Source organism: Triticum aestivum, chromosome 7B (genome assembly GCF_018294505.1).
Source record: "Triticum aestivum cultivar Chinese Spring chromosome 7B, IWGSC CS RefSeq v2.1, whole genome shotgun sequence".
Classification (NCBI taxonomy): domain Eukaryota; kingdom Viridiplantae; phylum Streptophyta; class Magnoliopsida; order Poales; family Poaceae; genus Triticum; species Triticum aestivum.
The window spans coordinates 465,246,884-465,318,972 of NC_057813.1; positions in this window are offsets into that span (position 1 = coordinate 465,246,884).

Sequence of the window (72,089 nt, forward strand, 5' to 3'; positions counted from 1 at the left end):
CGTAATGCAAGACATTTTTTAACACTAGTTGGCGTGTACAAAAAATAGCCAAAACATACCCAAAATTTCTTAATCCACGCCAAAAACTACTACCTAGTACCAAAAATTTCTTACTAGTGTTATTACTTACAGTATAATGCAATCCCATAACGTTCCATAATGCTAGTACTAGTAGTAAATAATAGCCTCACCCCTTCGCTAAGGAATGATCTACAGTTGGAAGGGACGAGGCCCTGCGGTTACTACGCTCTTATCTCCTCCTCGCCAGTTCCCCTCCCCCGAAGAGAAGGCAGTTCGTCGCTGCTCCCATGGATTCCCCAGGCAGTTATCCTCCTCGTCGGGGTTGGGAGACCTTGGACGACGATCCTCTAGGAGAAATCGCACGCCGCTCCGACGTCCTCACCGCTGCAAGACTCTGTGCTTTCTGCACCAACTTTTTCAAGACGGTGCTTAAACAGGCTTGGGAAAAGGCCATGCTTGTTGGTCTTCCATGCGTCCTCGAGGAGAAGGTTCTTCTATGGGACAATCCTTCGAACAGTCCACTGCTCCCTGGCCATGGTTGCACGTTGACTCCGCTAGAGTTGCCGACATTGAGAGGTAGTCAGATTTTGTCTGATGAACAGGTCAGTAATGGAGTGTGATCATGTAGTACTTAGTTATTCCATTTCCATCCAGTAATTTCTCCGCTGCCCACCGTCTTATATATAGGTCTGGGTCGGTGCCAACGAAGATTAGCTTGCATACCTCTGGCCGGATACCACCATCATTTTGCACAACATCCACAGTAGTGCGGCCGTTCCGGTAGACCCCTTCTCCACCATTGGGATCGGCCTTCCGGACTGGCTAGGCTTGAACACGTATGATGATGCCTACATGAGATTGAAGAATATAGCAATTGTGGACCCGCCGACAAAGCGACACGACTACAATGATTACTATCTCATCGCGGTGTTCGACATAAGGATTGCCATCAATGCAAGAGGCAGTAACGGCAGAGGCTGGCGCATGTTGGCGGCGGCAGATTTGTACCCCTACACGTTCGAAGACGTCATGCGCCATCTAGGCCGCATCTTCGCGGTGACAAGCCAGGGGACTTGTTTCATCTAGTTGCCATCCTACGGTACAGGAGATTACAAACGGAATGCACAAACCATCATTTGCATCCCTAACGGTACTCCATTATTTTGCAGGGACCAGTCATCCCCCGATCAAAATAAGATCGCCGATCCTGGATGTGCATTTGCATCCGCGATTCGGTCTAACCTGGAACCTTGTAGTGAGTTTGGCATATTGGGATCAACTATGTTAGCAGTCGTTACCCATGGTACCACTGATGTGCAACATGGTCACACAATCTACCACGATCGGACTGTCACCATCTACCCAGGTATTCCATTTTTTAACCCTCACGCCTTCTCTTTCATTGTTGTACTAGTAGTACTTACTAGTACTAGTAGGAGTACTTTTTACCTTGGAGGACGCGTATCGCTAGCTAGGCCCTTGAAGACTTGAACCCACTAGCTGCCACCATTTTTGTTTTTCCATGTCTTACTATCTCATCCATGTAGCCAAGAGTGGATGTATATAATAAGCCGGTTATTATACTTCCTCTATACCGGAGTAGTACTATTTGCTGCACAGTATTACTGACCACCATATTTGAGCACAACATTATTATGCATGGACCTTGACTATGTACATCACCATGTGTCCAGATCTGAGATGTCGCGTGTACCAGATGAACGGCGTCGAGTTCGACCCCCATGATGCTACATGGGTGTCGAGGAACACTCTTGGAGATTACTCGCTTTTCATTGGTGACAGCTACCCCATTGTCAAGCGGATGCCACCTTCCGTGCACGACACAGAAGGCCTATCGTTCGTGAAGCATGGTTGTGTCTTCAGTGCACACCGCCGGATGAATGACATGTAGGGACACGCTATCCCTGATTTATGCCGCTTTAGCTTGGATGAGTCTCCATCGTGTGGAACCGGACTAGAAAGCTGCGACAATGATTCTCGTTGCCCACCGCTATGGATCGTGCCATCCATTAAGAACACCTGGGACTGGAACCTGGAGGAGGACATGTAGCCCATCTATAACGTGTAAGTGGAGTACGGTAAATTGTGAATGGTAGCACTGTGAATATAAGTAGACTAGTCGTGCACAAATTTATCACATGAATTGGAGATGAACTTGTGTGGCATACTGGCATTTGTCCTTTAGAATTTATTACTAGTAAATGTGTTATGTGTATGTGCAACTTGTGTGGTTGTTGCACGGGCTCCAACACACTCTTTGAGAAAAAAGGTGGCACAGCTTTGGATATACGTGACATGGCGGCATCATACAGTAGCATCGTTCGCTATAGTTGTAGTAGTACACTCCTACTAGGACGACAACTCCTATAAAATCTTGCGATTGGCTCTTTGCCTCTTCGGGAGGTTCAACAGTTCGTACTCGTGTGAACCTTGCACTTGGCTCTTCGCCTCTTCGGAAGGTCCAACAATGATGATACTGCAGTACAATATGCTTCTGGGAATCTGACACCGATTGAACTGCTGCATGTCCACTGTCAGGGCAAGGGCGAGGGAGAGGGAGAGGGAGAGGGCGCTGTAGTCAAAAGCCTCTCCTCGTCCTGCGAACCACCGCTCGCGTGGGCGAGGGAGAGGCGTAGTAAGCAAGCTTCTCCTCGTTCGGCGAGTTGACGGGACACATCAAAGCAGTACTAGTACTAGTCCATACTGCGTCCTTTCCGGTTAATAAGACTTAATTTGAAATGACAAAAATACACTAGCGGTCAACGTATGTAACAATACGCTCTTTACGGTCACTATATATGGTTTTGCGGTGATTATACGATCACTAGCTCATCGTAGAGCACCGTATTTCACCCTACTGACCGGCCACATATCGACGTGGCACTTTGTTGACTGGTTAAGTGAAGAAATATGCCCTAGAGGCAATAATAAAGTTATTATTTATTTCCTCATATCATGATAAATGTTTATTATTCATGCTAGAATTGTATTAACCGGAAACATAATACATGTGTGAATACATAGACAAACATAGTGTCACTAGTATGCCTCTACTTGACTAGCTCGTAAATCAAAGATGGTTAAGTTTCCTAACCATAGACATGAGTTATCATTTCACTGACGGGATCACATCATTAGGAGAATGATGTGATTGACCTGACCCATTCCGTTAGCTTAGCACTTGATCGTATAGTATGTTGCTATTGCTTTCTTCATGACTTATACATGTTCCTATGACTATGAGATTATGTAACTCCCATTTACCGGAGGAACACTTTGTGTGCTACCAAACCTCACAATGTAACTGGGTGATTATAAAGGTGCTCTAGAGGTGTCTCCAAAGGTACTTGTTGAGTTGACGTATTTCGAGATTAGGATTTGTCACTCCGATTGTCGGAGAGGTATCTCTGGGCCCTCTCGGTAATGCACATCACTATAAGCCTTGCAAGCAATGTAGCTAATGAGTTAGTTACGGAATGATGCATTACGTAACGAGTAAAGAGACTTGCCGGTAATGAGATTGAACTAGGTATTGAGATACCGACGATCGAATCTCGGGCAAGTAACATACTGATGACAAAGGGCACAAAGTATTTTGTTATGTAGTTTGACCGATAAAGATCTTCGTGGAATATGTAGGAGCCAATATGAGCATCCAGGTTCCGCTATTGGTTATTGATTGGAAACAGTTCTAGGTCATGTCTACATAGTTCTCGAACCCGTAGGGTCCGCACGCTTAACGTTATGATGACAGTTATAGTATGAGTTTATAGTTTTTGATGTACCAAAGGTTGTTCAGAGTCCCGGATGTGATCACGGACATGACGAGGAGTCTCGAAATGGTCGAGACATAAAGATCGATATATTGGACGACTATATTTGGACATCGGAAAGGTTTCGGGTGAGATTGGGACTATATCGGAGCTCCGGGAGGTTACCGGAACCCCCCGGTAGGTATATGGGCCTTATTGGCCTTAGTGGAAAGGAGGGAGAAGGAGCAAAGGAGGTGGCGCCCCCCCCCCCCAATCCCAATCCGAATTGGGAGTGGGGCCGGTCGCCCTTTCCTTCTTCCGTCCCCTCTCTTCCTTCCTTCTCCTACTCCTAATAGGAAAGGGGGGGGGGCAAAACCTACTTGGAGTAGGATTGCCCCCCCAGGGCGCGCCTCTCCCCTTGGCCGGCCCCCTCCTCCTCCTCCCTTTATATACGGAGGAGGGGGGCACCCCATAGACACACAAGTTGATCTTCGTGATCATTCCTTAGCCGTGTGTGGTGCCCCCCCTCCACCATATTCCACCTCGGTCATATCGTAGCGGTGCTTAGGCGAAGCCCTGCGTCAGTAGAACATCATCACCGTCACCACGCCATCGTGCTGACGGAACTCATCCCCGACACCCTGCTGGATCAGAGTCCGGGGATCGTCATCGAGCTGAACGTGAGCTGAACTCGGAGGTGCCGTACGTTCGGTACTTGGATCGGTCGGATCGTGAAGACGTACGACTACATCAACCGCGTTGTTCTAACGCTTCCGCTTTCGGTCTACGGGGGTATGTGGACAACACTCTCCCCTCTCGTTGCTATGCATCACCATGATCCTTGCGTGTGCGTAGGAAATTTTTTGAAATTACTACGTTCCCCAACAGTGGCATCCGAGCCTAGGTTTTATGCGTTGATGTTATATGCACGAGTAGAACACAAGTGATTTGTGGGCGATACAAGTCATACTGCTTACCAGCATGTCATACTTTGGTTTAGCGGTATTGTTGGATGAAGCGGCCCGGACCGACATTATGCGTACGCTTACGCGAGACTGGTTTTACCACCGTGCTTTGCACACAGGTGACTAGCAGGTGTCTGTTTCTCCAACTTTAGTTGAACCGAGTGTGGCTACACCCGGTCTTTGCGAAGGTTAAAACAGCACTAACTTGACGAACTATCATTGTGGTTTTGATGCGTAGGTAAGAACGGTTCTTGCTCAGCCCGTAGCAGCCACGTAAAATTTGCAACAACAAAGTAGAGGACGTCTAACTTGTTTTTGCAGGGCATGTTGTGATGTGATATGGTCAAGACGTGATGCTATATTTCATTGTATGAGATGATCATGTTTTGTAACCGAGTTATCGGCAACTGGCAGGAGCCATATGGTTGTCGCTTTATTGTATGAAATGCAATCGCCCTGTAATTGCTTTACTTTATCACTAAGCGGTAGCGACAGTCGTAGAAGCAATAGTTGGCAAGACGACCACGATGCTACGATGGAGATCAAGGTGTCGCGCCGGTGACGATGGTGATCATGACGGTGCTTCGGAGATGGAGATCACAAGCATAAGATGATGATGGCAATATCATATCACTTATATTGATTGCATGTGATGTTTATCTTTTATGCATCTTATCTTGCTTTGATTGACGGTAGCATTATAAGATGATCTCTCACTAAATTTCAAGATAAAAAGTGTTCTCCCTGAGTATGCACCGTTGCCAAAGTTCGTCGTGCCCAGACACCACGTGATGATCGGGTGTGATAAGCTCTACGTCCATCTACAACGGGTGCAAGCCAGTTTTGCACACGCAGAATACTGAGGTTAAACTTGACGAGCCTAGCATATGCAAATATGTCCTCGGAACACTGAGACCGAAAGGTCGAGCGTGAATCATATAGTAGATATGATCAACATAGTGATGTTCACCATTGAAAACTACTCCATTTCACGTGATGATCGGTTATGGTTTAGTTGATTTGGATCACGTGATCACTTAGATGATTAGAGAGATGTCTATCTAAGTGGAAGTTCTTAGGTAATATGATTAATTGAACTTAAATTTATCATGAACTTAGTACCTAATAGTATTTTGCTTGTCTATGTTTATTGTAGATAGATGGCTCGTGCTGTTGTTCCGTTGAATTTTAATGCGTTCCTTGAGAAAGCAAAGTTGAAAGATGATGGTAACAATTACACGGACTGGGTCCATAACTTGAGGATTATCCTCATTGCTGCACAGAAGAATTACGTCCTGGAAGCACCGCTAGGTGCCAAACCTGCTGCGGGAGCAACACCAGATGTTGAGAATGTCTGGCAGAGCAAAGCTGATGACTACTCGATAGTTCAGTGTGCCATGCTTTACGGCTTAGAACCGGGACATCAACGACGTTTTGAACGTCATGGAGCATATGAGATGTTCCAGGAGTTTGAAGTTAATATTTCAAGAAAATGCCCGGATTGAGAGATATGAAGTCTCCAATAAGTTCTATAGCTGCAATATGGAGGAGAATAGTTCTGTCAGTGAGCATATACTCAGAATGTCTGGGTATAACAATCACTTGATTCAACTGGGAGTTAATCTTCTGGATGATAGCGTCATTGACAGAATTCTTCAATCACTGCCACCAAGCTATAAGAGCTTCGTGATGAACTATAATATGCAAGGGATGGAAAAGACAATTCCCGAGCTCTTCGCAATGCTAAAAGCTGCGGAGGTAGAAATCAAGAAGGAGCATCAAGTGTTGATGGTCAATAAGACCACCAGTTTCAAGAAAAAGGGCAAAGGGAAAAAGAAGGGGAACTTCAAGAAGAACAGCAAACAAGTTGCTGCTCAGGAGAAGAAACCCAAGTCTGGACCTAAGCCTGAGACTGAGTGCTTCTACTGCAAGCAGACTGGTCACTGGAAGCGGAACTGCCCCAAGTATTTGGCGGATAAGAAGGATGGCAAGGTGAACAAAGGTATATGTGATATACATGTTATTGATGTGTACCTTACCAGAGCTCGCAGTAGCACCTGGGTATTTGATACTAGTTCTGTTGCTAATATTTGCAACTCGAAACAGGGACTACAGATTAAGCGGACACTGGCTAAGGACGAGGTGACGATGCGCGTGGGAAATGGTTCCAAAGTCGATGTGATCGCCGTCGGCACGCTACCTCTACATCTACCTTCGGGATTAGTTTTAGACCTAAATAATTGTTATTTGGTGCCAGCGTTGAGCATGAACATTATATCTGGATCTTGTTTGATGCGAGACAGTTATTCATTTAAATCTGAGAATAATGGTTGTTCTATTTATATGAGTAATATCTTTTATGGTCATGCACCTTTAAAGAGTGGTCTATTTTTGATGAATCTCGATAGTAGTGATACACATATTCATAATGTTGAAGCCAAAAGACGTAGAGTTGATAATGATAGTGCAACTTATTTGTGGCACTACCGTTTAGGTCATCTTGGTGTAAAGCGCATGAAGAAACTCCATACTGATGGACTTTTGGAATCACTTGATTATGAATCACTTGGTACTTGCGAACCATGCCTCATGGGCAAGATGACTAAAACACCGTTCTCCGGTACTATGGAGAGAGCAACTGATTTGTTGGAAATCATTCATATTGATGTATGTGGTCCAATGAATGTTGAGGCTCGTGGCGGATATCGTTATTTTCTCACCTTCACAGATGATTTGAGCAGATATGGGTATATCTACTTAATGAAACATAAGTCTGAAACATTTGAAAAGTTCAAAGAGTTTCAGAGTGAAGTTGAAAATCATCGTAACAAGAAAATAAAGTTTCTACGATCTGATCGTGGAGGAGAATATTTGAGTTACGAGTTTGGTTTACATTTGAAGCAATGCGGAATAGTTTCGCAACTCACGCCACCCGGAACACCACAGCGTAATGGTGTGTCCGAATGTCGTAATCGTACTTTACTAGATATGGTGCGATCTATGATGTCTCTTACGGATTTACCGCTATCGTTTTGGGGTTATGCTTTAGAGACAGCCGCATTCACGTTAAATAGGGCACCATCAAAATCCGTTGAGACGACGCCTTATGAACTATGGTTTGGCAAGAAACCAAAGTTGTCGTTTCTTAAAGTTTGGGGTTGCGATGCTTATGTGAAAAAACTTCAACCTGATAAGGTCGAACCCAAATCGGAGAAATGTGTCTTCATAGGATACCCAAAAGAAACTGTTGGGTACGCCTTCTATCACAGATCCGAAGGCAAGACATTTGTTGCAAAGAATGGATCCTTTCTAGAGAAGGAGTTTCTCTCGAAAGAAGTGAGTGGGAGGAAAGTAGAACTTGATGAGGTAACTGTACCTGCTCCTTTATTGGAAAATAGTTCATCACAGAAACTGGTTCCTGTGACGACTACACCAATAAGTGAGGAAGCTAATGATGATGATCATGAAACTTCAGAACAAGTTACTACAGAACCTTGTAGGTCAACTAGAGTAAGATCCGCACCAGAGTGGTACGGTAATCCTATTTTGGAGGTCATGTTACTTGACCATGGTGAGCCTACGAACTATGAGGAAGCGATGATGAGCCCAGATTCCGCAAAATGGCTTGAAGCCATGAAATCTGAGATGGGATCCATGTATGAGAACAAAGTGTGGACTTTGGTTGACTTGCCCGATGATCGGCAAGCCATCGAGAATAAATGGATTTTTAAGAAGAAGACTGACGCTGATGGTAATGTTACTGTCTACAAAGCTCGACTTGTTGCAAAAGTATTTCGACAAGTTCAAGGGGTTGACTACGATGAGACTTTCTCACCCGTAGCGATGCTTAAGTCTGTCTGAATCATGTTAGCAATTGCCGCATTTTATGATTATGAAATTTGGCAAATGCATGTCAAAACTGCATTCCTGAATGGATTTCTGGAAGAAGAGTTATATATGATGCAGCCGGAAGGTTTTGTCGATCCAAAAAGTGCTAACAAAGTGTGCAAGCTCCAGCGATCCATCTATGGACTGGTGCAAGCATCTCGGAGTTGGAATAAACGCTTTGATAGTGTGATCAAAGCATATGGTTTTATACAGACTTTTGGAGAAGCCTGTATTTACAAGAAAGTGAGTGGGAGCTCAGTAGCATTTTTGATATTATATGATGACATATTGTTAATTGGAAATGATATAGAATTTCTGGATAGCATAAAGGGATACTTGAATAAAGGTTTTTCGATGAAAGACCTCGGTGAAGCTGCTTACATATTGGGCATCAAGATCTATATAGATAGATCAAGATGCTTGATTGGACTTTCACAAAGCACATACCTTGATAAAGTTTTGAAAAAGTTCAAAATGGATCAGGCAAAGAAAGGATTCTTGCCTGTATTACAAGGTGTGAAGTTGAGTCAGACTCAATGCCCGACCACTGCAGAAGATAGAGAGAAAATGAAAGGAGTTCCCTTTCAGCCACAGGCTCTATCATGTATGCAATGCTGTGTACTAGACCTGATGTGTGCCTTGCTATTAGTTTAGCAGGGAGGTACCAAAGTAATCCAGGAGTGGATCACTAGACAGCGGTCAAGAACATCCTGAAATACCTGAAAAGGACTAAGGATATGTTTCTCGTTTATGGAGGTGACAAAGAGCTAGTCATAAATGGTTACGTCGATGCAAGCTTTGACACTGATCCGGACGATTCTAAATCACAAACCGGATACATGTTTATATTAAACGGTGGAGCTGTCAGTTGGTGCAGTTCTAAACAAAGCGTCGTAGCGGGATCTACATGCAAAGCGGAGTACATAGCTGCTTCAGAAGCAGCAAATGAAGGAGTTTGGATGAAGGAGTTCATTTTCGATCTAGGTGTCATACCTAGTGCAACGGGACCAATGAAGATCTTCTGTGACAATACTGGTGCAGTTGCCTTGGCAAAGGAATCCAGATTTCACAAGAGGACCAAGCACATCAAGAGACGCTTCAATTCCATCCGGGACCAAGTCCAGGTGGGAGACATAGAGATTTGCAAGATACATACGGATCTGAATGTTGCAGACCCGTTGACTAAGCCTCTTCCACGAGCAAAACATGATCAACACCAAGACTCCATGGGTGTTAGAATCATCACTGTGTAATCTAGATTATTGACTCTAGTGCAAGTGGGAGACTGAAGGAAATATGCCCAAGAGGCAATAATAAAGTTATTACTTATTACCTCATATCATGATAAATGTTTATTATTCATGCTAGAATTGTATTAACCGGAAACATAATACATGTGTGAATACATAGACAAACATAGTGTCACTAGTATGCCTCTACTTAACTAGCTCGTAAATCAAAGATGGTTAAGTTTCCTAACCATAGACATGAGTTATCATTTGATTGACGGGATCACATCATTAGGAGAATGATGTGATTGACCTGACCCATTCTGTTAGCTTAGCACTTGATCGTATAGTATGTTGCTATTGCTTTCTTCATGACTTATACATGTTCCTATGACTATGAGATTATGTAACTCCCGTTTACCGGAGGAACACTTTGTGTGCTACCAAATGTCACAACGTAACTGGGTGATTATAAAGGTGCTCTAGAGGTGTCTCCAAAGGTACTTGTTGAGTTGACGTATTTCGAGATTAGGATTTGTCACTCCAATTGTCGGAGAGGTATCTCTGGGCCCTCTCGGTAATGCACATCACTATAAGCCTTGCAAGCAATGTAGCTAATGAGTTAGTTATGGAATGATGCATTACGTAACGAGTAAAGAGACTTGCCAGTAATGAGATTGAACTAGGTATTGAGATACCGACGATCGAATCTCGGGCAAGTAACATACCGATGACAAAGGGAACAAAGTATGTTGTTATGCGGTTTGACCGATAAAGATCTTCGTGGAATATGTAGGAGCCAATATGAGCATCCAGGTTCCGCTATTGGTTATTGACCGGAAACAGTTCTAGGTCATGTCTACATAGTTCTCGAACCCGTAGGGTCCGCACGCTTAACGTTATGATGATAGTTATAATATGAGTTTATAATTTTTGATGTACCGAAGGTTGTTCGGATTCCCGGATGTGATCACGGACATGACGAGGAGTCTCGAAATGGTCGAGACATAAAGATCGATATATTGGACGACTATATTTGGACACCGGAAAGGTTCCGGGTGAGATTGGGACTATACCGGAGCTACGGGAGGTTACCGGAACCCTTCGGTAGGTATATGGGCCTTATTGGGCCTTAGTGGAAAGGAGGGAGAAGGAGCAAAGGAGGGGGTGCCCCCCCCCCCAAGCCCAATCCAAATTGGGAGGGGGGGCGGGCCCCCCTTTCCTTCTTCCCTCCCCTCTCTTCCTTCCCTCTCCTACTCCTAATAGGAAAGGGGGGCCAAACCTACTTGGAGTAGGATTTCCCCCCCTAGGGAGCGCCTCTCCCCTTGGCCGGCCCCCTCCTCCTCCCCCTTTATATACGGAGGAGGGGACACCCCATAGACACACAAGTTGATCTTTGTGATCGTTCCTTAGCCGTGTGCGGTGCCCACCTCCACCATATTCCACCTCGGTCATATCGTAGCGGTGCTTAGGCGAAGCCCTGCATTGGTAGAACATCATCACCATCACCACGCCGTCGTGCTGACAGAACTCATCCCCGACACCCTGCTGGATCGGAGTCTGGGGATCGTCACCGAGCTGAACGTGTGCTAAACTCAGAGGTGCCGTACGTTCGGTACTTGGATCGGTCGGATCGTTAAGACGTACGACTACATCAACCGCGTTGTTCTAACGCTTCCGCTTTCGGTCTACGGGGGTACGTGGACAACACTCTCCCCTCTCATTGCTATGCATCACCATGATCCTTGCGTGTGCGTAGGAAATTTTTTGAAATTACTACGTTCCCCAACAGTGGCATCTGAGCCTAGGTTTTATGCGTTGATGTTATATGCACGAGTAGAACACAAGTGATTTGTGGGCGATACAAGTCATATTGCTTACCATCATGTCATACTTTGGTTTAGCGATATTGTTGGATGAAGCGGCCCGGACCGACATTACGCGTACGCTTTCGGTCTACGAGGGTACGTGGACAACACTCTCCCCTCTCGTTGCTATGCATCACCATGATCCTTGCGTGTGCGTAGGAATTTTTTTGAAATTACCATGTTCCCCAACATTAAGTTGTCACCTAGCTTCTGGGTCCCACCTGTCAGTTGGCAGAGCAAAGAAATCAGTTAAACAAAACTTTACGCAGGCGCGGCAGGAGTCCAACCCTTGCGCACGAACCACCCTGGCTGTGTATGTGAGTGCATGCATGTGTACTCCCTCGGTCTTCCAACAAAGAGTGTACATCGACTAAAAAACAAAGAGTGTAGTACATGATGTACATCTACACTTCCAATGCATTTAGCCTTTAATCTAAATCGATATTGATTGACTAATGCACCAACTTGTGCTCTAGGTATAGGCTACATGTCTATCCTTAATTACAGCATGCAACAACCTTCATTTAATCTTATTCTCTCAATGGCCGCATGCACACATAAGTCTGCTACTTTTGGGCATTAATTATGCCCTGGTCAATGTGTAAATCTCTAAATGTACAGTCTTTCACGGACATAGGGAGTAGGTTGGGCACTTGAGCACGAGCGTGTGGGTTGCATCGTGTGCTGTGTGCCGCATGGGTCCGCGAGTGTTGCGTGCGTCCATGTGTACGTGTGAGTGTTGCATGTTGCATGCATGCATGCATGCATGGGGCTTACTCCCTCCCATTGACATGTTCATATTTCAAGCTTACTCTATTCCCTCCATATGGTGATACTCCTTCTATTCCAAAATATGGAGTAAAAGCCTCCCTCTGTTCCCAAATACGGAGTATTTGTCTTTCTACAGATTTCAACATGTGACTAGGTATGGAGCAAAATGAGTGAAGTGAGCGTAGAGGCATAGGGATACTATAAAAAGGAAGTCTTCGCGATCCATTATTCCCCATCTCAGTCGGAGAGAACTATTCAACTAGTCTTCACAGTGAAGTGACAATACACGCTGCAGCAGATGGGACACGTAATTAATAAGCTGAACCAGCGTGTTGGTGTTACTAAATCAGCCTTACCCGGTACTACCATCATGTTTTGCCAGTAGATCAAGCTTCCGCAAATACACCTACGCACCTCTGTCCTCCATTAACTGACATATGGGCCCTCTTGTGTTAGACCCACATGTCATCGGTGTAACTATTTACACTCTGAAGGACGGTATATCCTTGTAGTAGTACTAGTAGAATTGAGTTTTAATGCACTTTCTTCCCCGTCTTCCACTCTTCTTCCTCCTCTCTTCTTCTCCCTCCTCTCTTTCCCATCGCCGGCCGCACACCTTTTACCCCCGCTCACTGCTCGCCTGCTCGCGCCATCTTCCTTGGTAGCTCGCACGTACCATATCCCCCACTCACTGCTCGGCCACACGAGGAGAAGCTTCTTCGCTTGCCCGCCTGAATCCACTTCCCCGCTGGCTCGTAGGCACCGAAAACCCCAATGGCAGAACCGACTGACACGCAGAGCCGTCATTGGGATTCCCTCCCCGATGTTCTCTTGGAGCAGATCTGTAATCGTATGGATCTAATCAGCACCGTCCGTCTGGCCACATGCTCGGTGTCTTTGTACCGTCTACTCGTCTGCAACCGGCCAACTCTTTTCAAGACACCCTACTTGCTGATGCCCGATCCTCGCATGTGGCCCAGACACCGACTTGACGATCCTACGGAGGTTGCCGTGGTGCCCCTCGACATGCTACCACTACCCGTCCACCTATCCTTCATGCACGGCCACTACCGGGCGGGCATGAAGGCCAACTGGATCGTCCTCATCCACCAATCCGATAGTCCATGGCGTCTCGTGGATATCTACACCCAGCGAGAGATCACCCATCCATCGTTGGATACCGCTGCTATCGAGTCTCGCAGCCCACCGGACACTCATGCCTACTACGCACGAGACGCGTCAAGCTTTTGGCTCGACCTCTGCTTGCTGAAAGTTGTAATCTGCAAAGTGCCCACACCATCAGAAGACTACATGGATTACAAGCTCATTTCCTTGTTCAACATGGGATTAGTCTATCTGGAATCCGGTCGCCATACATGGTTATGGCTCATCGTCAATCCTGTTGAGGCAACATTTCTGTTTGATACTATAGTGCACGATGGCATCATTTACGCGGTCGACGCATAGATTGGCTGCCTATACTGGTGGAATCTATCGTTGTGTAATTGTTCTATCTCATCTCATCTTTACCTTATGAATGCGACTGCCTGTTCATTGTTACAAATTTAGAATAGATAGCACTATATGTCTATAACCACATCATTTCTATATGTTACTCTCATTTCCAAGATTTTTATAACAACGCATGTTATTGCTTAGAGTTGATATGAGAGCAGTAGTAGTAAGTGCTATGGTAGAATATGAGTAGGCTCTGTCATAGCTGTTTTCCTCTCATTGTTACATGATGTTTGAACCATGACATATTTCTAGAATATGAAAGCCATTGGCTTATTTTTTTAACTTGGGGTATGATTATGACCACATCATTGCAATTCTCTGTCTATGATATGTGTCACTATTATAATAATCTTAATTCCACACATACTCTGAACATGATTGTTTATTTTTGTCCTTTTGGTCTCCAGTTTGAATTGTTGCAGCAGATGCAAATGCGCTGGCCTTCATGATTCCAGGACCTGGAATCATACCAGCCGATGGGTGGTGGTTTACCGCTCGTTTAGCTGACGGCGGTCATTTGATGCTCATTCGCACATACCAAATTTACCAAACCATTACATCAAACCACATGCAGTAAAATGCATGGGGCGTTCGTGACATTGATGGCTATGGCTGCTTCGTGTTCGAGAAATATCCTAGCTCCGTTGGGCCATGCGCATTCAACTGGAGGCGGGTTTACAGCCTCGGCAACCACTCCTTGTTCCTCGGGCTCAATTATCCGATCATCCAACCAATCATCGACCATATCACCGGCGATGATTACCGTGCTATGCAACTTCCATTCGCCAGGGGGGATTGTGTTTACACATCATACCATGGGTTTCATGAATCACCATATCCAGAGATTCGTCGACGCAGCTTGTTGCCAGATAATCTTCAGTGTGTGAAAGGCATCAAGCTTCCATCCGATGGATGGCTTTTGCAAACCCGACATGCAGCGATGTGGTTCATGCCAACAGCAAATATGCACAACTTGATTCATGCTGATATCTAGACTAAGCCATGTATTCTGCTGCTGTAGCACGACCCCTTTTGTTGGATATTATGTACTGTTGTTAGTTTGAAGCACTCCTCTGGTTCGAAGGATAGATACCTTCCTGGGATCAAGTGCATCCTAACTCACCTGCATAGGATGTACTGATAATGATGATGGAGGTGTTCTGCATAAGCCATATATATAAGGCTTCAAGTGCGTACTTGTTAGTTAAACCTATGGTTAAAATGTGACACTAAATATGACTAGTAAGTAGTACAGTAGCAGTACTAGTATATGTCGGTCAAATTATTCATCATGTACACGCATTGAATTAACATGACAACACGCTGTGCGTGAGGTGACACAAGAATCCCGGCGGAGTGTTCGGGTATTCTGGACTTCAGATTTTGGACTACCACTTATCTGTCGAAATCTTTCATCATTCACTTAAAACAGACGATTGATCATACATTGAGTACCATATAACTGGAATCACTGATGCAAGTCGAAGAAGGATTGGCCGGTGCTGCCGACTGGCGTCAAGTTCGATCCCATGGATCAGGAGCTGATCGAGCACCTTGAGGCCAAAGTGAGTGCTGACAACGTGAGATTTTACCCTCTTACCGATTTGTTCATACCAACCATCGACAGCGAGCACGACATATGCTACACCCAACCTGAGAAACTTCCAGGTAAGACACCGATCGGCCGTCTACTTGCACAAACATATTCCTTTGTTTATAGCTCTATTTTTCTGTTTAGACGCAGATCTGGTGAAGCAATTACAATCTGTCAGTTAATAAAAAGTGAAATAAGTGACTGTAACATGCCAAAGATGTTATGAAAATGCCAACTATGTACACTAAAACCTGTATTCGACAATACTGTAGGTATCACACTGAGTGGCCTAAGGAAGCATTTCTTCCAGCGCAATTCCAGGGCGTTCAAAAGGGGCACGTGGACGCATCGCAAGATACAGTCGGAGTACGGCATGCACGCGATGTGGCACAAGACCGGCAATACCTTGCCGATGATGGTCAACGGCTAGCAGACGGGCAGCAAAAAGGTTCTGGTGCTGCACACCAAGAAGAACTTCGACCAGCAGAGGACCAACTGGCTGATGCATCAGTACCACCTCGGGGACCTGGAGCAAGAGAAGGAGCGGGAGCTGGTCCTCTGCAATATTTTCTACCAGACGAACATTAGGGCCAGGAGTAAAAAGATTATAAGTTAGTTTGGTATTGGTACTTGTACTACCTTGTCGTCCGGAAGTTTGTATTGTTGTTAACGATCTTTTGGTATGAACTTGCATTTGCTTCCAGCCATCATGCCGAGGGTCGATGTGGATATAAAGCTAAATCATTTTTTTCGAAACGAATTTTCAGGCACCTGATTTTTATTTGATGGGTAGCATAAGCACCTACTGTTCGAATTCTAGTTCTCCAATTTTTTCGAAACAAGTGCATGCACTTATTATCACGATGAAAAAACAATATCCCTGCTGCATCCCAGTTATCAGTCTGTACTTGCAGAATTCTCTCGTTTATTGAGCACGTATATTGTTTTTTCAGGTCGAGCAAGTTTCAACTGGGCTGTAGACTGCCCAGGCTTGGTTTTGTTTTTAACAGGCCCAGCCCATGACGACAATGGGGCACAAAGATCCAGCAGGTATCTACTGGCCGTTGTCCCGACAGCATTAGTTATATTTTGTCTTACAACATCCGCAAGCAGTTTTTTTACTGAATCAAACACACAGCCCAGTTCTATTTTCCTCTTGACACGCATGTCCTACATCCGTTTTGTAATCTCTACCTATAGTTTTACTAGTTCATATACACGTATCATTATATTGAAAATACATAAAATTCTCTTTTCATATTTACATCCTTATTTTTGTTGTTTTTTCCCTCCCAGCGCTGATTTTTTTACCACTGGTTTTCCCTTAAACCAACTCAATTGTCCCACGTCTTATTTGCTTACAAAAACAAAACGATTTTTTTGGCAAATCAATAAGTTCTTAAAAAATGTTTATCATTTCGGGATTACAACAGTCCGGACTCCATCGAAATATGCAAAATAAGGTTGAACTTTTTGACCGTGGTCCTTGGCAGAAAATGGGTTGTAATAAATTACTTAAGAATTAGCAAATGGGCTGCAAATTAATAAAAAAATAGCAAATGGGCTCTATGTTGTCTGCCACAGATTTGGAGGCTGACTTGTGGGCCTACTAAGTTCATCCGTACACAAGGTTTCTCAAAAAAGAAACTTAGTCAACAATCGACTCTACCAGTGTCGGACCGTTAGATGTCAATCTAACGGCAATCGTGCTTCTTCAGTCTCTGATCATCCTGCCCCATCCGCCCAAACCAGCGCCGTCGAAACCGCCTGCTCCCGCCTCCCGTGGCCGGCTGTGGTACCGGGCAGGCCTCACGGCCCCATCATACTCGCATCCCTGGCCTGTCTATCCCTCTACTCACCCACACCTCCTGTTATTTTCCAGCGACGGCAGCCGAACCAGTCAACCCTCGTACTCTCCACCACATGGGCAGCCACTACCGTGTCTTCCCCAGCTCTGTGTCGTTCCCTTCATAGGCCTCACTGTCATCCACCGCCCTGGTACTCTCGGCGCAGAGTGGTCAACTTGGTCAATGAATGACATCCATCGGAAGTGGACTGTACGTGGAGAGGCTGACAGCTGGGTCCACGGCCGCACACAAGGAAATGCCTCCTTATTACGTGCAAAATAATGATTCCTCCACCTGACATCTAGGACCCACTGGAAGGGCCTCTGTATTTCGCGAAAAAAAGTTCCCTTCGCTGATAGGTCGGACCCAGCAACTATATTTTCGCACGCAAGGAAGTGCCTTCTTATTGCGCACAAAAAATGAATACCCCCCTGCCAGCTGGGACCCACCATAGTGGGAGGCTGACTTGTGGGCCTACTAAGTTGACGGGGACGAAAGGCTTTGTCAACTTAGTCAATATATGAATGATTCTAGCTCTAGTGACCGTACGATATCCATCCAACGGCCGTAGTGCTTCTTCAACCTCTGGTCTTCTTGCTCCAGCCGCCCAAAGCAGTGCAGGTCATGCCGCATGCTCCTGCCTCCCGTGGCCAGCTGTGCTGCCGTGGAGGCCTCACCGCCCCCATACTACTCCCACCGCTGGCCAGGCCATACCTCCACTCACCCACACTGTCTGTTATTCCGCGGCGACGGCAGCCTCACACCGCAGCCGAACCAGTGAATCCTCGTACTCCTCTCCACGTGGACATCCACTACCGCGTCTTCCCCGGCTCCGCGTCGTCCCCTTCCTAGGCCTCGCCGTCGTCCACCGCCATGGTGCTCTCGGCGCGGCGTGGTCAATGTGGTCAACGACCGACTTCCATCGGAAGAGTACTGTACGTGGAGAGGCTGACAGCTGGGTCCACGGCAGCCGCAAGGAAGTGCCTCCTTATTACGCGCAAAATAATTATTCCTCCACCTGACAGCAGGGACCCACCGAACGGGCCACCGTATTTCGCAAAAAAAAATGTTTCCCTCTGACTGCTGGGACCCACCGAACGGGCCACCATATTTCGTGAAAAAACGTTCCCCCACTGTCAGCTCGGACCCACCGAAAGTGCCTCCTTATTACGCAAAAAAAATGAATACTCCCCCTACTAGCTGGGACCCACCTTGGTGGGAGGCTGACTTGTGGGATAACTACTTCCTAAAGTTGACACTCTAGGAAACCCACTTTCATCAATATAATCATCATAGGTAAGAGGCATGCTATCATCATAACAACTTTGCATATCAAAACTTGGGATGCTAAAAATATCATCTTCATTAAACATAGCGTCCCCAAGCTTGGGACAAACATTAATTTCAGCAAATATATTCTCAAATATTTCATCCTCATCAAACATAGCTTCCCCAAGCTTGGGCCCTTTCATATCATAAGCATAATCACTCTCATCATTAAAAATATGGATAACACCAATAGTATACCAATTATCATCATCACAATGAGTAGTAGGAGCAACATCATTTGGGAGGGATACCTTTCTACCTTTGTTGCTCCTTATTTTCTTTTTCTTCTTCACATTATGTGTGGGTTCAACCTTCCTCTTTGAGCTCCTTATTGACGAGATTGGTTGAATAGAAAGCTCCTCCTCGTTACCTGATTCATCGTAAGAAATAATAGGAGGATATTGGGAAGTCTCTTCCCTTTCATTAGTATTCTCAGCACCTTCTAATTGCTTTCTTTTCTTTAGGTAATTGGCAATATAAGGATTTTCAATGCAATTCACCGCACAAAACATATAAATCGTCTCTAGGTCAAAATCAAGAAGTTTATAACGGGCAAATTCTGGAAGGTGCTTAATTAAATGATTCATTTCTTCATAACCCATAAGGAAACTAAGTTCATTATAATGTGCAAGGGAAATCAAATCATCACAATTTTTGGACACGATTCGATCATGAAACAACTTGCATCGGGGATGTAAATGACCACTTTCATTGCAAAGTTCACAAGTACGGCCAAGGAAATATAATTTTTCAGCACTTTTATCTAGTATTTCTTGTAACAATTTAGTTTCTAAATTCTTATGCCTCTTGCAATATCTATCTTATCTATTTGGTGTGTCCATGCAAACCCAATGCTCTCCACAAAAATCGACATGCTTATAGGAGACATTTTCATCATAACTAGTGCAATCATCATTAGTACTATGGATATTCAAGGAGTTCATACAAACAACATTGCAATCATGCTAATCATTCAAAGATTCAGTACCAAGCATTTTAATGCATTCTTCTTCTAGCAATTGAGCACAATTTTCCTTTCCATCATTCTCACGAAAGATATTAAAAAGATGAAGCATATGAGACAAACTTAACTCCATTTTTTGTAGTTCTCTTTTATAAACTAAACTAGTGATAAAAACAAGAAACAAAAAGATTCTATTGCAAGATCTAAAGATACACCTTCAAGCACTCACCTCCCCGACAACGGCGCTAGAAAAGAGCTTGATGTCTACTACGCAACCTTCTTCTTGTAGACGTTGTTGGGCCTCCAAGTGCAGAGGTTTGTTGGACAGTAGCAAATTTCCCTCAAGTGGATGACCTAAGGTTTATCAATCCGTGGGAGGCGTAGGATGAATATGGTCTCTCTCAAACAACCCTGCAACCAAATAACAAAGAGTCTCTTGTGTCCCCAACACACCCAATACAATGGTAAATTGTATAGGTGCACTAGTTCGGCGAAGAGATGGTGATACAAGTGCAATATGGATAGTAGATATGGGTATTTGTGATCTGAAAATATAAAAACAACAAGGTAACTAATGATAAAAGTGAGCGTAAATGGTATTGCAATGGTAGGAAACAAGGCCTAGGGTTCATACTTTCACTAGTGCAAGTTCTCTCAACAATAATAACATAGATAGATCATATAACGATCCCTCAACATGCAACAAAGAGTCACTCCAAAGACACTAATAGCGGAGAACAAACGAAGAGACTATGGTCGGGTACGAAACCACCTCAAACTTATTCTTTCGGATCAATCTATTCAAGAGTTCGTACTAGAATAACACCTTAAGATACAAATCTACCAAAACCCTAATGTCACCTACATACTCCATTGTCACCTCAAGTATCCGTGGGCATGATTATACTATATGCATCACACAATCTCAGATTCATCTATTCAACCAACATAAAGTACTTCAAAGAGTGCCCGAAAGTTTCTATCGAAGAGTCAAGACGAAAACATGTGCCAACCCCTATGCATAGGTTCCTGGCGGAGCCCACAAGTTGATCACCAAAACATACATCAAGTGGATCACGTGATATCCCATTGTCCTCACAAATAAACACGGCAAGACATACATCAAGTGTTCTCAAATCCTTAAAGACTCAATCTGATAAGATAACTTCAAAGGGAAAACTCAGTTCATCACAAGAGAGTAGAGGGGGAGAAACATCATAAGATCCAACTATAATAGCAAAGCTCATGATACATCAAGATCGTGCCATAGAGAGAACACGAGAGAGAGAGAGAGAGATCAAACACATAGCTATTGGTACATACCCTCAGCCCCGAGGGTGAACTACTCCCTCCTCATCATGGAGAGCGCCAGGATGATGAAGATGGCCACCGGTGAGGGATCCCCCCCTTCGGCAGGGTGCCGGAACGGGCTCCCGAGAGGTTTTTGGTGGCTGTAGAGGCTTGCGGCGGCAGAACTCCCAATCTATCTTCGTCTTCGATGTTTTTAGGGTACGTGGACTTATATAGGCAAAAGAAGACAGTCGGGGGAGCCTCGAGGGGCCCAGGAGACAGGGGCGCGCCAAGGGGGGTGGGCGCGCCCTCCTATCTCCTGGCTTCCTCGAACCTTCCCTGGCTTGAACTCTAAGTCTCCCAGATCATATCCTTTCCAAAAATCACGCTCCCGAAGGTTTCATTCCATTTGGACCCCGTTTGATATTCCTTTTCTTCGAAATACTGAAACAGGCAATAAAACAACAATATGGGCTGGGCCTCCAGTTAATAGGTTAGTCCCAAAAGTAATATAAAGTGTATAATAAAGCCCGTAATCATTCAAAACAGATAATAAAATAGCATGAATGCTTCATAAATTATAGATACGTTGGAGACGTATTAGCATCCCCAAGCTTAATTCCTGCTCGTCCTCGAGTAGGTAAATGATAAAAGAAAGAATTTATGAAGTGTGAATGCTAGAAGGTGCACAAGTTTGATCAATGATAATTTCAATCACCTTTTCTAGCATAATTATATGTCGTAATAGTAGTTCATCTCATAAAACTTCTCACGATCAAGTAACAAACTATTCACATGTTAAAGCATAGACCATAAACTTTCTTGAAAACTAGCAAACTATGTTCTCAGTCATCAAACAATTGCAATTCATCTTATTTTCAGGAAGGGTCTATGTCAGAGCTTTGATTTAGCAAACTCCACATACTCAACTATCATATAGTCTTCTACAATTGCTAACACTCACGCAATACTAATGGTTATGGAGTTTTAATCGGACACTAAGAAAGATAGGGGCTTATAGTGTTGCCTCCCAATGTATTCACCTTTGGGTGATGTCAACAATAATAGTTCATGCTAACTTACATCCAATTGGATATATATATCAGGATCTTTCCAACACGAGGTGCTTGCCAAAGGATAAAATGAAAAAGGGAAAGGTGAAGATCACCTTGACTCTTGCATAAAAGTAAAATATAGGCCCTTCGCAGAGGGAAGCAGGGATTTGCAGAGGTTCCAGAGCTCAATTTTGAAATAGAGATAAATAATTTTGAGAGGTATGATCTCATTGTCAACATAATAACCAAGAGTTCCCAATATCTTCCATACTACATACATTATAGGCGGTTCCCAAACAGAATGGTAAAAGTTTTTACTCCCCCTCCACCAACAATCATCAATCCATGGCTTGTCCAAAACAACGGGTGCCTCCAACTAACATCAAACCTGGGGGAGTTTTGTTTGCAATTATTTTTATTTGATTTTGATCTTTTGATCATGGGACTGGGCATCCCAGTTACCAGCCATTTTTCTCGTGAATGATGAGCGGAGTCCACTCATCTTGAGAATAACCCACATAGCATGGAAGATACTGACAACCCATAGTCTCTACATGAGCGATTCGGGCATACAAAACAGATTATTATTTGAAGGTTTAGAGTTTGGCCCATGCAAATTTACTTGGAACGGCAGGTAAATACCGCATATAGGTAGGTATAGTGGACACTCATGGAAAAAACTGGGTTTAAGGATATTTGGAAGCACAAGTAGTATCTCTACTTGGTGCAAGGAATTTGGCTAGCATGAGGGGGAAAGGCAAGCTCAACATGTTTGAATGATCCATGACAATATACTTTAACTGAGATGTGAGAAAACATAACCCATTACGTTGTCTTCCTTGTCCAACATCAACTCTTTAGCATGTCATACTTAATGAGTGCTCACAATTATAAAAGATGTCTAAGATAGTATATTTATATGTGAAATCTCTCTTCCTTCAATATTCTTTCATGAATTGTTCAAATGACCAATACAATGCTTGCTAAACTTCAATAAATTTACAACCTATACTTCTTAGATGTGAAGTCATTACTCCCCATGGGATAAGCAAATGAGGCATATATAATTTCAGATTTATGACATTCAACTCATTCAACCATTTACTCAAAGGATATAAGTGAAGCACACGAGTAAATGACAAACTACTCCAAAAAGATATAAGTGAAGATCAATGAGTAGCTAAATAATTATGTAACTATGCGAAGACTCTCTCTCATTTAAGAATTTCAGATCTTCGTATTTCATTCAAACAGCAAGCAAAACAAAATAAAATTACATTGCAAGGATAGCACAACTCATATGAAGAAGCAAAAACTTAGGCTCAACCGATACTAACCGATAATTGTTGAAGAAGAAAGGTGGGATGCCTATGGGGCATACCCAAGCTTAGATGCTTGAGACTTCTTGGAATATTATCTTGGGGTGCCCTGGGAATCTCCAAGCTTTAACTTTTGTGTCTCCTTAATTCCTCTCATATCATGGTTTCTCTATTTCTCAAAAACTTCATCCACATAAAACTCATAAAAAACTCGTGAGATAAGTGAGTATAAACCAAGGCAAAACCTTATCATTTTCTACTGTCGCAAATCACTAAAATTATCATTCAAAATTGTATACTAAATGCCTATGCATATTTAATACTCCTATCCTCAAATAGAATCCTTAAACAAGCAAACATATGCAAACAATGCAAACATAACAACAATCTGTCAAAACAGTACAGTCTGTAAAGAATGCAAGATTCATCATACTTCCATAACTCCAAAAATTATGAGAAAAATACTAAGCTGTAGAAGATTTCTCAGAGCTCAATATGCAAAAAATTTCAACATTATATCATGCTCTGAATTTTCAAGGGAATTTTTGCAACAGCGGTAAACTTTCTGTTTTCAAACAGCAACATGTATACTTGCAAAATAAGCATGGTAAAGGCTATCATTGATATTTTTATTAAAACTAAAGATAAAAAACATTATTCTAAATAACAGCAAGCAAATACTAACAAAAGAAAATGACGCTCCAAGCAAAACACATATCATGTGGTGAATAAAAATATAGCTCCAAGTAAAGTTACCGATGAACGAAGACGAAAGAGGGGATGCCTTCCTGGGCATCCCCAAGCTTAGGCTCTTGGCCATCCTTGAATATTGCCTTGGGGTGCCTTGTGCATCCCCAAGCTTAGGCTCTTGCCACTCCTTATTCCATAGTCCATAGAATTTTTACCCAAAACTTGAAAACTCCACAACACAAAACTCAACAGAAAACTCGTAAGCTCCGTTAGTATAAGAAAATAAAACCACCACTTAGTTACTGTAGTGAACTCATTCTAAATTCATATTGGTGTAATATCTACTGTACTCCAACTTCTCTATGGTTCATACCACTTAATACTAGCCATAGATGCATCAAAGTAAGCAAATAACACACGAAAAACAGAATCTGTCAAAAACAGAACAGTCTGTAGTAATCTGTATCAAACGTATACTTCTTTAACTCCAAAAATCCTACCAAATTAGGAAGTCCTAAGAAATTCGTGTACCAATCCAGATAAAAAAGAACTAGATCAAGACCACGTTTATGTGAATTAACAAAACTAATTTACTGGGTGCAAAAGTTTCTGATTTTCAGCAGGATCGACACAACTATCACAGTAAGCTATCCTAAAGGTCTTACTTGGCACTTTATTCAAACAAAAGCTATAAAACATGATTACTACAGTATCATAATCATGTGAACACACAAAAACAGTAAGGATAAATATTGGGTTGTCTCCCAACAAGCGCTTTTCTTTAATGCCCTTTTAGCTAGGCATGATGATGACAACGATGCTCACATAAAAGATAAGAATTGAAACATAACGGGAGCATCATGAAGCATATGACTAGCACATTTAAGTCTAACCCACTTCCTATGCATAGGGATTTTGTGAGCAAACAACTTATGGGAACAATAATCAACTAGCATAGGAAGGTAAAACAAGCATAGCTTCAAGATTTTAAGCACATAGAGAGGAAACTTGATATTATTGCAATTCCTACAAGCATATGGTCCTCCCTCATAATTATTTTCAGTAGCATCATGAATGAATTCAACAATATAACCAGCACCTAAAGCATTCTTTTCATGATCTACTAGCATAGAAAATTTACTACTCTCCACATAAGCAAAATTCTTCTCATTCGGAATAGTGGGAGTATCATAAAAGACTTGAACACTAAAAATTGTTTCCACATTAAAAGAGTAATGTTCAGAAAAAGGGTAATCATAATCATGACAAGTTTTATAAATATAATCATCACTACTTTTTATAGCATAAGTTTCATCACAATAATCGTCATAAGTAGCAACTTTGTTCTCATCATAATCGATTGAAACCTCTTCCAAGAAAGTGGAATCATCACTAAATAAAGTTGACACTCTTCCAAATCCACTTTCATATTCATCACAATAAGATTCAACATCCTCCAAAATAGTGGGATCACTACTTCCTAAAGTTGACACTCTTCCAAACCCACTTTCATCAATATAATCATCATAGGTAAGAGGCATGCTATCATCATAACAACTTTGCATATCAAAACTTGGGATGCTAAAAATATCATCTTAATTAAACATAGCATCCCCAAGATTGGGACAAACATTAATTTCAGCAAATATATTCTCAAATATTTCATCCTCATCAAACATAGCTTCCCCAAGCTTGGGCCCTTTCATATCGTAAGCATAATCACTCTCATCATTAAAAATATGGATAGCACCAATAGTATAGCAATTATCATCATCACAATGAGTAGTAGGAGAAACATCATTTGGGAGGGATACCTTTCTACCTTTGTTGCTCCTTATTTTCTTTTTCTTCTTCACATTATGTGTGGGTTCAGCCTTCCTCTTTGAGCTCCTTATTGACGAGATTGGTTGAATAAAAAGCTCCTCCTCGTTACCTGATTCATCATAAGAAATAATAGGAGGATATTGGGAAGTCTCTTCCCTTTCATTAGTATTCTCATCACCTTCTAATTGCTTTCTTTTCTTTAGGTAATTGGCAATATAAGGATTTACAATGCAATTCACCGCACAAAACATATAAATCGTCTCTAGGTCAAAATCAAGAAGTTTATAACGGGCAAATTCTGGAAGGTGCTTAATTAAACGATTCATTTCTTCATAACCCATAAGCAAACTAAGTTCATTATAATGTGCAAGGGAAATCAAATCATCACAATTTTTGGACACGATTCGATCGTGAAACAACTTGCATCGGAGATGTAAATGACCACTTTCATTGCAAAGTTCACAAGTACCGCTAAGGAAATATAATTTTTTAGCACTCTTATCTAGCCTTTCTTGTAACAATTTAGTTTCTAAATGCTTATGCCTCTTGCAATATCTATCTTCTCTATTTGGTGTGTCCATGCAAACCCAATGCTCTCCACAAAAATCGACATGCTTATAGGAGACATTTTCATCATAACTAGTGCAATCATCATTAGTACTATGGATATTTAAGGAGTTCATACTAACAAAATTGCAATCATGCTCATCATTCAAAGATTCAGTGCCAAGCATTTTAATGAATTCTTCTTCTAGAAATTGAGCACAATTTTACTTTCCACCATTCTCATGAAAGATATTAAAAAGATGAAGCATATGAGACAAACTTAACTCCATTTTTTTGTAGTTTTCTTTTATAAACTAAACTAGTGATAAAAACAAGAAACAAAAAGATTCGATTCCAAGATCTAAAGATATACCTTCAAGCACTCACCTCCCCGGCAACGGCGCCAGAAAAGAGCTTGATGTCTACTATGCAACTTTCTTCTTGTAGACGTTGTTGGGCCTCCAAGTGCAGAGTTTTGTAGGACAGTAGCAAATTTCCCTCAAGTGGATGACCTAAGGCTTATCAATCCGTGGGAGGCGTAGGATGAAGACGGTCTCTCTCAAACAACTCTGCAACCAACTAACAAAGAGTCTCTTGTGTCCCCAACACACCCAATACAATGGTAAATTGTATAGGTGCACTAGTTCGGCGAAGAGATGGTGATACAAGTGCAATATGGATAGTAGATATGGGTATTTGTAAGCTGAAAATATAAAAACAGCAAGGTAACTAATGATAAAAGTGAGCGTAAACGGTATTGCAATGGTAGGAAACACGGCCTAGGGTTCATACTTTCACTAGTGCAAGTTCTCTCAACAATAATAACATAGATAGATCATATAACAATCCCTCAACATGCAACAAAGAGTCACTCCAAAGCCACTAATAGCGGAGAACAAACGAAGAGATTATGGTAGGGTACGAAACCACCTCAAAGTTATTCTTTCGGATCAATCTATTCAAGAGTTTGTACTAGAATAACACCTTAAGATACAAATCAACCAAAACCCTAATGTCACCTAGATACTCCATTGTCACCTCAAGTATCCGTGGGCATGATTATATGATATGCATTACACAATCTCAGATTCATCTATTCAACCAACACAAAGTACTTCAAATAGTGCCCCAAAGTTTCTACCGGAGAGTCAAGACGAAAACGTGTGCCAACCCCTATGCATAGGTTCATGGGCGGAACCCGCAAGTTGATCACCAAAACATACATCAAGTGGCACGTGATATCCCATTGTCACCACAGATAAGCACGGCAAGACATACATCAAGTGTTCTCAAATCCTTAAAGACTCAATCCGATAAGATAACTTCAAAGGGAAAACTCAATTCATCACAAGAGAGTAGAGGGGGAGAAACATCATAAGATCCAACTATAATAGCAAAGCTCGCGATACATCAAGATCGTGCCATAGAGGGAACACGAGAGAGAACACGAGAGAGAGAGAGATCAATCACATAGCTACTGGTACATACCCTCAGCTCCGAGGGTGAACTACTCCCTCCTCGTCATGGATAGCACCGCGATGATGAAGATGGCCACCGGTGAAGGATCCCCCCTCCGGCAGGGTGACGGGAAGGGCTCCCGAGAGGTTTTTGGTGTCTACAGAGGCTTGCGGCAGCGGAACTCCCGATCTATCTTCATTTTTCGATGTTTTAAGGGTACGTAGGCTTATATAGGCGAAAGAAGTCGGACGGGGGGTGCTCGAGGGCCCAGGAGACAGGGGGCGCACCCTCTTATCTCCTGGCTTCCTTGAACCTTCCCTAGCTTGAACTCCAAGTCTGCTAGATTATATCCTTTCCAAAAATCATGCTCCCGAAGGTTTCATTCCGTTTGGACTCCGTTTGATATTCCTTTTCTTCGAAATACTGAAACAGGCAATAAAACAGCAATATGGGTTGGGCCTCCGGCTAATAGGTTAGTCCCAAAAGTAATATAAAAGTGTATAATAAAGCCCGGAATCATTCAAAACAGATAATAAAATAGCATGAATGCTTCATACATTATAGATACGTTGGAGACGTATCAATGGGGAGCCAACCGGCTGAGTCGAAATGGAATGCGTCATCATGTTCATCGGGAGGGCTTGGACAGAACAGGCAATGGAAACGAGGCCTGGCGTACCGCAGAACAGAGGAAACGGCCTTGTGTTCGACCGGCCACATTCGAAACGGGATCCTGTTCATCGGGAGGGGTATGGCATACCGCAAAATGGAGGAAACGGACTTGTGTTGGACCTCCTACGGTCGAAACGGGGTCCTGTTGATCGGGAGAGGTGTGGCGTACCGCAAAACAGAGGAAACGGACATGTGTTGGAGCGCTACGGTCGAAATGGGGGTCATGTTTATCGGGAGTGGTGTGGCGTACCGCAAAATGGGACTCCATGGGATACTGTTCATCTCCATCGTTGACCTCCTCCAGCCTCCACGGGCTACTGTTCATCCACCGTCGACCTCCTCCAGCCTCCACCTGCGACTGTTCATCCACGGGCTCCTTTTCATCCAGCCTCCACCGCGCGATACTCCACCGGCTACTGTTCAACTACCCCTCTCCACGGGCTCCTGTTCAACCACCCCTCCAAGGGCTACTGTTCATCCACCCCTCCACCGTCCACTGTTCATCCAACCCTCCACGGGGCCGCCCTGTTCATCCGGCCCTCCACGGGGTCCTGTTCATGCAGCCCCAACTGGCTCGATCGATCAGGGTCCTGTTCATCCAGAGGCAACGCCACGGGGTCCTGTTCATCCACCCCCACCGCTCACTGTTCATCCAACCCCCCCCCCCCCCCCCCCGCAACGCTCACTGTTCATCCAGAGGCAGCATCGATCGGCTTCAGTTAGCAGCAGTAGCGAAGGAATCGCTCGATCGGGTTCAGTAACGCGTAGCCTGTAGTGTAATCACTCGGGTTCAGTTAGAGCCCAACGCCTCGCTCGGGTTCAGTTAGAGCCAACGCCTCGCACACATGTGCGTACGTGTACGAGAGAAACACGCATCGCTCGGCCCCCAACCACCCACTGTAACCGGGAACTCGCCGAAATTTTCCTTGCCCTCGCTTCTACCATGGTTTTTTCCGTCATGGACGGCCCAAAGAATGTCATGGAGATGCGTCTCCGGCCCACCACATCTATGATGATACCGGGTTTTGTCACAATTATCATCATAGAAGTGTCATAAGTATGACAGAAAAAAATTTCGTTCGGCCCAAAATGTCACGGATGTGTCTTTTTTTGTAGTGTAGGGGGAACCGCCTCTGCTCCGTAAACCATGAAGAAAGGCATGTAACCCGTAGATCTGTTGGGGTGGTATTGATACTCCAAGCACTAAGGGCAATTATTCCACCCAACAACCCGGCGTCCTCTGCAAAGGGACCATAAGCCGGGGTTTGATACCTCTCAAGATTTCTTGATTGGCTCTTTCAGCTTGACTGAGCCACTGACGACACATCAAGCCGGATATGCTCTTGTTGACAGAATTCTTTCATTGCACCCTTAGATAGATTAGTACCACTATCAGTAATGATAGTATGAGGGTATCCAAAATGAAAGATCACCTTTTTGATGAATTGAACCGCCGTTGTTGCATCACATTTGCTGACTAGCTCAGCTTCAACCCACTTTGTAAACTTGTCAACATCTACAAGGAGATGAGTCTTTTTGTCCTTGGACCTTTTAAACGGCTCAACCATATCCAGCCACCAGACTGCAAATGGCCAAGTAATTGGAATCGTCCTCAATCCTTGAGTCGACACATGAGCTCGTCTTGACAATTTCTGACAGGCGTCACATTTACTGACCAGATCTTCCGCATCATCATGAGCCGTCAGCCAATAAAACCCATAACGAAAAGCTTTAGCAATGAGATATTTAAAGCTGACATGATGCCCGCAATCTCCTTCATGAATCTCCCTTATAATTTCACAGCCCTACTCAGGAGAAATGCATCGTTGAAACACCCATGTAACACCGCATCTGTGTAGCTCACCCTTGACAATAGTCATTGACTTAGACCTCCGGGTTATTTGCCTGGCCAAGGTTTCATCCTCAGGTAACTTGCCCCGGGTCATATAAGCCAAATATGGAACAGTCTAATCAGGAATAACATGGAGAGCCGCCACAAACTATGCCTCTGGGTCAGGAATTGCAAGAGATTCCTCCGTAGGCAATTTAACTGATGGGTTATGCAAAACATCGAGGAAAACATTAGGGGGTACCGGCTTACGCTGAGATCCCAAACGGCTTAAAGCATCATCAGCTTCACTTTTCCTATGATCAACACGCTCCACTTGATAACCTTTGAAATGACCAGCAATAGTATCAACCTCTCGGCGATAAGCCGCGATGAGTGGATCCTTTGAAGCCCAAGTTCCTGACACCTGCTGAGCCACCAAGTCTGAGTCGCCAAAACACCTCACCTGGCTTAGATTCATATCTTTAGCCATCCGAAGACCACGGTGTAAGGCTTCATACTCAGTTGCATTGTTAGTACAAGGGAACATCAACCTTAAAACATAACAAAATTTATCACCTCACGGGGAAGTCAATATAACTCCAGCCCCCAAGCCTTCCAATTGCCTGGATCCATCAAAATGAATAGTTCAGTATGTGCTATCCGGCTTATCCTCAGGCATCTGTAGTTCTGTCCAATCATTGATGAAGTCCACAAGTGCTTGAGACTTTATAGCCGTCTGAGCCATATACTTCAAGTCATGAGGTCCAAGCTCAATGGCCCACTTAGCTACCCGACCTGTGGCTTCTCTGTTTTGAATAATATCCCCCAAGGGAGCAGAGCTAATCACAGTGATGGGATGACCAAGGAAATACTGTTTCAACTTATGGCTAGCCATGAACACGCCATAAACCAATTTCTGCCAATGTGAGTATCTCTACTTAGACTCAATGAGCACCTCACTGACATAATAAACTGGCCTTTGAACCGGATTATCCTTGCCTGACTCTTTCCTTTCAACCACAACTGCCACACTGATAGCTCTGTTGTTTGCAGCCACATATAAAAGCAAGGGCTCCTTCTCAATAGGAGCTGCAAGAATCGGTGGTTCAGCTAGCTGTCTCTTAAGCGCCTCAAACGCCTCATTAGCAGCATCACTCCAGACAAAGTTATCTATCTTCTTCATCATTTGATACAAAGGGATAGCCTTCTCTCCAAAGTGGCTTATAAACCAGCTCAAAGCTGCAATACGACCGGCCAACCACTGGACGTCATTGATACATGCCGGCTTAGCCAAAGAAGTGATAGCCTTTATTTTCTCCGGGTTAGCTTCAATGCCTCTCTCGGAAACCAAAAAACCCAGTAGTTTGCTTGATGGCACGCCAAAGACACACTTGGCCGGGTTAAGCATCATTTTATAGACCCGGAGATTGTCAAAGGTCTCTTTCAAATCATCTATCAAAGTATCTTTCTTCCTAGATTTCACAACAATATCATCCACATAGGCGTGAACATTGCGTCCAATCTGGTCATGGAGGCAATTCTGAACACACCGTTTGATAAGTCGCCTGGGCACTCTTGAGCCCAAAGGGCATAGACACATAGCAGAAGGCTCCAAAGGGAGTGATGAAAGTTATCTTCTCCTGGTACTTAACTTCCATCTTGATCTGATGATAACCAAAATAAGCATCCAAAAAGCTCAAACGCTCACAACCCACTGTAGCATCAATAATCTGATCAATACGAGGGAGAGCAAAAGGGTCAGCCGGACAGGCCTTATTAAGGTCAGTATAATCCACACACATACGCCAAGTGCCATTTTTCTTAAGCACTAGCACCGGGTTAGCTAACCACTCAGGATGAAAAACTTCAATGATGAATCCAACAGCAAAGAGCCGGGCCACTTCTTCACCAATTGCCTTGCGCCTCTCTTCATTAAAACAATGAAGGAATTGCTTGACCGGTTTAAACGTCGGATCCACATTAAGAGTGTGCTCAGCGAGTTCTCTCGGTGCACCTAGCATGTCAGAAGGTTTCCATGCAAAGATGTCCCGGTTCTCATGGATGAACTCGATGAGCGCGTTTTCCTATTTTGGATCCATATTAGCACTGATGTTGAATTGCTTGGACGAGTTGCCAGGAACAAAATCGACCAATTTAGTGTCATCTGCCGACTTAAACTTCAACAGGGGGTCATTCTTTGTAGTTGGCTTCTTCAAAGGTCTCATATCCGCCGGGTCAACATTATATTTATAAAACTTTAACTCATCGGTGGCGCAGGCCGACTCAGCATACGCAGCATCACCCTTTTCACAATCCAGAGCAATCTTCCTATCCCCATGCACCGTGATGGTGCCCTTATGACCTGGCATTTTAAGATGCAAATAAACGTAACAAGGTCGTGCCATAAATTTGGCATAAGCCGGCCGCCCGAACAAAGCGTGATACGGGCTCTTGATCTTGACCACCTCAAAGGTCAGTTTCTCAGCTCTGGAATCACGGTCATCTCCAAAGGCCACCTCCAGGGTTATCTTGCCCACTAGATACGCTGACTTACCAGGCACCACCCCATGGAAAACAGTGGAAGACGTCTTAAGATATATGTCAGTTAAATTCATACGACAAAAAGTATCATAGTAAAGTATTGATACTACTACCCCCATCCATGAGCACCTTTGTAAGCTTATATCCACCTACCCGAGGAGCAGCCACCAATGCCAACTGACCTAGATTGTCAACCTGGGGCGAGTGATCCTCACAGCTCCATTCAATAGGCTTCTCAGACCACCTCAAATAACGAGGTATTGCCGGCTCAACTGAGTTCACCGCTCGCTTATGGATTTTATGATCTCGTTTGCACAGACTTGTGGTGAACACATGATATTGACCACTATTCAACTGCTTGGATTGCTTTGATAACTAGACTGCTGCTGCTGATTCCCTTGGCCAGATTGTTGATTAAAACCGCCTTGATTGCCTTGGCCCTGAAAACCAGAGCTTGAACCGCCACCTCCAATCCCAGTTCCATGAGAGACGGATCCTGGACCGCCATGTGGGACATGATTATTCTAGAAAAAATTAGAGTTTCTATACTCCCTCATGATGAAGCAATCCTTCCACAGATGACTGGTCGGCTTCTCCTGGGTTCCGTGCTTTGGGCAAGGCTGATTCATCATGGCCTCAAGGTTGAACTTCGGCCCTCCAAACAGGGACGCTCGCATTTTCCCCTTACAACGCTGGTTATTACTCTGCGTATTGGTGTCAGCCATGAAGTGTAAACCAGCTTTGCACTTACCATTGCCACCTTGACCTGCCGTGTTATGTTGTCCCTTTGTACTACCACTCTTTTTCCCTTTACCAGCTTTCTCCTCATCAGACTCAGGGTCTTTTGTGCTATCAGAGTCGGCATATTTTATGAGAGCCGCCATGAGCTCCCCCATATCATTGCAATTGTGCTTAAGCCACCATAATTTCTGCTTAAGGGGAAGGAAACGACAATTCCTCTCCAACATCAGGACTGCTGAACTGGCATTGATATTGTCCAATGAGTGTATAATAGCTGAGATCCGGCGCACCCAATTGGTCGTTGACTCACCTTCACCTTGGATGCAAGAGCCCAAATCCAGAATCGACATAGGTTGCTTGCACGTGTCTTTAAAATTTCGGATAAAACGCGCTTTCAACTCTGCCCATGATCCGATGGAGTTAGCGGGCAGCCCTTTTAACCAAGTACGAGCCGACCCATCCAACATCATGGTGAAATATTTAGCACATGCAGCATCACTAATATCCAAAATCTCCATAGCCATCTCATAGCTTTCAATCCAAGCCTCTGGGGGTTGATCCGCCATGTAGTTAGGCACCTTACGAGGGCCCTTGAAATCCTTAGGAAAGCGCTTGTTGCGTAGAGCCGGCACTAAACATGGCATGCCCAAGGTTCTAGAAGTCACCCCTATCTCCACAGATGCTGACGGATAAACCGGAGGTTGCTGTTGAGCCACCAACTGAGCTGCCAGCTCAGCCTCACGTCGTGCCCTGCCCTGGTCCAGCAAAGCCTGAGCATCATTACCAGCATGCGGCGGGTCAGGCCTACGAGGCTTATTGCGGTGCCGCTCACTGCTCGATACAGCCAGTTCATCAATGTGTCTGCTATAACTCCGGCTTGGACGCAGGGTCGAGTGAATCCGTTCACGACTGTATGAATAAGCCGCCTGTTGAGCCACAGCCGTCTGAAGAAGTTCTCCGACTCGGCGTATTCCCATCGCTGCTGGCGACTCATCCTGAACTAGGAGAGCCGCCAATCGAGTAGCCGCAGCTATCATGTTATCCGGAGGATTAGAATAATGACCCGGGGGCATCAGAACATGCTGAGGAGGGGTCAAATTCAAACGTGGGGGTCTGCAGCACGTGGCTGAACCAGTGCTCCAGCTGCCGGCGCCTCAATGGCCCGATCCACCACATGCGGGTTACTGGTTCCTGCCCTAGGCATGTTGAAATGGTTTCTCGCATCATAAACCGAGGGTAAACGACTCACATGTCTTCTATTAAAGACAGCCTTTGATGCGTCCCGGTCCATGCTCAAGCAAAAATTTTCTGCTTGAAGCCGTTCTGCCTCCCTCTCCAAGGCGGCTCGCTTCGTCACCATCCGGGTGTTCTCAGTGTTTAGATCCTCCTTTGCTTCAGCTATCTCATCACGTAACTTTGCAATGTCCACATTATGTTGTGTTTGGTTCACCGGGGTCACCTCCGCCGTCAACAACATTGCCAGAGCCTCCAGCAGATCAGATAAAACTTGAGACGGCGGGCGCACAGGGCCTCCAGCCCCATCCGCCATTGTCGTCGTTGGACCAGAGATCATTACTGCCGCAGTTGAAGAATTCTGCCCTGGCTGTGTACTGGCCATGAAGATTGTAACCCGGTTTGGTGGCTCGTAGAGGTACGGAATACTGTCACCATCAGAACAGCCCCCAAGCCCACCATCTTGAACTTGATACATGGAGTTGGTCTAACCGACTGAGGACTCATCACCTGAATAGACGGCTGTCTCACCACCAGACTCAGATCCTCCTTCCAAATTGACTCCTTGAGTAAAGCCAACAAAGATATGCTTTGGGGCGGCTTGAACCTTCGCGGGTCGCGTGCACTGAGCCATCTCGACGATGTCGGCGCACGTGTCCGGCTCAGCTTCTGACTCACCAATCTTGCCGATGAAGACATGAATTCCGCCAAAGGGGACCCGGTACACATACTCAATTGAGGCGGCCTTGGGGCCCCAGCCCGCGTTGTTGATGTAGAGCCTGCCGCGACGACTCTTAGTCATCCGGCCCATAGCGTATCCCTTGAGCCCCGTGAAGCTTCCCTTCAAGAACTCAAAACCACCGTGTGCTGGCCCCATGGTGGGCGCCAACTGTCGTTGAATTGTCACGGCAGATGCCCTAGCAATAGGACTTAGGTGTGGAGCCATCGCAACATAGTTAGCTTGAAGTGGTTAAATGGGACAAAGGACACAAAGAGTTTTTACCCAGATTCGGCCCTTCTCAACGGTAAAAGCCTACTACTGCTTTAGGTTGTATTGCTTGGGTTTCGATTGCTAAGGAGAGAATACGCTTGACCTAGTTCTCGACTTGTTGTTTCTTGCCTTAACCCGCCACCGAGTCACCCCTTTATATACACAGGTTGATGCCTGATACGCCCATTTTGCATCATGCTTTTATGTTGATATTTATTGCATTATGGGCTGCCATTTCACGTTATGTCACAATACTTATGGCTATTCTCTCTTATTTTACAAGGTTTACATGAAGAGGGAGAATGCCGGCAGCTGGAATTCTGGGCTGGAAAAGGAGCAAATATTGGAGGACTATTCTGCGCAACTCCAAAAGTCCTGAAACTCCACGGAATACCTTATAATAATTAAAGAAAAATCGTCGCCAAAGATGAAGGCCAGGGGGCCCACACCCTGCTCACGAGGGTGGGGGCGCCCCCCCTGGGCGCGCCCGCCTACCTCGTGGGCCCCCTGGTGGCTCTCCAACGCCCATCTTCTCCCATATGGAGTCTTTCGATGAGAAAAAAAGACGAGAGAACCTTTCGGGACGAGACTCCGCCGCCACGAGGCGGAACCTTGGCGGAACCAATCTAGGGCTCCGACAGAGCTGTTCTGCCGGGGACACTTCCCTCCGGGAGGGGGAAATCATCACCATCGTCATCACCAACGCTCCTCTCATCGGGAGAGGGCAATCTCCATCAACATCTTCACCAGCACCATCTCATCTCCAAACCCTAGTTCATCTCTTGTATCAATTCTTGTCTCCAAGTCTGGGATTGGTGCTAGTAGGTTGCTAGTAGTGTTGATTACTCCTTGTAGTTGATGCTAGTTGGTTTATTTGGTGGAAGATCATATGTTCAGATCCTTTATGCACAATATTACCCCTCTGATTATGAACATGAATATGCTTTGTGAGTAGTTACGTTTGTTCCTGAGGACAAGGGAGAAGTCTTGCTATTAGTAGTCATGTGAATTTGGTATTCGTTCAATATTTTGATAAGATGTATGTTGTCTAACCTCTAGTGGTGTTATGTGAACGTCGACTACATAACACTTCACCATTCTTTGGGCCGAGAGGAAGGCATTGGGAAGTAATAAGTAGATGATGGGTTGCTAGAGTGACAGAAGCTTAAACCCTAGTTTATGCGTTGCTTCATAAGGGGCTGATTTGGATCCATATGTTTCATGCTATGGTTAGGTTTACCTTAATACTTTTGTTGTAGTTGCGGATGCTTGCAATAGAGGTTAATCATAAGTGGGATGCTTGTCCAAGTAAGGGCAGTACCCAAGCACTGGTCCACCCACATATCAAATTATCAAAGTACCGAGCGCGAATCATATGAGCGTGATGAAAACTAGCCTGACGATATCCCCATGTGTCCTCGGGAGCGCTTTTCCTATTATAAGAGTTTGTCCAGGCTTGTCCTTTGCTACAAAAAGGATTGGGCCACCTTGCTGCACTTTATTTACTTTTGTTACTTGTTGCTCGTAACCATTTATCTTATCAGAAAACTATCTGTTACCACTTGTTTTAGTACTTGCCGAGAATACCTTGCTGAAAACTGCTTATGATTTCCTTCTGCTCCTCGTTGGGTTCGACACTCTTACTTATTGAAAGGACTACGATAGATCCCCTATACTTGTGGGTCATCAAGACTCTTTTCTGGTGCCGTTGCCGGGGAGTGAAGCGACTTTGGTAGGTGGAATTTGGTAAGGAAAATTTTATTTAGTGTGTTGAAAATTTCTGTCACTTGTTACCATGGAAAGTAATTGCTTGAGGGGCTAATTTGGGGTATCTTCACCCCGTCCGGTTGAGCCAAGAGTTGCTCCTCAACCTACTGAACCTACTAAATCTATTGAAGATGAAACTGCTTTTCAGATTCCTTCGGGTATGATGGAAAAACTGCTAGCTAACACTTTCGCAAGAGATGGAACAAAGCATCCTGATGAACATCTATGCTTTGTGGATGATATTTGTGGACTATTTAAGCTTGTAGGTATACCCGATGATGCCGTTAAGAAGAAGGCTTTCCCTTTATCTTTAGAGGGAGACGCATTGACATGGTATAGGCTATGTGATGATACGAGATCATGGAACTATAAAAGAGTGAAACAGGAATTTCATCAAAAGTATTACCCTATGCATCTTGTTCATCGTGATCGCAATTATATATATAATTTTTGGCCTCGCGAAGGAGAAAGCATCGCTCAAGCTTGGGGAAGGCTTAAATCAATGTTATACTCATGCCCCAATCATGTGCTTTCAAAATTGACAATTCTCTAGAATTTTTATGCTCGGCTTTCTGAAAATAATCGCAACATGCTCGATACTTCTTGTGCTAGCTCTTTTATGATGAAGTCTATTGAATTTGGATGGAATTTATTGGATAGAATTAAACACAACTCTGAATATTTGGACCTCAACAAAGGTAAGGAGTCAGGTATGACACCTAAGTTTGATTGTGTTAAATCTTTTATGGATACCGATATTTTCCGTAAGTTTAGCACTAAATATGGACTTGACTCTGAGATAGTAGCTTCTTTCTATGAATCTTTTGCTACTTATGTTGATCTCCCCAAGGAGAATTGGTTTAAATATCATCCTCCCATAGAAGTAAAAGTAGCTGCACCTATTAAAGTTGAAGAAAAGATTGTCACTTATAATGATCCTATTGTTCCTACTTCTTATGTTGAGAAACCTCCTTTCCCTGTTAGAATGAAGGATCATGCTAAAGCTTCAACTGTTGTTCGTAAAAGCAATACCAGGACTTATACACCTCCTGAGCAAGTCAAAGTAGAACCCAATATTGCTATTGTTAAAGATCTCTTGTCTGATAATATTGATGGGCATGTTATTCAATTCACTGGTGAAACTGCTAGAATTGCTAAACCCTGTGATAGAGATAAACATAGACCTGTGGTAGGCGTGCCTGTTATTTCTGTTAAAATAGGAGATCATTGTTATCATGGCTTATGTGATACGGGTGCTAGTGCTAGTGTTATACCCATTGGCTTATACAAAGAAATTATGCATGATATTGCACCTGCTGAGTTAGAAGATATTGATGTTACAATTAAACTTGCCAATAGAGGTACTATATCTCCAATGGGAATTGTTAGAGATGATGAAGTCTTGTGTGGGAAAACCAAATATCCCACTGATTTTCTTGTTCTTGGTTCTCCACAAGATAGCTTTTGTCCCATTATATTTGGTAGACCCTTCTTGCATACCGTTAATGCTAAGATAGATTGCAAAAAGAATGTTGTTACTGTTGGCTTGGATGATATGGTTCGTGAGTTTAATTTCTCTAAATTTAGTAAACAACATCGTGAGGAAGAATTGCCTAGTAAGGATGAAATTATTGGTCTTTCTTCTATTGTTGTACCTCCTAGTGATCCTTTAGAACACTATTTGCTAGACCATGAAAATGATATGTTCATGAATGAAAGAAGGGAAATAGATGAAGTATTCTTTAAACAGGAACCTATTCTCCAACACAATTTGCCTGTTGAAATCCTAGGGGATCCTCCTCCACCCAAGGGTGATCCCGTGTTTGAGCTTAAACCATTGCCTGATAATCTTAAATATGCTTATCTTGATGAAAAGAAAATATATCCTGTTATTATTAGCGCTAACCTTTCAGAGCATGAAGAAGAAAGATTATTGAAAACTCTGAAGAAGCATCGTGCCGCTATTGGATATACTCTGGATGATCTTAAGGGCATCAGTCCCACTCTATGTCAACATAAAGTAAATTTGGAAGCTGATGCCAAACCAGTTTGTGATCCTCAACGATGTTTGAATCCTAAAATGAAAGAAGTGGTAAGAAAAGAAATACTCAAGCTTCTGGAGGCAGGTATAATTTATCCCGTTGCTGATAGTCAGTGGGTAAGTCCTGTCCATTGTGTCCCTAAGAAGGGAGGTATTCCTGTTGTCCCTAATGATAAAGATGAATTGATTCCGCAAGGAATTATCACAGGTTATAGGATGGTAATTGATTTCTGCAAATTAAATAAGGCTACTAAGAAAGATCATTACCCCTTACCTTTTATTGATCAAATGCTAGAAAGACTATGCAAACATACACATTATTGCTTTCTAGATGGTTATTCTGGTTTTTCTCAAATACCTATGTCGGCTAAAGATCAATGAAAGACTACTTTTACATGCCCTTTTGGTACTTTTGCTTATAGATGTATGCCTTTTGGTTTATGTAATGCACCTGCTACCTTTCAAAGATGCATGATGGCTATATTCTCTGACTTTTGCGAGAAAATTTGTGAGGTTTTCATGGACGACTATTCCATCCATGGTTCCTCTTTTGATGATTGCTTGAGCAATCTTGCTCAAGTTTTGCAGAGATGTGAAGAAACTAATCTTGTCTTGAATTGGGAAAAGTGCCACTTTATGGTTAATGAAGGTATTGTCTTGGGGCACAAAGTTTTTGAAAGAGGTATTGAAGTTGATAAAGCCAAGGTTGATGCTATTGAAAAGATGCCATGTCCCAAGGACATCAAAGGTATAAGAAGTTTACTTGGTCACGCCGGATTTTATAGGAGGTTCATTAAGGACTTCTCAAAAATCTCTCGGCCTCTGACTAATTTATTACAAAAAGATGTACCATTTGTCTTTGATGATGATTGTGTAGAAGCATTTGAAATACTTACGAAAGCATTAGTCTCTGCACCTGTTGTTCAGCCACCTGATTGGAATTTACCCTTTGAAATTATGTGTGATGCTAGTGATTATGCTGTAGGTGCTGTTCTAGGGCAAAGAGTTCATAAGAAATTGAATGTTATCCATTATGATAGTAAGACTTTAGACAATGCTCAAAGAAATTATGCTACTACCGAAAAGGAACTTTTAGCGGTTGTATTTGCTTGTGATAAATTCAGACCCAATATTGTTGATTCTAGAGTAACTATTCATACAGATCATGCCGCTATTAAATATCTTATGGAAAAGAAAGATGCAAAACCTAGACTTATTAGATGGGTTCTCTTGCTCCAAGAGTTTGATTTACATATTGTTGATAGAAAAGGAGCTGAGAACTCCGTTGCAGACAACTTGTCTAGGCTAGAGAATGTTCTTGATGACCCACTACCTATTGATGATAGCTTTCCAGATGAGCAATTAAATGTCATAAGTACTTCTCGTAGCACTCCATGGTATGTTGATTATGCTAATTATATTTGTCACGCCCAATATGTGATACTATCCTAAAGAGACTCGAAGGTCCCACCAAGGATAGAACCGCATATTGATACGCTTTTGCAAGGTGGATATCATTATATCAACATTACATAATAGATGGAGATACATACAAGAGGCATACAATGCAACACGAATACAACATCATCATACATAAGGGAACCATCTGGCTATGGATGAAACACAAACAGAAACTCAAACGACATCCACCCTGCTAGCCCAGGCTGCCGACCTAGAACCTATCCCCTGATCGAAGAAGAAGCAGAAGAAGAACTCAACGCAAGCAAGCATCGCTCTCGCGTCAAGATCATCGTATAACCTGTACCTGCAACTGTTGTTGTAGTAATCTGTGAGCCACGAGGACTCAGCAATCCCATTACCATGGGTATCAAGACTAGCAAAGCTTAATAGGAAAGGAAGGGGTAAAGTGGTGAGGTTGCAGCAGCGACTAAGCAAGTATGGTGGCTAACATATGCAAATAAGAGCGAGAAGAGAGCAAACGGAACGGTCGTGAAGCTAGCAATGATCAAGAGGTGATCATGAACTCCTACTTACGTCAAACATAACCCAAAACCGTGTTCACTTCCCGGACTCCGCCGAAAAGAGACCATCACGGCTACATACATAGTTGATGCATTTTAATTCGTATCTGGTGTCAACTTATCTACAACCGGATATTAACAAATTCCCATCTGCCACATAACCGCGGGCACGGCTCTCGAAAGTTTATAACCCTGCAGGGGTGTCCCAACTTAGCCCATGATAAGCTCTCGTGATCAACGAAGGATATTCCTTCTCCCAGGAAGACCCGATCAGTCTCGGAATCCCGGTTTACAAGACATTTCGACAATGGTAAAACAAGACCAGCAAAGCCACCCGATGCGCCGACAATGCCGATAGGAGCTGCACATATCTCGTTCTCAGTGCAACACTGGATGAGACATCCTACGAGTAAAACCAGACCTCGAGTTTCCCCGAGGGGGACCCGCAGTCTACTCGGTTCGGACCAGCACTTAGAGAAGCACTGGCCCGGGGGGCTAAAATAAAGATGACCCTCGAGAGAGCGACTCCCAAGGGAAAAGTAGGTGGTGGTGAGTCAAATGGTAAAACCAAGGTTGGGCCTTGCTGGAGGAGTTTTATTCAAAGCGAACTGTCAAGGGGGTCCCATAAATCACCCAACCGCATAAGGAACGCAAAATCCAGGAACATAACACCGGTATGATGGAAACTAGGGTGGAAAGAGTGGAACAGAACACCAGGCATAAGGCCGAGCCTTCCACCCTTTACCAAGTATATAGATGCATTAATAATATAAGAGATACTGTGATATCCCAACCATAATCCTGTCCACCATGGAGCAATCTTCAACTTCACCTGAAACTAACAACGCTATAAGAGGGGCTAAGCGAAGCGGTAACATAGCCAAACAACGGTTTGCTAGGAAGGGTGAAAAGGTTAGAGGCTGACATGGCAAATTGGGAGGCTTGAGGAACAGGTGATAGGTAGCGCAGCATAGCGATAGAACGAAGCAACTAGCATAGCAATGATAGTAGTGAGATCCAAGGTAGCGGTCATCTTGCCTGAAATACCACAAGGAAGAAGAACGAGTTCATGAAGAAGATGAAGCCACGAAGACGAACCAAGCGTAGATGAACGAATCCTCACGATCGCAACGAAACGGGAACTATCGAGAAGAAGCACACAACATGGTAAACACACCACACATGGACATGACATGATGCTCAACCAAGTATTATTCAAGACAAGACTACATGAAGCTACTCATGGCAAGAAATGATGCAAACAAGAACAACACATCAAAGCACGTTTAAGTGAGGCCGGAAACAACATATAACACTTCCGGTAAGTCCTCATATGCAAATTTAGAAATTGGTCCAGAACTGAATAAACCTTATGTTCAAGTTGTTAAACAGCAAGTTAAGATGCACCAAGATGATCTACACGAGATTCTAGTCAAGTTACATATAAAGTTCATTTAGTTCGGAGCTACGGCCTAGAAGATATGAGCAAAACAAGTTAAACATGGCATTGATGCAAAATGCATACAAACATCAAGCAAACACACCAAAACAAGGATGCAACATGATAATATGAAACTACATGCAAAATCAAGCAAGTTTCATATAGAGCACACTCAAAACAGGGCAACGGTGTAACACATACACTCCAAACATGATATAACAACAATCTGCCCAAAACAGCAAATAGGCATCTAGCAAGCATCAAACTATATGCTATAGCACCTCAACACAAGAACAAAAGGCATGGACATGATTTACAGGTAAAGCATGACAAATCATGAACACTGAGCTATTTCCAGAAATCACTAGCACAAGCTCCAAAACACATGGCAAGATTGCAAATAATAACAATTTCAGGCTTAGCAGAAATAACATCAGGTTGCAATGTTTAGAGCTATCAAACAACATGTTACAGGAACTTAACATGGAAAACAAAGGCATGGCATGAACCTACTAAATTCATAGAACAAAAGTCCTTTACTGGCCATGAGCCAAAAACGATCAGAAGATATGATGGCACCCATGTAAACATAGCAAGTTTCATTAACAGATTCAGCAAACAGGGCATGGCAGGAACAATGATAAGTAGGCATGTTGGTGAGCTTGTACCACTCACCACAGAGCAATACATGTCATTACAAGGCAACCAACAGTAAGAAGACATGTTTATGAAGCTAAGCATGGCAAGAACAAGTTCATAGGGTGCACGGGTCACGAGCAAAGCTCATGGCAAAAATGAACTTAATGTTAACAGGCTGATAGCAACATTATTTAGCAACTTGAGAGCAAGATTACAACAAGCTACAGCAGGCTATAAATGCAACCAGGGGAACGGATGGATAGATCATCACATGTATAACAAAACATCCTTAGTGAACATCTCCAGATTATGCATAGAATGACTTGTAGAAGCAGGTTTACATAGCATCACGAAATAACAGATTCAGCCTAGCAAAACAGATACAGCAAGCACCCTACTTCACGAGCTCGATTCACTCAGTACAAGCCTCACAAAAATACATGGATTGCACCACTGTAAATATGACATGATGTAGTTCAAAACACATGTAGACATCAAGCTCATAAGATGCACACACAAAATGCAATGAAAAAGACAAAACAGCAAGTTATAACAGTTTCAGCATGTTAACATCATATAGCACCCTTGCAACGATGATTAGGGCATCAAGATGAACTCAAACAAGCATGGCACAATGGAATTAAACGTAGAGCATCTCACAGCGAACATTTTGATATAACATGTGCATGAAACGGAGCTACGGTCATGGAGTTATGATGCAATAACAGAGGCATAAAATGTTACAGTGAAAAGGACTTGGTGATATTTTACCCTCCGGATCTAGGGTTGACTTTGGCACGGAAGTTGAGGCAGGGCCGGATCTCGTGGGAGAGCTCGCCGGAGTAGAGGAAGGAGGCGGCCGGAGGAGCTAGGAGGGCGGGGCCGACGGATCCGGGGCCGGGGAAGGTCGCCGGCGCCGGGGATGGTGGTAGGCGCGGGGCCGGAGGCGGCGCCGGGGCGAGGCAGCGGCCCGGAGCAAGGCGGCGGGGTCGCCGGCGTCGGCGGGCGGCGGAGTGGCGGCGGGTGCGGCGACCTCGGGCGGGGTCGCCCGCGGGCGGGGAACGACACTGGAGGTGCGCTACGGCGCGGCGGAGGAGCCCGACGAGGTCGGCGATGGGACGGCGGCGGCGGGCGGCCAGGCGGCAGAGGCGCGGGGACTCGAGCGGCGGCGGGTGCAGTCGGGCTCGCGCGGGCCCGCGATGGGCTCGGCGGGCCGCGGCCGCGGGGAGGAGAGAGAGGGGCCGGCGGGGTGACGTGGCGAGGCAGGATTGGCCGGGTTGACGGCGCGGACGTGTCCAGCGGCGGGGTGGACACGTCCGGCGACGGGAGGAAGGAGGAGACTAGGGTTAGGGTGGAAATCATCCGCGAATTTCGCGGGAGAATGTGTTTATATAGGCATAGGGAGCTAGGAGACTCGAAATGAGGTGCGGTTTTCAGCCACGTGATCGTGATCGAACGACCGAGAGCATGGAGGGGGTTTGGATGGGTTATTTTGCTGTTTTGAAGGGGTGTTGGGCTGCACACAAAAGAGGGCTTTACGGTTACCCGGTTAACCGTTGGAGCATCAAACGACCTCCAAATGGCACGAAACTTGACAGGCGGTCTACCGGTGGTATACCAAGGCCGCTTGGCAAATCTCGGTCCATTCCGAGAATGTTTAACACCCGCTCACAACAAGAGACAAAAGGGGGAACGCCGAAGGACATAGGAGTGTCGGATTGCAAAACGGACAACGGGGAAAATGCTTGGATGCCTGAGACGAACACGTATGCAAATGCGATGCACATGACGATATGATATGAAATGCATATGATGACATGGAAAAGTGCAACACGCAAGAAAATGACATGGCAACGATGGCGAATAACTGGCAGACACCTGGCGCATCAAATCCAGGGCGTTACAACACTCCTCCACTAACAAGAGATCTCGTCCCGAGATCTTAGGACCGAGACGGACGGGAAAAGGGATGAGGTGAAACAAGAACTCAAGAGAAGAAGCAAAGAATCGAGAGCACTCGAGAAGAAGAGAGGAACAACGAGAATGACGAGAATCGAAAGCTCACGGAATCAGATAGACTATGAAACCACTCCGGTTAGAACGAGATAAGAAACGAATAAGACTGAAAGGATTTAGGCAGCACTGCGGCTGAAACATGGAGGAATAGAACACGAGCTTGAGAGGATGGAATGATACTTGATGAAGACATGACACAAAACCTCCGGAAAGGATTGAAAAAGTTGAATGAAAAGAATGGAGAAGAAAATGACAACTTGTGCCACGAATGAAATTGAAAGCATCTTTAGAAGGAAGGTTTAAACGGAGTTGTTGAGAAAATCAACAATGAAAAGAATAAGCTTGTTGTGGTCTTATAGGTAACATCTCAAGATCAGAAGGTGATAACCGGCCACAAACGGAAATGATTGGATAGCTGAGAAGAACGAAGAAAAGCAAAACTCCACTTCAAAAGAATATGGAGAATTAATTACACTTCGAGACTCGAGAAGAAAAGATACTTGAATTCCTCCAACAAAATCTTGATGAACTCTTGAAGAATGAATTAAATCATGAAGAACCACCATGAAGAACTCCGGTGACAAAAGGATGATGAGATAGAATGAAGAAAGAAAGAATAAGATGAGCCTTGCGATGATTTAGATGGGGGTTTCGACGACATGGTCGAGGAAATTTGAACTCCGGAAAAGAAAAGATGAAAACACTTCGAACCGAGAATTTGAGATGATGAACAAACTCCAAAAGGAAGAGGTTAATCAACTTCTGAAAGAAGAATAAGAATTATGTTATGCTTATCGTCCAACAATTTAATTGATGAGAAGCGATGGATTTGCATACTACTTATTCTTCTTGAAAAGGATTGAGAAGTGACATATCGCAAACTTGAGAATGTCTTCATGAACCACCGGTAGATTGAAAAGAACGAATGAATTAATATGATAATCAAAGAAAAAGAATCTTGAACGAACCACCGTTACAAATGAAAATGAACGAAGAAAAGAGAAAGAATCGCCGGGAAGAATTAGAAGAACAAATATGCTAGAGGGGATTTAGATGGAAAGAACAAAGAGATCATGAGCTGATTAAAGAACATTTGAGCGAAGCGCCAGGATAATTGGATAACGGTAGCTGAAATGTGAGGGCGAAGAATTCTTTTGGAACGATGGCCTCCGGTAAAAAGAAATGGAAAAACAACTCCTGACATACTCCGAATGGGTAAGAAAAGGAATATCTAACAAATGGAATAATTCGCGAGGATAACATGAAGCTAGAACCACGAAACTTCGAGAGAATGGAAAAGATTTAGAGGAAAAACTCTTCTTCGGTCTTCAAATGACGACGGGAAACACCACCAAAATTACTGAGATACTCCGGTAGAATGAAAAACAAAGAGGTTGAGCCAACAATGAAATGATTTGAAAGCGATCTTGGAGAAGGCATGTGACTGATGAAATTCTTTCTTACGTCACACTTGTAAAGAATTTGAGTATAACTCCGGGAGAATTAGAAGAGTCAGGTAAGATCCTGGGAAAAAACCTGTGGGTTAGGGCCCACTAAAGCGATAACACCGTTGAAAAGGATTGTTGAAGAGATAGATGATGCACCGGAACAATTGAAATATTTGAATGAGGTGACAACCTCGAATTAATTGGAACACAGACGAATCTCCTGAGATGTCTTGGACACTCCGGAAGGATAAACTGGCGAGGGCGAACGAGCAGAGAAAAACACTTGGTCCAAGGAAAAGAATATGATCAACCCGAAAACTTGAATTGAGTGCACCGGAAAAAAAGGGATGAAGATGACGAACGAGACGAGAATCCACCAGTTGAAATGATTGAGGGAAGACTGAAGAGACTCCGTATGAATGAAAAATTGATGCTCGAAAAAGACTCCGGTTCCGGGAAGAAGAGGGTGGGAGGGCGGGAAAACAAAGGCAACTTGGAAGGGGAACCGACGAATATCTTGAAGAGAAAACACCGGTTGAAATCATTGAGGAAAGAAAGCAAAGCCTTTGCACGAGTAGGATGGATACTTGATTACGGACTCCGGCTCAGAGAAGAAAAGGGGTGGGCGGGTGGGAAAATAAAGCAACTAAGGGCAGAGAAACAACTTCGTTGAGAGCGAACTGAGGATTGAACTTGCAAAAACGGAGAAGGTCGAATCACCTTGACGAGAAAAGCACCGGATAAAAAGAGCTGAGAACCAACGATCGGAAAATCTAACTGCGTGATCCTAAAGAAAGTTTGAAAGGGAAGAGGAGTAATTCAAAACACCTATGTCAAGATTCCTCACTAGAGCGACGAAGGGGCAGAGGAGTAAAGAGAATTCCTACTCTCTGATATATATAATCCTAAGACTCAAAATAGTTTTCTTCTAGACTCAACAACGGCCAAACTACACGATCAATCAAGGGGGATCCTATGGTCGGTCGAGGCTCTGATACCAACTTGTCACGCCCAATATGCGATACTATCCTAAAGAGACTCGAAGGTCCCACCAAGGATAGAACCGCATATTGATACGCTTTTGCAAGGTGGATATCATTACATCAACATTACATAATAGATGAGGATACATACAAGAGGCATACAATGCCACACGAATACAACATCATCATACATAAGGGAACCATCCGGCTATGGATGAAAAACAAACAGAAACTCAAACTACATCCACCCTGCTAGCCAAGGCTGCCGACCTGGAACCTATCCCCTGATCGAAGAAGAAGCAGAATAAGAACTCAACGCAAGCAAGCATCGCTCTCGTGTCAAGATCATCGTATAACATGTACCTGCAACTGTTGTTTATAGTAATCTGTGAGCCACGAGGACTCAACAATTCCATTACCATGGGTATCAAGACTAGCAAAGCTTAATGGGAAAGGAAGGGGTAAAGTGGTGAGGTTGCAGCAGCGACTAAGCAAGTACGGTGGCTAACATACGCAAATAAGAGCGAGAAGAGAGCAAACGGAACGGTCGTCAAGCTAGCAATGATCAAGAGGTGATCCTGAACTCCTACTTACGTCAAACATAACCCAAAACCGTGTCCACTTCCCGAACTCCGCCGAAAAGAGACCATCATGGCTACATACACGGTTGATGCGTTTTAATTTGTATCTGGTGTCAAGTTATCTACAACCGGATATTAACAAATTTCCATCTGCCACATAACCGCGGGCACGGCTTTCGAAAGTTTATAACCCTGTAGGGGTGTCCCAACTTAGCCCATGATAAGCTCTCGCGATCAACGAAGGATATTCCTTCTCCCAGGAAGACCCGGTCAGTCTCGGAATCCCGGTTTACAAGACATTTCGACAATGGTAAAACAAGACCAGCAAAGCCGCCCGATGCGCCGACAATCCCGATAGGAGCTGCACATATCTCATTCTCAAGACAACACCGGATGAGACATCTACGAGTAAAACCAGACCTTGAGTTTCCCCGAGGGGGACCCGCAGTCTACTCGGTTCGGACCAGCACTTAGAGAAGCACTGGCCCGGGGGGATAAAATAAAGATGACCCTCGAGAGAACGACTCCCAAGGGAAAAGTCGGTGGTGGTGAGTCAAATGGTAAAACCAAGGTTGGGCCTTGCTGGAGGAGTTTTATTCAAAGCGAACTGTCAAGGGGGTCCTATAAATCACCCAACCGCATAAGGAACACAAAATCCAGGAACATAACACCGGTATGACGGAAACTAGGGCGGCACGAGTGGAACAAAACACCAGGCATAAGGCCGAGCCTTCCACCCTTTACGAAGTATATAGATGCATTAATAATATAAGAGATATTGTGATATCCCAACCATAATCATGTCCACCATGGAGAAATCTTCAACTTCACCTGCAACTAACAACGCTATAAGAGGGGCTGAGCGAAGCGGTAACATAGCCAAACAACGGTTTGCTAGGAAGGGTGAAAAGGTTAGAGGCTGACATGGCAAATTGGGAGGCTTGAGGAACAGGTGATAGGTAGCGCAGCATAGCGATAGAACGAAGCAACTAGCATAGCAATGATAGTAGTGAGATCCAAGGTAGCGGTCATCTTGCCTGAAATCCCGCAAGGAAGAAGAACGAGTCCATGAAGAAGATGAAGCCACGAAGACGAACAGCGTAGACGAACGAATCCTCACGATCGCGACGAAACGAGAACTATCGAGAAGAAGCACACAACATGGTAAACACACCACACATGGACATGACATGATGCTCAACCAAGTATGATGCAAGACAAGACTACATGAAGCTACTCATGGCAAGAAATGATGCAAACAAGAACAACATATCAAAGCAAGTTTAAGTGAGGCCGAAAACAACATATAACACTTCCGGTAAGTCCTCATATGCAAATTTAGAAATTAGTTCAGAACTGAATAAACCTTATGTTCAAGTTGTTAAACAGCAAGTTAAGATGCACCAAGATGATCTACACGAGATTCTAATCAAGTTACATATAAAGTTCATTTAGTTCGGAGCTACGGCCTAGAAGATATGAGCAAAACAAGTTAAACATGGCATTGATGCAAAATGCATACAAACATCAAGCAAACACACCAAAACAAGGGTGCAACATGATAATATGAAACTACATGCAAAATCAAGCAAGTTTCATATAGAGCACACTCAAAACAGGGCAACGGTGTAACACATACACTCCAAACATGATATAACAACAATCTGCCCAAAACAGCAAGTAGGCATCTAGCAAGCATCAAACTATATGCTACAACACCTCAACATAAGAACAAAAGGCATGGACATGATGTACAGGTAAATCATGACAAAACATGAACACTGAGCTATCTCCAGAAATCACTAGAACATGCTCCAAAACACATGGCAAGATTGCAAATAATAACAGTTTCAGGCTTAGCAGAAATAACATCAGGTTGCAATGTTTAGAGCTATCAAACAACATGTTACAGGAACTTAACATGGCAAACAAAGGCATGGAATGAGCCTACTAAGTGCATAGAATAAAAGTCCTTTACTGACCGTGAGCCAAAAAGGATCAGAAGATATGATGGCACCCATGTAAACATATCAAGTTTCGTTAACAGATTCAGCAAACAGGGCATGACAGGTACAATGATAAGTAGGCATGTTGGTGAGCTTGTACCACTCACCACAGAGAAATACATGGCATGAAAAGGCAACCAACAGTACGAAGACATGTTTATGAAGCTAAGAAGGGCAACAAGTTCATAGGGTGCATGGGTCACTAGCAAAGCTCATGGCAAAACTGAACTTAATGTTAACAGGCTGACAGCAACATTATTTAGCAACTTGAGAGCAAGATTACAACAAGCTACAACAGGTTGTAAATGCAACCAGGGGCATGGATGGATAGAGCATCACATTTGTAACAAAACATCCTTAGTGAACATCTCCAGATTATGCATAGAATGACTTGTAGAAGCAGGTTTACATAGCATCACGAAATAACAGATTCAGCCTAGCAAAACAGCAACAGCAAGCACCCTACTTCACGAGCTTGATTCACTCAGTACAAGACTCATAAAAATACATGGATTGCACCACTGTAAAGATGACATGATGTAGTTCAAAATACATGTAGACATCAAGCTCATAAGATGCACACACAAAATGCAATGAAAAAGACAAAACAGCAAGTTATAATAGTTTCAGCAGGTTAACATCATATAGCACCCTTGCAACGATTATTAGGGCATCAAGATGAACTCAAACAAGCATGGCACAATGGAATGAAATGTAGAGCATCTCACAACGAACATTTTGATATAACATGCGCATGAAACGGAGCTACAGTCATGGAGTTATGACGCAATGAACAGAGGCATAAAACGTTACAGAGAAAAGGACTTGGTGATATTTTACCCTCCAGATCTAGGGTTGACTTTGGCACGGAAGTCGAGGCAGGGCCGGATCTCGTCGGAGAGCTCGCCGGAGTAGAGGAAGGAGGCGGCCGGAGGAGCTAGGAGGGTGGGGCCGACGGATCCGGGGCCGGGGAAGGTCGCCGGCGCCGGGGACGGTGGTAGGTGCGGGGCCGGAGGCGGCACCAGGGCGAGGCGGCGGGGTCGCCGGCGTCGGAGGGCGGCGGAGTGGCGGCGGGCGGTGCAGGCGGGTGGGGTGACCTCGGGCGGGGTCGCCCGCCGGCGGCGGCGGCGGGGAACGGCGCTGGAGGCGCGCGACGGCGCGGCGGAGGAGCCCGGAGAGGTCGGTGACGGGACGCCGGCGGAGGCGCGGGGACCCGAGCGGTGGCGGCGGGGCGCTCGGCCCCCGGGGCGCGGCGGCGGGTGCGGTCGGGCTCGCGCGGGCCCGCGATCGGCTCGGCGGGCCACGGCCGCGGGGAGGAGAGAGAGGGGGTCGGCGGGGTGACGTGGCGCGGCAGGATTGGCCAGGGCGACGGTGCGGACGTGTCCAGCGGTGGGGTGGATGCGTCCGGCGGAGGGAGGAAGGGGGAGACTAGGGTTAGGGTGGAAATCATCTGCGAATTTCAGGGGAGAATGTGTTTATATAGGCATAGGGAGCTAGGAGACTCCAAATGAGGTGCGGTTTTCGGCCACACAATCGTGATCGAACGACCGAGAGCATGGAGGGGGTTTGGATGGGTTATTGGGCTGTTTTGAAGGGGTCTTGGGCTTCACACAAAAGAGGGCTTTACGGTTACCCAGTTAACCATTGGAGCATCAAACGACCTCCAAATGGCACGAAACTTGACAGGCGGTCTACCGATGGTATACCAAGGCTGCTTGGCAAATCTCGGTCCATTCTGAGAATGTTTAACACCCGCTCACAACAAGAGACAAAAGGGGGAACGCTGGAGGACATAGGAGTGTCGGATTGCAAAACGGACAACGGGGAAAATGCTCAGATGCCTGAGATGAACACGTATGCAAATGCGATGCACATGAAGATATGATATGAAATGCATATGATGACATGGCAAAGTGCAACACACAAGCAAATGACATGGCAACGACGGAGAATAACTGGCAGACACCTGGCGCATCGAATCCGGGGCGTTACAATATTGTTTCTAAATTTATACCACCTAGCTTCACATACCAGCAAAAGAAAAAGTTTTTCTATGACTTGCGACATTACTTTTGGGATGACCCACATCTTTATAAAGAAGGAGTAGATGGTGTTATTAGACATTGTGTACCTGAGCATGAACAGGAACAGATCCTACGCAAGTGTCACTCCGAAGCTTATGGAGGACATCACGTTGGAGATAGAACTGCACATAAGGTATTGCAATCCGGTTTTTATTGGCCTACTCTCTTCAAGGATGCCCGTAAGTTTGTTTTATCTTGCGATGAATGTCAAAGAATTGGTAATATTAGTAGGCGTCAAGAAATGCCTATGAATTATTCACTTGTTATTGAGCCATTTGATGTTTGGGGCTTTGATTATATGGGACGTTTTCCTGCCTCTAATGGTTACACTCATATTCTAGTTGTTGTTGATTATGTTACTAAGTGGGTAGAAGCTATTCCAACTAGTAGTGTTGATCATAACACTTCTATTAAAATGCTTAAGGAAGTTATTTTCCCGAGGTTTGGAGTCCCTAGATACTTAATGACTGATGGTGGTTCACACTTTATTCATGGTGCTTTCCGTAAGATGCTTGCTAAATATGACGTTAATCATAGAATTGCATCTCCATATCACCCGCAGTTTAGTGGTCAGGTAGAATTGAGCAATAGAGAGCTCAAATTAATTTTGCAAAAGACTGTCAATAGGTCCAGAAAGAATTGGTCCAAGAAACTGAATGATGCATTATGGGCCTATAGAACTGCGTACAAGAATCCTATGTGTATGTCTCCGTATAAAATGGTTTATGGAAAAGCATGTCATCTACCTCTCAAACTAGAACATAAGGCATATTGGGCTATTAAGGAGCTCAACTATGATTTCAATCTTGCCGGTGAGAAGAGGTTGTTTGATATTAGCTCACTTGATGAATGGAGAACCCAAGCTTATGAAAATGCCAAGCTGTTTAAAGAAAAACTTAAAGGTGGCATCACAAAAGGATACAAAAGCATGAGTTTAATGTAGGTGATTACGTATTGCTATACAACTCTCGTTTAAGATTTTTTGCAGGAAAACTTCTCTCCAAATGGGAAGGTCCTTACGTTATCGAGGAGGTCTATCATTCCGGTGCCATAAAAATCAACAACTTCGCAGGCACAAATCCGAAGGTGGTGAATGGTCAAAGAATCAAACACTATATTTTAGGTAATCCTATAAATGTTGAAACTAATGTTATTGAAACCGTAACCCCGGAGGAATACATAAGGTACACTTTCCAGAACGTTCCAGACTCCGAAAAGGAATAGGTATGTGATACGGTAAGTAAACCGACTCCAAAACAGTTTTTTTAAGGCAATATTTCTCCGTTTTGGAATATTTAGAAAAATAGAAAAATAAGTAGCAGTCCAGGGAGGACACGAGGCCTCCACGAGGGTGGAGGGCGCGCCCCACCCCCCTGGGTGCGCCCCCTACCTCGTGAGCACCTTGTGTGCCCTCTGGACTTTGTTTCCTTGCACGATACGTGTTTTGGTCGGTAAAAAATCATTATATATACTCCCGAAGGTTTTGACTCCCGTGTCACGCAAATATCCTCTGTTTTTGTTTCGGACTGTTGCTGCTGCAGATAAGAGCAAGATGTCTTCTCAAGAGTCAGTCGGGGAAAGCCGGGTATCTAACCCTGCACCGGAACCAAGGGCAAACAGCGACGCTGACCACTTTGGGCCGGCAACGGAGGAAGAGATGGAGGCTGACCTAATGAGAGTAGATGCCATGGAAGATCAAGAAGTCACCTCTCACTTCCGAGCTGGGTTACGATGGGGGAACTACAGAGCTCAGCTATTCCAAACTCGGTTATCCCTTCCAATGTTAAATTTCTTTCCTATGAAAATATGAGGAGAAGTATCTCTGGTTCTCCCGCAGCTGTGCAACACCCTTGGGTGCAAGGAGCTTTAGCCGTTACAGGAAAGCTTCTCATGGAAATAATGGACCTCAAGCAGTAGGTCAATAAGCTCGAGGCGGAGAACTGTATCCTGAGGGGGATCATCGCTAAGAATATTACGCCAACAACAAAGAAGGAGACATAATCACATGGGTATGGGCACTCCCCTTGGCAACTGCCAAGCTTGGGGGAGGTGCCCTGGTATCGTATCACCATCACAACTCCTATCTTTACCATTTTTCTTAGTTCGATCCTATTAGTAGTATATTGATTTAGTAGAATAAAGTCATGGCATGATCTAGTTTTGAGTTTTGCTTTATGATCCTTCTTTTGTAATCGAGTCCGTGAGCTATATAATAAAGATTAGTGTTGAGTCAAGGGCTTGAGTATTTTGCCATGATCTTGGGTGATTAGAAGAAAAAGAATAAAAAGAATCAAGAGTTCATATTGATCTTATTGAAGGTAATGACTTCACATAGAAAGAGTATGATGATTTAAAGTTGTTGGGAATTGGCAAATATAGCTTTGGTCATCGTTGCAATTAATAGGAAGTAATAAGGAAAGAGAGGTTTCACATATAGATATATTATCATTGACATCTTTTACGATTGGGAGCACTCATTAAAATATGACATGCTAAAGAGTTGAGGTTGGACAAGGAAGACAACATAATGAGTTATGTTTTCCTACATCTGAGATAAAGTATGTTGTCATGGTTCCTCTACCGTGTTGAGTTTGCCTTTCCCCCTCATGCTAGCCAATCTTCAGCACTAAGTAGAAATACTACTTGTGCTTCCAAATACCCTTAAACCAGTTTTGCCATGAGAGTCCACCATATCTACCTATGGATTGAGTAAGATCCTTCAAGTAAGTTGTCATCGGTGCAATCAATAAAAAATTGCTCTCTAAATATGCATGACTTATTAGTGCGGAGAAAATAAACTTTGCACGAACTTGTTGTGGACGCAATAAAAGCGACGGACTGCATAATAAAGGTTCACATGCAAGGGGCAATGTAAAGTGACGTTCTTTTGCATTAAGATTTTGTGCATCAACCCTAAACGCGCATGACAACCTCTGCTTCCCTCTGCGAAGGGCCTATCTTTTATTATTATCCTCTACCCTATGCAAGAGTCACGGTGATCTTCACCCTTCCTTTTTCATTTTATCCTTTGGCAAGCTCAGCATGTTGGAAAGAACGTGATATATATATATCTAATTGGATGTGGGGGAGCGTGAATTATTATTGTTGACATTACCCTTGAGGTAAAAGGTTGTGGGGCAAAAACTATAAGCCCCTATCTTTCTCTGTGTCCGATTAAAACTCCGTAACCACAAGTATCGTGTGAGTGTTAGCAATTATGAAGGACTAAGTGATAGTTGAGTATGTGGACTTGCTTTTAAGCTCTGACGTAGACTCTTTCCGATGTTAAGATAAATTGCAATTGCTTCAATCACTGAGATTATAATTGTTGGTGCCCAATAAAGTTTCTGATTCATATTTTGGCTTTGTGAAAAGATCACTACTAGAACATAAGTAATCATATGAAAAAATTTATATATGTTGCTGTTATGAAGTAATCATGATGCCTTCATGTCCGTATTTTATTTTTATCGACGCCTCTACCTCTAAACATGAGGACATATTTATTGTTATCGGATTTTCGCTTGAGGACAAGCGAGGTCTAAGCTTGGGGGAGTTTACACGTCCATTTTGCATCATGCTTTTATGTCGATATTTATTGCATTATGGGTTGTCATTTCACGTTATGTCACAATACTTATGGCTATTCTCTCTTATTTTACAAGGTTTACATGAAGAGGGAGAATGCCGGCAGCTGGAATTCTAAGCTCGAAAAGGAGCAAATATTGGAGGACTATTTTGCGCAACTCCAAAAGTCCTGAAACTCCACGGAATACCTTATAATAATTAAAGAAAAATCATCGCCAAAGATGAAGGCAAGGGGGCCCACACCCTGCTCACGAGGGTGGGGGCGCCCCCCCCCCCCCCCTGGGCGCGCCCCCCTACCTCGTGGGCCCCCTGGTGGCTCTCCGACGCCCATATTCTCCCATATGGAGTCTTTCGATGAGAAAAAAGACGAGAGAACCTTTCGGGACGAGAATCCGCCGCCACGAGGCGGAACCTTGGCGGAACCAATCTAGGGCTCCGACAGAGCTGTTCTGCCGGGGACACTTCCCTCCGGGAGGGGGAAATCATCACCATCGTCATCACCAACGCTCCTCTCATCGGGAGAGGGCAATCTCCATCAACATCTTCACCAGCACCATCTCATCTCCAAACCCTAGTTCATCTCTTGTATCCAATTCTTGTCTCCAAGTCCGGGATTGGTGCTAGTAGGTTGCTAGTAGTGTTGATTACTCCTTGTAGTTGATGCTAGTTGGTTTATTTGGTGGAAGATCATATGTTCAGATCCTTTATGCACAATATTACCCCTCTGATTATGAACATGAATATGCTTTGTGAGTAGTTACGTTTGTTCCTGAGGACAAGGGAGAAGTCTTGCTATTAGTAGTCATGTGAATTTGGTATTCGTTCGATATTTTAATAACATGTATGTTGTCTAACCTCTAGTGGTGTTATGTGAACGTCGACTACATAACACTTCACCATTCTTTGGGCCGAGAGGAAGGCATTGGGAAGTAATAAGTAGATGATGGGTTGCTAGAGTGACAGAAGCTTAAACCCTAGTTTATGCGTTGCTTCGTAAGGGGCTGATTTGGATCCATATGTTTCATGCTATGGTTAGGTTTACCTTAATACTTTTGTTGTAGTTGCGGATGCTTGCAATAGAGGTTAATCATAAGTGGGATGCTTGTCCAAGTAAGGGCAGTACCCAAGCACTGGTCCACCCACATATCAAATTATCAAAGTACCGAGCGCGAATCATATGAGCGTGATGAAAACTAGCCTGACGATATTCCCATGTGTCCTCGGGAGCGCTTTTCCTATTATAAGAGTTTGTCCAGGCTTGTCCTTTGCTACAAAAAGGATTGGGCCACCTTGCTGCACTTTATTTACTTTTGTTACTTGTTGCTCGTAACCATTTATCTTATCAGAAAACTATCTGTTACCACTTGTTTCAGTACTTGCAGAGAATACCTTGCTGAAAACTGCTTATCATTTCCTTCTGCTCCTCGTTGGGTTCGACACTCTTACTTATTGAAAGGACTACGATAGATCCCCTATACTTGTGGGTCATCAAGACTCTTTTCTGGTGCCGTTGCCGGGGAGTGAAGCGCCTTTGGTAGGTGGAATTTGGTAAGGAAAATTTTATTTAGTGTGTTGAAAATTTCTGTCACTTGTTACCATGGAAAGTAATTGCTTGAGGGGCTTATTTGGGTTATCTTCACCCCGTCCGGTTTACAGAGTCCCGGCCAACTCATACACAACATGTCCGGCTCGGTGACAAAACTAAACTTTCCTTAACATACAAGTTAAACATATGGCGGTTTATGCTCATGGGCCTCAAGTCGCCTCCGGGTCTTGGGCCTTCAATAAGCTTGCTTCATGAACCGCCATCTTCAATGTCTTCTTGGGCCTTCTCATTATGAACCGCCAGTGCTATGACCCGGTCCCTCCTGGGCGGGTTATACCCAATGGTTATATCCCCAATAGTTACCGTTACTTGCTTGTTAAAAATTATCTTTCTACCAAACTATCTGTTACCTACAATTTTAGTGCTTCCAGAAATTACCTTGCTGGAAACCGCTTGTCATTTCCTTCTGCTCCTCGTTGGGTTCGACACTCTTACTTATCGAAAGGACTATGATTGATCCCCTATACTTGTGGGTCATCAACCTGCACCTCACGACATGATGGCTAGAGCCACAAGATTGCCACCTTAATGTAAATATTTTAGAGATAGGTTACAGGTGATGGTGGCAAGATATACACGGAGAACCCCGTCGAAGAGAAGGTGTACCAAGGCGTGGGACGAGGAGCTATAATTCCATGCCACGACAACGTTTTTAAAACTATTGCCATGGCATCGTTTTCTGAGATTGCTACCATGGCAATGTTTTTGAAACAGTTGCCACGGTAATGAAATATTGGCCGTCACATTGTTTCAACTGAAGATTGAAGACAATCATGAAGATCTCCCGGCGCCCAGGGCTATACCATGTCATGCTATTATGAATTGCCTGAGATGTTTATCCCTTTGTTGTTTGCACCCTTTGATTGCGCGGTGGTCAATTGTTAGGGTCATCTCTAACAGTAAATATCAAGTTAAAAGGTACTCTTCCTAGTGTTGCAACCATTTATAACATGTAGCATTCCAGAGTGCGTCATGTCCACATGAGTAAAAACGGGATCTGAGGTGTAGGATGGGGATGGTCAGACCATGCATGCAGATAACACTCGGTTGTCTTGAAGTTCTAGCAGAATATCTCTGAGCTCAGAGCACAAAGCATCGAAATATGAACAAGAGTCATATGGAGATATGATCGGCAAAATTTTGCCCACCAGTCAAAATTCTTGTCATGAGTGATGTCCACATCAATGGCTGAGAACTAGATTTGGGTCTTGAATCACTGACTATTAATTTATGAGAGATATTAATTTGGGTGGGAGTGCACTTTAATATCAAAATTTGTTTTAATAGTGGAAAATTAATTATGAATTTTTTCTAAAATTATTTGTGTTTTTCGTTGTAGAGTAAATTGCTCGCAATATGTTCAACTTAGCCCCTATGCTTGAGAAAGAAAAGTTGGCTGCAAATGGTGGAAACTATGCGGATTGGATCTGCAACCTGAGATTTGTTCTTAGGAGTGCTAAGAAGGAGTATGTGTTGGATCAGCCCCTAGGTGATGCTCCCTCAAAGGACGCACCACGAGAAGAAGTTGCTGCTTATAGTGCTCGTAGTGATGACTATGAAGCAGTCCAATGTATCATGTTAATTTGCATGGATCCTGAACTACACAAGTGTTTTGAATGATCTACCACTCAATATATAATTGGGTCACTAGAAGTTCTGTACAAGAAACAGGCAAGGACTAAACGGTTTGAATTAACCAAGGCCCTGATCGAATGCAAGATGAAACAGGGTTCCTCAATGAGTGAGCATATAGTAAAGCTTGATGGCTATGTTGATAGACTTGCTTCACGGGAATTTGGAATTCCGCCAACACTCGATACAGATATTGTGCTTGCGATGGTTTTATCATGAATTACAACATGAACGGGATGGAGAAAAGTGCAAATGAGTTGTTTGCTATGCTCAAAACTATGGAAGCCAGCATGAAGAAGAACAAATAAGTGTTGATGGTCAACAAAACTACCAGTTTCAAAAAGAAGGGCAAGTCCAAGAAGAAATCTACTAGTGCCGGTAAGACCGTCTCTCAGAAGAAGAACAAGGGTAGAGCCTCTACAGATACTGAATGTTTCTACTGCAAACATAAGGGTCACTGGAAGCGGAACTGCAAGAAATATCTAGCAAACAAGAAGAATGGTTCTTCCGGTAAAGGTATAAAATTTCTACAAAGTTAATGTTATTTATCTTGCTTTTGTAAGTCACAAGTATTTGATACTTATAAATTGCTTTTGTGTGCAATCTAATGCAGGGACTACGGAAATCTCACAAGTTGAGAAGAAATAAAGATGTGATGCTAGTCAAGGACGGTGATGGGATCACTGCTCAGGACCAATAAAATCATGGCTTTAGTTTATCTACAAGATTCATCTTAGGATCGAATAATAGTTATTGTGTTCCGGAGTTGTATAAAACATTATGTTTTGGATTATGTGACAGATGTTCTTATAATATTTTGGACAATGGTTGTTAAAGTGGCTATAAGAATATGCTTGGATTTACCACAATTTTTGATGGTTTATTCAATGAATCTTGATTTGAAACTTTTAACATTAAAGCTAAACATCTTAAGAAGACCGATATATCATTGCTTGGCTTTATCAGGGAAATAGTCTTCATATAGATGAAGCATTGAAATCTCTTAATTGAGAAATCAAATAAAAGAATACATGATGATGTATGAAGTCTGATAAACAAGCCATGGCACAATGGATAATAATACTTCATTAAAAGATTAGGTAAATACGATAAACTTACAAAATATGAAATATTTGGATTTCAGAATGTATTTGAAGAGTTCAAATATCTTATAATGAAGATAAGGATCATTATGACAAAAGATAAAGTAATTCTTCAAGAGTGAAGACAACTATCTAAGTCATAAGTTTAACAAAAACATTCAAATAATTATGGAATTATTTATTACCGATCTGCATTTATACTTTGGGGTATAAATTGAAATGGCGGGATATACACTAAACAGAGCACTACATATTAGTCTGGTTAACAAAACCATAAGAGTTATGAAAATTATAAACCAGATAAAAGTTGTAGGATATCTAAAAGAAATGATTTGGGTTCCTTCCATTGAAATGTTCAAAAGGAAAAATGTTTGACACAGATGAACATTTTTCGAGAAAAGTTTTTCTTGTCAAAGAAATAAGTGTGAGGACATTACAGCTTAGAAAGGATTATTGAATCCCTAACTGTAATAAGCAGAATTAACAAACCAGAAATTGTTTCGATTGATTGTCTGCAAAATAAATCGTAAGTTACTACATTTGATGTAGAAACTTTATAGCTCGTAACTAGTTTATACAAATCAGGAATATTGTTGAATTTTTGAAATTTTACAAATGAGATATTCATCTTTGAAAGAATATGAACTAGCACACTACAAGGAGACAATAGCAGGTGCCCAGCTCAAAGGAATGGTTGATAGCCATGCACACTGGGAGAAATATACAATTAAGTTTAGAACTTTATCATAATCTCCATAAATAAAACAAGTTTGGAACTTGGTTGATACTTGAAAGATTTTTTAAGGAAGTGGATATTAAAACTAAGTTTCCTAAAAGGAAAGGATGTATGAATGATACAACCAAATAGGTTTTAAAATCCTCAAAGACACCGGATAAAAGTGCAAAACTTCAAAAGAGTTTTTGAAGATTATAACAAGTGAGCTGATATTGAGATTTTGATCTTATCAAAGGAACCTTGTGTATATACATAACTCAGTGGGAGCTATATAGTATTTTGATCGCATATTCTATAACGATAATTTATGTTTTTGAAAACACTAGATGTTTCAATATTGTCTGAATCAAGAAGAGTCTTGATATAAGAGGGTAGATCCAATAATCAAGAAATGTCTTGATATAATTGGATATTACAAAAGTTGTAAAGAACCCCATTAACAATGTGTTAAGAATATTACCAATCAAGAAGTGTGTTGATATAAATGGGTAAAATTCAATAATCAAGAAATGTCTTGATATAATTGGATATCACAAAAGTTGTAAGAAGCCCATAAACATTATGAATAATGGACAATCAAGAAGAGTCTTGATATGAAAGGGTAGATCCAATAATCAAGAAATGTCTTGATATAATTGGGCATTATAAAAGTTGTAATAATCCCATAAACATTATATTATCGAATATGGCCGGTCAAGAAGAATCTTGATATAAATGGATGAATCTGAAATATGATTCTAAGTGCAATGAGTCTAAATAATATTTTATTTTGAATAAAATATTATAGATCAAAGCAATGTGAATTGAGATCCTACAAACAGACAAAACTGGCACAAATATTCTGAGTTTTGAATATGTCAAAACAAATGACAAAGCATAAGCAACACCAGAATACCCGTAGGTGTTTATAAAACCATGCAACTAGATTATTGACTCTAGTGCAAGTGGGAGAATGTTTGAAATATGCCCTAGAGGCAATAATATTGTATTATTATAATTCCGTTATTCATAATTAACAGTTTATATTTCATGCTATAATTGCTATGATCCTGGAATATGCGATTTAGTGGAAAACTCATATGCACATGTGAAATGATAAACGGTAAACAAAAGGTTTCTGGTCTCGCCTCTAAGACCGTCTCAAGTGTTGTTGGTGATCACATTTTCCAGTTCTTAGGATAATGTTAAGTTTAACGATAGTCCTAAAACAACATTGAGGGTATGACGTTAGAAGAACAATCATATTGAATCGACCTAATACTTGTCTATTATACTATGTGATCATATCGTCCGAAATCATCTGTTATAACAGGAGTGTTAGCATGTGTTTTAGTTCCTCAGACCATGATAGTGTCTCAGTCACTTCCAACCGGATGGTGAGCTTTGGGATTGCTCAAACGTCATCTGTAACAAGGTGATCATAACAAAAACTTTCAGGCTCACCGGAAAGTTTGACAAGTGACCGGACAGCACAAGAGTGGGATTTGCTCCTCCGACGATGGAGAGATATTCTTAGGGCCCTCTCGATGTGAAGGCATCCATCATCGTCTGGCCAGACACTGGTGACTACGTCACAGGAATTCTGGAACATGTCAACGGGAAAGAAGAACAAAACCGGTAATGGGAGCAACGGTATAGTGAGCATGGTAATGACTCAAGAGGATACCGTCGGCGTTCTGGGAACGGGGGGGTCCCCAGACTTGCCTGCCTGCGGCCTGCAGCGTGGCTCAACCGGTGGCCCAGTACGGCCCGTCTTCATCAACCAATGCTTAAGACCCTCGCGAGAGGCCAAGCCTCGCAGGGCGGACGATGCAAGGCCTCCTCAGGGGCGGCCTCACCAGGCAGGCTCACGAGGAGGCGGAGAGATCAAGGCGAGCGTACCTCGCGAGGTGCCCATGACGCAAGCCATGATGATCAAGACCAAGCGGGCGCCAGCCCGCGCAGTGTCCTCGTTTCCTCTTTGGTGCAAAGGGGGCAAGCGCAGGCGCGGAGTACCAAGGCATGAGGCAAAGGTTTCCATATCGGTGCAACAAGACCAAGACCAGCAGGAGGGCAGGACGGAGGTCACCATGGAGCCCAAGACAGCGTCATCACCAGCACCTTTGGCAGGCGAAGACCACCTTTAGTCAGGATAGCTTGTACTAGTTGTCCCCTTTCAAAATGGCTGTTGTTGGATCCCTTCCCGCTCAACATTTGGGAAGAGGACCAGGGCCTCTATAAATAGGGCTAGCCACCACAGTAGGAGATCATCTGATCTGAACCTAGTTCATCTACACACCACCAAGCACAAGAACACCTCTCCTCACGAGGTTGTTCTTCCCTTGTACTGTTCATCATCAGCCCAAGAGGCAATCCACCACCACACAAAGGAGTAGGGTATTACACCACAACGGTGGACTGAACCTGTATAAATATTGTGTCTCTTGTGTTGATTCATCGTGCTAGCTTAGGGATCGCGACGAGGCTGAGAGCAACATTCGATAGGAGGAAATCTCATGTGCACCCCAGTGTTCAAACATTAAGGGTTTTGCCGGAACCCGATATCTGACATTTGGCGCGCCAGGTAGGGGTGCGCCAGAGCTCTTCATTCCGTCGACCCGCTCTCCACCAACACCGCGCTTCGCCCTCACGGCGGGCATCGTGCCTTCAGCTCCGGTGGCCGGAACCAGCATCGGGGCTAGGGGCTTCGAGCCTTGGCCCCCGCCTTGCGGCAGGTGCAATGGCCTCACAAGTTCAAGCCAGAGATGCCGCCGTGTTACGATGGCGCGGCGGACCCGTTGGTTTTCCTGCTGGCATACGAGGAGGCCGTCCTCAAGGCTGGAGGCGACGACAAGGTCATGGCCAACTGGCTTCCCATGGCCCTCACTGGCGTCCCGCGCGCTTGGCTGCTCAACCTACCGGTATCTTCTGTGGCCTCCTGGGAGGAACTGCGCGACCTCTTCCTTGCCAACTACGCGGTGCCGGCGCCCCCGGTCGTCGCAGCTCTCCTGGTTGGCTGGCAGGCGCCACCCTCAGACCGCCATGCCAAGCCATTCTTTCGCCAGATCAGCGCCGCCCTCGCACGACAGGGAGCTCCCCCGGTTTGGGGGGCACCCAAGGCCGACCTGACCTTCAACTCGGACGATCACCCCGTCAACACCGCCTGCTCGAGCGCGCTTCCGATGCTCTACACGCCCACCATCTGCCAGGTGGCCGTCACCAAACCCTCATCGACGGCGGCGCCGGCCTCAATGTGCTCTCAGTGGAGGCCTTCAGCCTCCTCCATCTACCGCTGGAACGGCTCCGACCCAGCAAGCCCTTCTCGGGCGTCGGAGGCGGTTCCTCCAGCTCCCTGGGGCAGATCCGCATTCCTGTGACCGTCGGCACCCATGGCAACTACCGCACAGAGCTGGTCGACTTTGACATCGCCCGCATCGGCCTCCGTACAATGCCATCCTCGTATACCCTGCCTTTTCTCAGTTCATGGCGGCAACCCATCCGGCTTACAACCTCATGAAGATGCCCGGGAGCAGCGGCGTCCTCACCATAGCTGGAGACACCAAGGAGGCTCTGCTGGCGCTCAAGCTGGCCCTCAAGACTGCCGTGGCAGCACAGCCAGCCGTCGCGGACGCCTCCAAGGCCAAGGAAGCTGCACCGACCAAAAAGAAGTAGTTCTTCACTCAGGACAAGGCGGAGACCAAGCAGGTGCCAGTTGAGGAAGACGGGTCCTCGGGAGCCACCTTCACCATAGGTGCCACCCTCAACCTTGACCAAGAGGAAGCGCTGGTAAAGTTCTTGCGCACGAACAAAGAGGTGTTCGCGTGGGAACCCAAGTAGCTAGTGGGGGTCCCAAGGGAGGTGATTGAACATCACCTGGATGTGTGCCCCAATGTACGCCCCGTGAAGCAGAAAGCGAGGCGGCAGTCCATAGAGAAGCAGGCCTTCATCGTCCAAGAAACCCGCAAGCTAGAGGCAGCAGGTGTTATTCGCGAGGTTCGCTACCCCGAATGGCTGGCAAACCTCGTCGTCGTGCCAAAAAAGGGAGGAAAGGAGCGCATGTGCATCGACTTCACCAACCTCAACAAGGCCTGCCCTCAAGATCCGTTCCCGCTCCCCCGCATCAATCAGATTGTTGACTCCACAGCCGAGTGCGACCTGTTGTGTTTCCTGGATGCATTTTTGCGTTACCACCAAATCAAGATGGCGGTGGAAGACGTGGAGAAGACAGTCTTCCTGACCCCGTGTGGGGTGTACTGCTACACATGCATGCCGTTCGGATTGGGCAACGCGGGCGCGACCTTCCAGCGGCCGATGCACATTGCCTTTGGCCGACAACTCGGGAGGAACGTTGAGGCTTACGTCGACGACATCGTGGTGAAGTCTCGGGAGGCGAGGACCTTGATCTAGGACCTGGAGGAGACCTTCGCGAGCCTCCGCCAGGTGGACCTGCGACTCAACCCAGAGAAGTGCGTATTCGGTGTCCCTTCAAGCAAGTTGTTGGGCTTCCTCGTGTCCCACAGAGGTATCGAGACCAACCCAGAGAAGGTCAAGGCAATCGAAGACATGAGTCCACCGCAAACCCTCAGGGAAATGCAGAAACTCGCCGGTTGATGACCCACAAGTGTAGGGGATCTATCGTAGTCCTTTCGATAAGTAAGAGTGTCGAACCCAACGAGGAGCAGAAGGAAATGATAAGCACTTTTCAGTAAGGTTTTCTCTGCAAGCACTAAAATTGTAGGTAATAGGTAGTTTTGTGATAAGATAAATTGTAACGAGCAACGAGTAAATAAAGTGCAGCAAGGTGGCCCAATCCTTTATGTAGCAAAGGATAAGCCTGGACAATTTCTAATAATGAGAAAGGATCTCCCGAGGACACATGGGAATTATCGTCAAGCTAGTTTTCATCACGCTCATATGATTCGCGTTCGGTACTTTGATAATTTGATATGTGGGTGGACCGGTGCTTGGGTACTACCCTTACTTGGACAAGCATCCCACTTATGATTAACCCCTATTGCAAGCATCCGCAACTACAAAAGAAGTATTAAGATAAACCTAACCACAGCATTAAACATATGGATCCAAAACAGCCCCTAACAAAGCAACGCATAAACTAGGGTTTAAGCTTCTGTCACTCTAGCAACCCATCATCTACTTATTACTTCCCAATGCCTTCCTCTAGGCCCAAACAATGGTGAAGTGTCATGTAGTCGACATTCACATAACACCACTAGAGGAAAAGATAACATACATCTCATCAAAATATCGAACGAATACCAAATTCACATGACTACTAATAGCAAGACTTCAACCATGTCCTCAGGAACAAACGTAACTACTCACAAAGCATATTCATGTTCATAACCAGAGGAGTAATAATATGCATTAAGGATCTGAACATATGATCTTCCACCAAGTAAACCAATTAGCATCAACTACAAGGAGTAATCAACACTACTAGCAACCCAGAGGTACCAATTTGTGGTTTGGATACAAGAGATGAACTAGGGTTTTGAGAGGAGATGGTGCTGGTGAAGATCTTGATGGAGATTGACCCCCTCCCGATGAGAGGATCGTTGGTGATGACGTTGGTGATGATCTCCCCCTCTCAGAGGGAAGTGTCCCCGACAGAACAGCTCCGCCGGAGCCCTAGATTGATTCCGCCAAGGTTCCGCCTCGTGGCAGCGGAGTTTCGTCTCGTAAGCTTGCCCATGATTTTTTTCAGGGTAAAAGCCCTCATATAGCAGAAGATGGACACAGGGGAGCCACTAGGGGGCCCAGGAGACAGGGGCGCGCCCCCCACCCTCCTGGCCAGGGGGTGGGCCCCCTAATGTATTTCTTTCGCTCAATAATTCTTATTAATTCCAAACGGTTGTGCAGAATAGTCCTCCAATATTTGCTCCTTTTCCAGCCAGAATTCCAGCTGCCGGCATTCCCCCTCTTCATGGTAAACCTTGTAAAATAATAGAGAATAGCCATGAGTATTGAGATATAATGTGTAATAACAGCCCATAAATATCGAGCTGCAGGCGTTTCAGTAGGAGTTCAGCACAACCAGGGTTGTCAAGGAGCCACACTTGCTAATTTCGTGGCGGAATGGACAGAGGTACCAGGGCTCAAGGCGGGTGAGGATCGGTCTCTCTCCCTAGGAAGTGAGGCACCAGATGGCTGGGTCATGTACTTCGATGGAGCATTCTCGGGCAGGGCGCGGGGGCTAGTGCAGTGCTTATATCCCCCACTCAGGACAAGCTCTACTATGCCGTACAGCTCTGTTTCCAGCAGGGCGAGAAGGTCTCCAACAACATAGCAGAATATGAGGGCCTCATAGCAGGCCTAAAAGTTACAACTGCACTGGGGGTGAAGCGCCTTGTTATCAAGGGCGATTCACAACTCCTCGTCAACTTCTCCAACAAGGAGTATGAGCCGAGGGACGAGCATATGGAAATGTATCTTGCGGAAGTGCGCAAGATGGAAAAGCAGTTTTGGGGGCTGGAGTTGCAGCATGTGCCCCGCAGCACCAACCAAGAGGATGATGACATCGCCAAAAGGGCGTCCAGGCGGCTACCTCAGGAGCCTGGCATTTTCGAGGAACGGCACTTCAAGCCATCGGTGGCACCGTCACTTTCAAGCATAGCGCAACCTCGGGAAGAACTCCCTCAGCCACCTGCCACAGGAGCCCCAGCCTGTGGCCCGACTTCAGGAGCACGGCTACTCTTGGCGCTGGAGCCTCAGGAGGCATGCTGGACCACGGAATTCAAGGACTACCTAATGCAAGGGACGCTGCCAGAGAAAGAGGAGGATGCGGAACGCGTGTCCCGGCAGGCCACGGCCTACTGCATCCAAGACGGTGAGTTATACCGGAAGCGGCCAAATGACGTTTCCCTACGTTGCATCTCTAGGGAACAGGGGAAGGAGCTGCTAGCCGACATACACGGTGGAGATTGCGGACACCACTCATCATCACGAACCCTCATCGGCAAGGCGTTTCGCAGTGGGTTCTACTGGCCTACGACACTCAACGACGCGACTGAGCTGGTGAAGTCCTGGGAGGCCTGCCAGTTCCATGCCAAGCAGATTCATCAGCCAGCTCAGGGCCTGCAGACCATCCCGCCCTCATGGCCGTTCGCAGTCTAGGGGCTGGATATCTTGGGCCCGTTCCCTCGAGCTCCTGGGGGCTACCGCTATCTCTACGTCGCCATCGACAAGTTCACCAAGTGGGCAGAGGTGGAAGCCGTCCGCACCATCCCAGCCGGTTCTGCAGTCAAGTTCATCAAGGGCCTCATGAGCTGGTTTGGGGTCCCTAACCGCATCATCACCGACAATGGTTCACAGTTCACCAGCAATCTCTTCAAAACGTATTGTGCTAACCTTGGAACGCAGATATTCTACGCTTCGGTGGCGCACCCCCGGAGTAATGGCCAGGCCGAATGCGCCAACGCGAGGTCCTGAGGGGCCTCAAGACCAGGACCTTCAAGAAGAGCTGGAGGCCTGCGGTAGGGGCTGGTATGACGAGCTCCAGTACGTGTTGTGGTCCATCCGCACTACCTCCACCAAGCCAACTGGCGAGACCCCGTTCTTCCTCGTCTATGGAGCAGAAGTGGTTCTCCCTCACGAGGTTAGGTGTCGCTCCGTGCGGGTCCTAGCCTTTGACGAGGCGCAGAGGGACGCCATGTGGGGGATGGACCTCGTGCTGGGGGGAGGAACGCCACCGTGAAGCTATGCTATGGGCGGCCAGATACCAGCAGGCGATGCGGTGGTATCAATGTCGCAACATCGGCCCCAGGACTCTCGAGGTAGGTGACCTCGTACTCAGGCGGGTGCTCTCCAGGGAAGGGCTGCATAAGCTTTCACCCATGTGGGAGGGCCCGTTCAAGGTCGTCCACGTCTCCAGGCCGGGCGCCGCGCGCTTGGAGACTCAAGAGGGGGTACCCATCTCGAACGCCTGGAACATTCAGCACCTCCGGAAGTTCTACCCTTGAATAAAGGCCCGGTGCCTGTGAAGAAGGCCCGGTACCTGTGAAGCTCGCCGCCCGAAGAAAGGCCCGGTGCCTGTGAAGAAGGCCCGGTGCCTGTGAAGCTCGACGCCCGAAGAAAGGCCCCGTGCCTGTGAAGAAGGCTCGGTGCCTGTGAAGCTCGCCGCTCGAAGAAAGGCCCGGTGCCCATGAAGAAGGCTGGGTGCGTGTGAAGCTCGCCGCTCGAAGAAAGGCCTGGTGCCCGTGAAGAAGGCCCAGTGCCTGTGAAGCTTGCCGCCCGTGACACTCTCACGTAATAATGAGTTCGGGTTGTACACGCCCCGGAGTCTCCGGAGTGCCGCCCTTGGGCCTCGGGGGCTCCCGCCCATGCCCAGTGGCAGCACTTAGCTCCGCACTGGTGAGAAGACGTCGAAGACTAGACTAGGTGTCGGATGCGGTTTTTCATTTGCTTTCTGCAGTTGGCTCACTTTTCCTTGTTGAACCTTGATTGAAGTTGCTTTCTAGTGTTGTTTGCCAGTTCTGCCCATCGTCTTCTTCCCTCGTTCTCTGTTTTCAGCTTTTTGTCTGACTCGTTCTCTCTCTCGCAAACCTCATGAGGGGGTTGCGCGGGTGCCCTCGTGAGCCCTTCCTCTCCCGATTTTCGCGAGGCTCTCTTGTTCGAGTTCGCAGCAGGAGCACCCCTCCTAGTCCGTGCCCCTCGGGCATCGCGACGCGAAGGTCCGGGCCATGGCTAGCAACCCTCGCGATCAAGGTTCGGAAATGATCCTCCCAACAAATTTTTTGCAGCTCTTAAGGCGCCCGGCAAGGCCTGAAGCAGGCACCTCGCGAGGCGGAAACTACTTCAAATGTCCCAAGCTAAGTTGTTCGTACACGCGGACGCATAACAACAACACCATAACACAGCACAGGAACAATAAATGCAGTGCAATAACTAGGGAATCATAGTCTGTTGCATGCCCCCATGGGGCCCCATGCTTCTCTCTCTCGATGCAGGAAAAGAAGGAAAACAAAACAAAAGCGGCACACGCCTTGCAACAGCTCGCGAGGAGGGATCTGTGGCGTCCTCCTGAGCTCAGTCAGACCCCGCCTCGTGCTTCACAGGTGGCATGGTGGTTGATCGTACCCACCGCTGGAGGAGCTGTTGCCACAGGAGGAGCCGCTGAAGCTCGGTGAGCTGCGGTCGCCACCAGGAGCAGGTTCGCCTTTGCCCTCGTCGCGGCCGTCGCCAAGGCCGAGCACCTCATCGCCATCGTCGTCTTCAAGGCAGCACCCAATACGGCGGCCATCTTCTCCAAACACCCTCACGTAGAGGGTCGTGTCGTCGTAAAACTTTAAGTGGAGGGTGCACCGCTTTCGGATTTCGGGTTCCGGCAGACCCTTGAGGTTCGAACACTGGGGTGCGCACGGAGATTTCACCCTCTGCCTACTTGCTCCTCGCTGAATCGCTAGGATCTAAACTACGGAAGAAACAACACAAGAGACACAGAGTTTATACTGGTTCAGGCCACCATTGTGGTGTAATACCCTACTCCAGTGTGTGGTGTGGTGGATTGCCTCTTGGGCTGATGATGAACAATACAAGGAAGAACAGCCTCACGAGGGTCTGTTCTTGGTTGGTGCTACTTGGTTCTAGATCTTGGGTTCTCGATCAGGTCTATCTGCCTCTACCCTGGGGGTGGCTAGTCCTATTTATAGGCAAAGGCCCTGGGCCTCTTCCCAAATATTGAGCGGGAAGGGCGCCAACAATTGGCCATTTTGAAGGAGAACAGTGGGTACACTTATCCTGACTAAAGTTGGTCCTCGCCTATCAAAGGCTCTGGTGGTGACGCCTGCTTGGGCTCCACAATGACTTGTTCCCTGCCGTTGGGCTGGTCTTGGTCTTGTTGCACCGAAATGGATGCCTTTGCTTGATGCTCTCGCCTGCGCTTGCTCCCTTTGCACCAAAGAGGAAAGGAGGACACTGCGCGGGCTGGCACCCGACTGGCGCCCCTGGTCGTCATGGCTTGTGTCATGGGCACCTCGCGAGGTACCCCGCCTTGAACTCTCCGCCTCCTCGCGAGCCCGCCTGACGAGGCCGTGCCTGAGGAAGCTCCTTGTCATCCGCCCCGCGAGGCTTGGCCCTCGCGAGGGTCTTGAGTTTGTGTTGATGAAGATGGGTTGTGCTGGGCCTCCATTGAGCCACGCCGTAGGCCGCAGGCAGGCAAGTCTGGGGACCCCCGTTCCCAGAACGCCGACAGTAGCCCCCGGGCCCACGGCGCGCTCGAACTTGGCCGAGCAGAGGGGCGAAAGGGCAAGTGCGAAGCGTCGCGGGCCCTAACAGCATGCGGCCTTGGGCGCCGCGTGGCGGTTGATTGGACGTGGGCGCCTCCGCTTCCCCACGACTCCTCGGTAACCGCACGGATCCGACAAGTCCCTGCATGCAAAGTGGGTCATGATTACCTGCGATCGTGGAGGTCAATGGTTGGCCTTCGCCGGCTATAAGTACGGGGCGGTGCGCGTCCTGCCAGTCTATCCCCTCTTGCTTCT